The 52,500-nt window shown below is 41.4% G+C and overlaps 1 protein-coding gene and 2 long non-coding RNA genes across 4 annotated transcripts; 2 read left to right on the top strand and 1 right to left on the bottom strand.

Annotated features, from left to right (window-relative positions):
* Positions 1-16,304: 16,304 nt before the first annotated feature.
* LOC145397435 (uncharacterized) lies at positions 16,305-17,943 on the bottom strand. Its single transcript, XR_013896985.1, has 3 exons — positions 17,737-17,943; positions 17,194-17,253; positions 16,305-16,379 (listed from the first exon to the last, which is right to left on the bottom strand). It is a non-coding gene; the product is annotated as an uncharacterized LOC145397435 (long non-coding RNA).
* A 1,883-nt stretch (positions 17,944-19,826) lies between these two features.
* LOC145397534 (uncharacterized) lies at positions 19,827-26,509 on the top strand. The gene is made up of 5 exons (XM_080270604.1): positions 19,827-19,938; positions 22,204-23,530; positions 24,808-25,048; positions 25,501-25,560; positions 26,081-26,509. The coding sequence occupies exons 1-5, from the start codon at positions 19,827-19,829 to the stop codon at positions 26,114-26,116; spliced, it is 1,776 nt and encodes a 591-aa protein (XP_080126730.1). The 3' UTR covers positions 26,117-26,509.
* A 4,312-nt stretch (positions 26,510-30,821) lies between these two features.
* On the top strand, positions 30,822-42,015 carry LOC145397434 (uncharacterized). 2 transcript variants are annotated; one of them, XR_013896984.1, is made up of 4 exons: positions 30,822-30,865; positions 34,064-34,200; positions 35,049-35,111; positions 41,832-42,015. It is a non-coding gene; the product is annotated as an uncharacterized LOC145397434 (long non-coding RNA). The 2 variants fall into 2 exon arrangements; XR_013896983.1 differs by having other exon boundaries at positions 34,064-34,204; positions 35,053-35,111.
* Positions 42,016-52,500: the final 10,485 nt, after the last annotated feature.

Raw genomic sequence — 52,500 nt, 5'->3', positions numbered from 1 at the left:
TTTGTCCTATGTTTCCCTTTAAATACCTGGTTTGTCCTCCTGTTTCCCTTTAAATACCTGGTTTGTCCTCCTGTGTTTCCCTTTAAATACCTGGTTTGTCGTATAATTCCTTTTAAATACCTGGTTTGTCCTCCTGTGTTTCCCTTTAAATACCTGGTTTGTCGTATAATTCCTTTTAAATACCTGGTTTGTCCTCCTGTTTCCCTTTAAATACCTGGTTTGTCCTCCTGTTTCCCTTTAAATACCTATGGATCCCTTTAAATACCTGGTTTGTCCTCCTGTGTTTCCCTTTAAATACCTGGTTTGTCCTATAATTCCTTTTAAATACCTGGTTTGTCCTCCTGTGTTTCCCTTTAAATACCTGGTTTGTCCTATAATTCCTTTTAAATACCTGGTTTGTCCTCCTGTTTCCCTTTAAATACCTGGTTTGTCCTCCTGTTTCCCTTTAAATACCTGGTTTGTCCTCCTATGTTTCCCTTTAAATACCTATGGATCCCTTTAAATACCTGGTTTGTCCTATGTTTCCCTTTAAATACCTGGTTTGTCCTCCTATGTTTCCCTTTAAATACCTATGGATCCCTTTAAATACCTGGTTTGTCCTGTTTCCCTTTAAATACCTGGTTTGTCCTGTGTTTCCCTTTAAATACCTGGTTTGTCCTATGATTCCCTTTAAATACCTGGTTTGTCCTCCTATGGATCCCTTTAAATACCTGGTTTGTCCTCCTATGTTTCCCTTTAAATACCTGGTTTGTCCTCCTGTGTTTTCCGCCGCCATGTCACTTTTTCATTCATTCATTCATTCATTCCTCATATCTTGGAGCTGTGCCACTCCTACGGGCTTAATACAGAGGTGTGATGATGATGAGATGAATTCAGTGCACCTTAGATATGATGTATGATTATGGTGATGATTGTGGGTGATGGAAGGGGGAGAGGATGGTGATATAAGGAATGATGATGATGATGATGTAAATGTAATTGATGATGATGATGATGGTGGTGATGATGTAGGCTAGATGATGAAAGGGGAAGATGATGGTGATACAATAAGGAATAATAATAATGATGATGTCAAGTGGGGTTGGTGGAGGATTAGTGCCCCTCCCTGTAAAACAATTAACTCTAAGCCCTTGACCACCCTGTTTGGGATACATGGCGTCTGGCAATGAATGAATGAATGATGATGATGTAGATGTAATTGATGATGATGATGATAATGATGATGATGATGTAACGATGAAGTTGTTGATGATGTTGATGATGATGATGGTGACGTAGATATGATGAAGTTGTTGATGATGATGATGTTCTTGATGATGATGTAGATGATGATGATGAAGATGATGATGATGATGTAGTTGATGAAGTTGATGATGATGATGTTGATGTTGTAGGTGCTGCTGTTGACTTTCCTTGCTATCTGTAGGTGGGATGTGACAAGGTAGAGAAAGCCAGGAAAAGAAAAAGAATAGGATAATGTTAGAACGTAGTCACCAGCATGCTTAGTGAAGTGGGCCACACATTCATCATTCAAGCCCTTGGAATCCTGGGTACACGTGACAGGTACACCTATCCACACGTATGAGTAACACAGATGATAAGGTGTAATACCTGGAATAAGGCGCAAGAGACCTGACATTACGAAGCCTATTAATGGCTCCCAAATTACTGATAAAAGTACTGATAAAAACGTTCTTGATCCAATGACCTCGTGTTTTGTACCTCTTAGCGACCACACACACACACACACACACACACACACACACACACACACACACACACACACACACACACTTTTCTGGGAAGACATTTTATCTCATGTTTTTTCCTGTCTGTTGATTTTCTGTGTTCCCTACCTCATTCTTACGAGGAAAAGGTTGTGATGATGATGATGCTGATGCTGATGATGATGATGATGGTGATGATGATGATGATGATGATGCGGTAGTATAATGATTGATCAGTAGTGGTGAAAGAGAAGATGGTGGTAGTAGATAGTGGTATGGTAGAAGATGGTGGTAGTAGACAGTGGTATGGTAGGATATGGTAGTAGTAGTAGTAGTAGTTGTTCCCTAGGCAGTCTGGCCGAACAGCCCCGATTCTCTAAAGAACGCCATGGCCGAGACCGGGCTTTCCCACAGCTCTCAAGGAGTGTATGTTGTGTTGTTGGCGTAGGTGATTGTGTGCAATGCAGTCTTGCATAATGTGCTTAATAGTATGGGGTGCTGTGTTGCATCCTGGACAGGCATCAGCGACGGAGTCATCCAGCCTCTTCTGGTAGCTTAAGAGGGCTGGATGGTGCCCACATCTCAGCCTGGCCAGGTGGACCCTGTCCTCACGAGGAAGATAGGATTCAGAAGGGTGGATGTCAGGAGGCCGTGCATGTAACTGTGTTGTTTTTAAGTGACTGGATGGAGCGGCGAGTGATCTGGGTGTGGATATGCTTCTGGAAGCTGGTCTGAGTTGGGCGAGGGGGGAGAGATGACAGTATTTGTGTATGGTATCGTTTGCTGGGTGTTGTTTTGATGTTCCTTGGTGTGGGTGGATGTGCTGCCATGTACTGTAGTGGATGTTGTGGGTTTGTGGAGGCTGCAGCGAGAATTTGGGTGCCTCTCATGTCTAGGTGATCCTTGACTTTGAGGACTTTGGTTTCTTGATGTAGGTAGTCTGTGGGTGTAGTAGCTGTGCAGCCTGTGATTGTTTTTAGGGCCTTGTTCTGTATGGTCTGTAGAGTGTTGTAGTGTGTTTTGGTGAGGTTAGAAGCCCAGGCAGGGCTTGCATAATTCATCACTGGACGTATATATTGTTTGTATACTGTGGTGGTGGTTACTTTGTTGTGTCCGAATGGGTAGGATATGGGAGTAGATAGTGGTAGTAGACAGTGGTATGGTAGGATATGGTAGTAGATAGTGGTAGTAGACAGTGGTATGGTAGGATATGGGAGTAGATAGTGGTAGTAGACAGTGGTATGGTAGGATATGGTAGAAGATAGTGGTAGTAGACAGTGGTATGGTAGGATATGGTAGAAGATAGTGGTAGTAGACAGTGGTATGGTAGGATATGGTAGAAGATAGTGGTAGTAGACGGTGGTATGGTAGAAGATAGTGGTAGTAGACGGTGGTATGGTAGAAGATAGTGGTAGTAGACGGTGGTATGGTAGAAGATAGTGGTAGTAGACAGTGATATGGTAGAAGATAGTGGTAGTAGACAGTGGTATGGTAGGAAATGGTAGAAGATAGTGGTAGTAGACAATGGTATGGTAGGAAAGGTACATGGCATACATGGTGAAGATAGACCCCCATGCCCATCCTCTTGCTCCCCCCCCCTCCCCCCCACTCAAACCCCCTCCAGCCCCACCACACAATCGGTCGCCATGGCAACACCACATTAGCCACAGCGTAACGTTCAGGCATAATCTCTCTTGGGCATTTCCTCTCACCGTGAAGCCTTTCCGGGAACGTGTCGCTCACGTGGCGGTGGTGGAGGGAGGGGTGAGAATGGAGATGGTTAGAGATATGTGGTAGGGAGGCAGCCCTGGAACTGTGGTAGAGAGGCAGCCCTGGAACTGTGGTAGAGAGGCAGCCCTGGAACTGTGGTAGGGAGGCAGCCCTGGAACTGTGGTAGAGAGGCAGCCCTGATCCGGTGCCATCGCTTACGTGACTGTTCATAGCACTTCTTCGTGACTAGCATCATATTAACCTAACACCATACTACGGCTCACCATCCTTTCCATAGCACTTCTTCGTGACTAGCATCATATTAGAGTAACACCATACTACGGCTCTATATCTTTTCCATAGCACTTCTTCGTGACTGATATGTTTAGAATTACACGATACTACGGTTCACCATCCTTTTCAATGCACTTCTTCGTGACTAGCATCATGTTCTATATATCGTCTAAATACGATACTGCGGCTCCATCCTTTCCATTGCACTTCTTCGTGACTAGCGTCATATCCTACGGACTAAAGATACTACAGCTCTCCATCCTGTCCATAGCACTTCTTCGTGACTAGCATTATTTTCTTCAGTTTGTTGACCCAAATTTGGCTCAGATTTTCGTCCTTTTGCACCTTAATTACAGAATGAGAAAATAATACGCCTCATTCCTACAGCTTTTACTTAGCACTTCTTCGTGACTAGCATCATATTCTAAATTCTTCCCCCTTACTCAAAGCTCCTAAGCCTAATAAAGTGACGTCCACGGTCTGAATGTGTGTGTGTGTGTGTGTGTGTGTGTGTGTGTGTGTGTGTGTGTGTGTGTGTGGGCGGGGGGGGGAGTCGAGGTGCACCGAACGTTTCGCGACACCAGAGATAAAAATACCACACGCACATACGTATGGTATACACACACACACACACACACACACACACACACACACACACACATTATTCTGGGAAGACATTTTATCTCATGTTTTTTTCTGTCTGTTGATTTTCTGTGTTCCCTACCTCATTCATACGAGGAAAAGGTTGTGATGATGATGATGATGCTGATGGTGATGATGATGATGATGATGATGATGATGATGCGGTAGTAAAATGATTGATCAGCAGTGGTGAAAGAGAAGATGGTGGTAGCAGATAGTGGTATGGTAGAAGATGGTGGTAGTAGACAGTGGTATGGTAGGATATGGTAGTAGTAGTAGTAGTAGTAGTTGTTGTTCCCTAGGCAGTCTGGCCGAACAGCCCTGATTCCCTAAAGAAGGCCACAGCCGAGACCGGGCTTTCCCACAGAGCTCTCGTGGAGTGTATGTTGTGATGTTGGCGTAGGTGATTGTGTGCAATGCAGTCTTCCATAATGTGCTTAATAGTATGGGGTGCTGTGTTGCATCCTGGACAGTCATCAGCGACGGAGTCATCCAGCCTCTTCTGGTAGCTTAAGAGGGCTGGATGATGTCCACATCTCAGCCTGGCCAGGTGGACCCTGTCCTCACGAGGGAGATAGGATTCAGAAGGGTGGATGTCAGGAGGCCTTGCATGTAACTGTGTTGTTTTTAAGTGACCGAATGGAGCGGCGAGTGATCTGAGTGTGGATATGCTCTGGAAGCTGGTCTGAGTCGGGCGAGGGGGAGAGATGACAGTATTTGTGTATGGTATCGTGTGCTGGGTGTTGTTTTGATGTTCCTTGGTGTGGGTGGATGTGCTGCCATGTAATATAGTGGATGTTGTGGGTTTGTGGAGGCTGCAGCAAGAAACTGGGTGCCTCTCATGTCTGGGTGATCCTTGACTTTGAGGACTTTGGTTTCTTGATGTAGGTGGTCTGTGGGTGTAGTAGCTGTGCAGCCTGTGATTACTTTTAGGGCCTTGTTCTGTATGGTCTGTAGAGTGTTGTAGTGTGTTTTGGTGAGGTTAGAAGCCCAGGCAGGGCTTGCATAATTCATCACTGAACGTATGTATTGTTTGTATACTGTGGTGGTGGTTTCTTTGTTGTGTCCGAATGGGTAGGATATGGTAGTAGATAGTGGTAGTAGACAGTGGTATGGTAGGATATGGTAGTAGATAGTGGTAGTAGACAGTGATATGGTAGAAGATAGTGGTAGTAGACAGTGGTATGGTAGGATATGGTAGATGATGGTGGTAGTAGACAGTGGTATGGTAGGATATGGTAGTAGGTAGTGGTAGTAGACAGTGGTATGGTAGGATATGGGAGTAGATAGTGGTAGCAGACAGTGGTATGGTAGGATATGGTAGAAGATAGTGGTACCAGTCAGTGGTATGGTAGGATATGGTAGAAGGTATTGGTAGTAGACAGTGGTATGGTAGGATATGGTAGAGGATAGTGGTAGTAGACAGTGGTATGGTAGGATATGGTAGAAGATAGTGGTACTAGTCAGTGGTATGGTAGGAAATGGTAGAAGATAGTGGTAGTAGACAGTGGTATGGTAGGATATGGTAGAAGATAGTGGTACTAGTCAGTGGTATGGTAGGAAATGGTAGAAGATAGTGGTAGTAGACAATGGTATGGTAGGAAAGGTACATGGCATAGATGGTGAAGATATACCCCCATGCCCATCCTCTCGCTCCACCCCCCTTCCCCCCCTACTCAAACCCCCTCCAGCCCCACCACACAATCGGTCGCCATGGCAACACCACATTAGCCACAGCGTAACGTTCAGGCATAATCTCTCTCGGGCATTTCCTCTCACCGTGAAGCCTTTCCGGGAACTGTGGTGTCGCTCACGTGGCGGTGGTGGAGGGAGGGGTGAGAATGGAGATGGTTAGAGCGATGTGGTAGGGAGGCAGCCCTGGAACTGTGGTAGAGAGGCAGCCCTGGAACTGTGGTAGAGAGGCAGCCCTGGAACTGTGGTAGAGAGGCAGCCCTGGAACTGTGGTAGAGAGGCAGCTCTGGAACTGTGGTAGAAAGGCAGCCCTGACCCGGTGCCATCGCTCACGTGACTTCATAGCACTTCTTCGTGACTAGTATCATATTAGAATAACACCATACTACGGCTATCCATCCTTTACATAGCACTTCTTCGTGACTAGCATCATATTAACCTAACACCATACTACGGCTCTCCATCCTTTCCATAGCACTTCTTCGTGACTAGCATCATATTAACCTAACACCATACTACGGCTCTCCATCCTTTCCATAGCACTTCTTCGTGACTGGTATCTTTAGAATAACACGATACTACTGTTCACCATCCTATCCAGTGCACTTCTTCGTGACTAGTATCATGTTCTATAGATCGTCCAAATACGATACTGCGGCTCCATCCTTTCCATTGCACTTCTTCGTGACTAGCATCATTTTCTTCAGTTTGTTGATCCAAATTTGGCTCAGATTTTCGTCCTTTTGCACCTTAATTACAGAATGAGAAAATAATACGCCTCATTCCTACAGCTTTTACTTAGCACTTCTTCGTGACTAGCATCATATTCTAAATTCTTCCCCCTTACTCAAAGCTCCTAAGCCTAATAAAGTGACGTCCACTGTCTGAATGTGTGTGTGTGTGTGTGTGTGTGGGCGGGGGGGTCGAGGTGCACCGAACGTTTCGCGACACCAGAGATAAAAATACCACACGCACATACGTATAGTACACACACACACACACACACACACACACACACACACACACACACACACACACACACACACACACACACACACACACATTGTACATGCATACATACATACTAGCTCACACACACACACACACACACACACACACACACACACACACACACATTGTACATACATACATACATACTAGCTCACACACACACACACACACACACACACACACACACACACACACACATAGTTTCTGTGTGTTTAGCCTATGTTAACCCTCTCATCGTCAAGTCAGCTCTAGTATTATTGTGAGTCCTAGGAGCCTGAGACGTTATCATCATCATCATCATCACCACCACTACGACCACCACCACCACCACACAGCGTCGTCATAAATACTGTATCATCATCATCATAAACCATCATCACCACCACCACCACCACACAGCGTCATAAATACTCTATCATCATCACCATCATCATCATCATCATCATCATCATCATCATCATCATCACCACCACCGCCGCCGCCGCCACCACCACCACCACCACCACCCCACAGCGTCATAAATACTGTATCATCATCATCATCATCATCATAACCATCATCATCATCACCACCACCACCACCCTAGCATCACCATCATCATCATCATCATCATCACCATCATCATAACCATCACCATCATCACCACCACCACCACCCTAGCATCACCATCATAACCATCACCATCAGCACCACCACCACCACCACCCTAGCATCATCATCACCATCATCATCATCATCACCAACAACCACCACCACCATCATCATCATCATCATCATCATCATCATCATCATAACCTTCATCATCACCACCATCACCACCACCACCATCATCATCATCATCATCATCACCATCATCATAACCTTCATCATCACCACCATCACCACCACCACCATCATCATCATCATCATCATCATCACCACCATCACCACCACCACCACCACCATCATCATCATCATCATCATCATCATAACCTTCATCATCACCACCATCACCACCACCATCATCATCATCATCATCATCATCGGTACATACATTTTCGTTTCATTCTCGTCCAATACTTGTTCCATACTCGTTCAGTACTTGCTCTTGTTTTATTCATGTATTTTTTGTCAAGTCTGTCTTATCTGAGAAAGGTTACGTTGTCTGAGGAAATGGCAGAGAGATAAGGAGTGACTGCAGGTGATGTGTGTGTGTGTGTGTGTGTGTGTGTGTGTGTGTGTGTGAGAGAGAGAGAGGGGGGGAAAGGGAATGTACCTAAGTGTGTGTGTGTGTGTGTGAGAGAGAGAGAGAGAGAGAGGGGGGGGGAAGGGGAATGTACCTAAGTGTGTGTGTGTGTGAGAGAGAGAGAGAGAGAGAGGGAGAGGGGGAAGGGGAATGTACCTAAGTGTGTGTGTGTGTGTGTGTGTGTGTGTGATAAAGATAAGGGTAGCGTTATCTCCTGTCGTTTCATATAACCTTTGTCTCTCAGTTACGCTTTTATCTATCGCCCATATCTACTCCCCTTAGTTATATATACGGCATTTCCCACCCAGTATATTTGTGAAAGAAATAGTGATGATGATGATGATGATGAGGATGATGATGATGATGAGGAGGAGGGGGGGGACAGTCATGGTGATGATGATGAGGAGGAGGAGGACAATGATGGTGATGATGATGATGATGATGATGAGGATGAGGAGGAGGACAGTGATAGTAATGATGATGAGGAGGACGACGTCGACAGTGATGGTGATGAGAAGGAGGACAATGATGGTGATGTTGATAAGGAGGAGGAGGAGGACAATGATGGTGATGATGAGGAGGAGGAGGAGAAGGAGGAGCAGGGGTACAGTGATGGTGATGATGATGATGAGGAGGAGGAGGGGGAGGACAATGATGATGAAGAGGAGGAGGAGGACAATGGTGGTGATGATGATGATGAGGAGGAGGAGAACAATGGTGGTGATGGTGATGAGTAGGAATACAGAGGAAAGCAAACAGCAACAGCCCTTGTGGTCCTTTCGGGGATGTTTGTTACAGAGTAGGCCATGACTGCGAGATCAAATTATACATGTTGAAGGACAAGGATAGTACAGCAAGAAGGTTCCCCCCGCCTCCAAACCCTCCAGGAAAAAAGTGAGAAGGACGACCATGCAGCTTCGAAAAACTGACATGGAAATTTCATAAGAAAGAAAAGGAAAAGTTACATTCTATAATACTGTACTTTATTAGCTACCTGAAAGAGAAAGTAGTAAAGTTAAATGAGTAGTCAAATAAATTAAAAACTAAGGCATGACATTATGTACGGGTACGTTGAGTTAATGGGCGTCTGTAGACACAGTGTGGATGTTCAGGAGTGGTGCGGCAGCCTTGCCTAGCGCTTAATAAGATATGCAGCAGTCAGTCAGGCCCCAGCTCCGTTCACACCACTGTCACAAGGAGGAGGAGGACAGTGATGATGATGATGAGGAGGAGGAGGACAATGATGGTGATGATGTTGATGATGATGATGATGATGATGTTGATGATGATGATGATGATGATGATGAGGAGGAGGAGGAAGACAATGATGACGAGGAGGAGGAGGACAATGATGGTAATGATGATGATGATGAGGAGGAGGAGGACAATGATGATAAGGAGGAGGACAGTGATGATGAGGAGGAGAAGGAGGAGGACATTGATGATGATGAGGAGGAGGAGGACAATGATGATAAGGAGGAGGACAGTGATGATGATGATGAGGATGAGGAGGACAATGATGGTGATGCTAGTGATGCCCTAACCATAAGAAGGCAAATGTTAACAACTTAAAGTCAGTTACAGGTGCGGGTGACTGGCATCCCATTGTTGAAACATCAGATATCAGTGACGCATGGTAATTTTATACAGAAGCTTTCAACAGTGTAGTCAGGTTATGTATTCCAATGTGCAACAGAAGGCCTACCAAAAATTCTAAACCCAAATGGTGGAACTCTGATATTAAACATTGTCTGGCAGCAAAAATCCTTACATGTGAAAATTATAATACCACAAAGAGTCAGTGATAAATGTAGATATGATGCTCTTCGACGTAAAGCCAAAAAATTAATTAAACGCAGTATGAAAGACCTTGAGGTTTATAGTGCCAGTATCAGTAAATCAAATCCTAAAGAATTTTTCAGTTACATAAGAAGCAAAAAGGTAATAACTCCAGCAGTCAAGACCATAATCTTTGATAACGGAGAGCACACTGATAATGACACTAAGATGGCGATACTTTCTTCACATCGGTATTTACAACAGAAAATATACATACAATTCCTGCAATGTCCCAAGTTCCTATAGAAGAGGGCAACATGATCAGTGATATTACAGTTAGTTATTGCGATGTACTACTTGCAATTAGCGTATTAATAGAGAATAAAACACCAGGGCCGGACAAAATATCTCCACATGTATTAAAGGAACTACAGAATGAAATATCAAAGCCCTTACCTGAACTCTTTATCTTATCACCAAAGAGCAGTAAGGTGCCACGCGAATGGAAGGGTGCACACGTAACCTTCTATCTATCTATCTATCTATTGCCAGACGCCATAATCCCGTAAGGGGTGGCCATTTGACTTTGAGTTAGTTGTTTTACGGGAAAGGGCACTAACCCTCCACCAACCCACTTGTTGACATGTAGGGAACACGTATGGTTTGGTTATATGGTTACCACCCAGCGTTGTAAATGGTTTCTTGGCTTACAGGAAACCATTAGGCTTGTCACTCAGTGTAAAGCCACCTGTAAAGGAAAGAAAAGCAATAAGAGGTGACAGGTAACCTTGATATTCAGAAAGGACAACATAACACAACCAGAAAACTACCACCCAATTTGTTAACATTTGTGGTTTGTAAATTGCTTGAAACTGTTATCAGTGACAAGTTTATGAAAGACTTATGGACATATAATCAAAGATTCACAACATGGTTTTTAGAATAATTGCTCTTGCTGCCTCACGAATCTGTTTGTCTTTTTCAACGATATATTGAGCATGTACGATGAGACAAAATCTGTTGATGTTGTCTACCTCGATTTTCAAAAGGCTTTTGACAAAGTTCCACACAAAAGACTCGTTCAGAAGCTAAAGGCACATGGGTTCAGTGGCAGTGTGCTCGGGTGGGTAGAAGATTGGCGCATCGGACGAAAGCAAAGACTTGTAATAAAAGAGTCAGACTGGATAAACGTTACCAGTGGAGTGGTGCCACAGGGTTCAGTGTTAGGTCCTATTCTTTATTTAATGTACATAAATGATACTGATGATGGATTATGTTGTTAGATATCAACATTTGCTAATGACACTAAAATAGGTAACAGAGCAGATACAGCATTGCAGAGGCAGGCAGTTCAGAGAGATCTTGATCAGCTGTTTAACTGGGCCCAAACTGGCAAATGGATTTCAGGCTTAATACATGTTAAGTGCTAAACATTGGCACTAAACATGTAAGAGCTAGTTATAACGTGAATAATGTCCAACTTGGTAAGATAAACCATGAAAAAGACTTAAGAGTTATAATAACAAATGATTTGAAACCAAGCAATGTACAGAAGCTGTAAAGAAAGCCAGTAAACTGATTGCATTCATAGGTAGAGCATTTGAATATAAATCCGGTAATATCGTCTTCACTTTGTATACGGTAATTCCTTAGTACGCTCGCACTTGGAGTATTGCGTTCAGTTTTGGTCACCGTATTGTATAAAGGATATGGAGAAACTTGAAAGAGTGCGGTGAAGGGTGACAAAGATGATACCGAGACTGAGAAATAAACCATACGAGGAACGTTTAGAAGCCCTGAATCTCTTTACCCTAACTAAAAGGATTGGATGATGGATGGATGGAGAGAGTAAAGAGAGTCTAGTGTGGGCAATACCTTTTCAGTAATACCAGATGGATGGCAATTTTAGGCCAAGTTAGAGTAAAAAGAGTATAGTTTGGGCATTGTCTTTTTTCTATAATTACCCTCTCTCAAGTAATATCTCTTGCCATGGAGACGAGGGAGATTTCTGAAGTCTTCTTTCGTTGTCATTTACTATAACAAAATTTCACAGCAGCAACAGATTTCATCAACAACAACAACAACAACAAGTAAGCATCAATAACAATAACAAGAGATTAAAATATCAGCCACAACAGTAACAAATCAACAAAAACAACATCAACAGGAAGAGTGGTGTGGTGTGGTGTTGGGTAACGTGGCAAGGAACGTTTCGCGGCAGTGGTGATAAGACTCTCTCTCTCTCCAAGCCGTCACGTACTCATATAAGCCGTAGTTTGTGCTCAGCGTCCACCTTCACCTTCTTGATGGATCATGCTGGTTATACAGTATTATTAAAACTATTGCCACATCCCCGAGGCAAGTTTGGTTTGTGTCAGTATTGTTAGTATTCCAGACAAGATGTAAATCACTGCCATTGGTGTACCGCGTGAGCTACTGTCTTCACTTTTGGCATAATATAGTACTGTTCTGCTGTCTTCATTCTTGCCATATTATAGTACTGTTCTAGGGAAGACCTAAATCACTGCCATTGGCATACCGTTTGAGTTACTGTCGTCACTCTTGGCTGTATTATAGTACTGGTTGGCCGCTCATATGACCAAATATCATCCTGACCGACCATCGGATATCGGATAGGATCCGGAAAGGAAAGTGAACCTAAAGCTCAAGAACTAGTTAAATCAGAGATCTGAAATTTTGCTGGCATATGCCCGGGGATGGGGTGGAGATGTATGAGAGGGGGGGAGGGGGAGACCGAGGATGAGATGGAGAGATTCATGACTGTGTGTGTGTGTGTGTGTGTGTGTGAGAGAGAGAGAGAGAGAGAGGTGGAGATCGAGGATGAGATGGAGGGATGGGGTGAGGAGATATATTGAGAGGGTGTGTGAAGGCATCCAAATGATAGAGAATAGGGCGACATGGAGACGATTTGTTTGTGACCACCCGTTACGGGATTAAGGCGTCTGGCTGTAGATAGGTAAATAGATAGATAGATGGATAATACAGAAAAAATTAAACTTTATTTGTTTGTTTGTTTTGACACCACATATTATTGCAGAAAATATAAGTTCATGACAGATACTTTTTTTGCGAGGAAAAAGGAACCCAAGGCCAGGAACCCGCAATAACTGTTCCTTCCAAGAGAAAAACAAAATACAAGAGAGAGCCAAATTCAAGATCCGATCATTTCGAGATGCCCGGACACACTGCGTTTGAAAGACTGGAGATCATAGGAAGCAGGAAATACAGACAGAGGGAGACAGTTCCAGAGTTGACCTGTTGCATAAATGAAGGACTGGGAGTAACGGTTAACTAAGACGGGGTTACCATCAGTCTGTTTCTTCCCCAACAAGTCTTCCATTTAGGTCTCGAAATCAACATCCGGAAGAAATATTTAAAATTCTTCAAAAGTCCGGATTATCAGCTTCGGTCATTTTATCCACGAAAAGAGAGAGAGAGAGAGAGAGAGAGAGAGAGAGAGAGAGAGAGAGAGAGAGAGAGAGAGAGAGAGAAAACTGTACTGGTTCAGTTCTGGTCAGCTGATAAGTCACGTGTGCCCCTGTAGGAGAAAGAGAGAGAGAGAGAGAGCCAGTGTTTAGTGCTATGTACCAATATAGCTTCTCGTTCTTCAGCCTCGCACACTATTATACTTTCTTGTTTCATAATTTTACAGCCATGAATATTAATAATTTACGTTATGCAAACAGGCAAAATTATCATGGCCGCTTCAAGGTGTGGATGAGGATGTGATGGGAAGCGTTAGCAGAAACATCTTAAGGTGGTTTGGCCATGTGGAGAGGATGGAGAGTGAGAGACTGACGAGGAGAGTGTATGTGAGTGACGTGGTGTGGATGTGGATGTGATAGGAAGCGTTAGCAGAAACATATTAAGGTGGTTTGGCCATGTGGAGAGGATGGAGAGTGAGAGACTGACGAGGAGAGTGTATGTGAGTGACGTTGTGGTGTGGATGTGGATGTGATGGGAAGCGTTAGGAGAAACATATTAAGGTGGTTTGGCCATGTGGAGAGGATGGAGAGTGAGAGACTGACGAGGAGAGTGTATGTGAGTAAGGTGGAGGGGGAACCCAAGGATGAGATGGAGGGATGGAGTGGAAAGGTATAAGAGAGAGAGGGAAGGGGTGAGCTGGGAGCAGGGCGGTGAAATGACGGGGGACAGGGCGACATGGAGGCGATTTGTATGTGCCCACCCCTTACGGGATTAAGGCGTCTGGCAATAGATAGATAGATAGATAGATAGCTTCAAGGTGCCAGCACCAAAGTGTGTGTCGGGCGGGGACAAGATGGCTTCGGGAATGCCCTTTGTGTGTGTGTGTGTGTTCGCATATGGCAACCCAAGTTTAGAAAAAAAAAAAAAAAAAACTAGATGGAGATTTTGTCATTTTTTTTGCATTACATAATTCATAATTCAGCATCTTCTACATTACAGAACACACACACACACACACACACACAAATTCGGATACATTGATACGAAAACAGTATTATACATATTTTATTTTCTCGACGGTACAATATCACTCATAAGCATCTTCCTACATTACAGAAAACGGGATACAAAACACGGTACAGCGAATAGTGCTGATTCATTCCCTACATTACAAAGAGTACAAAAAAATTACATACAGCTACTTCTATTACTGTATTGTTATTATTATTATTTGGTTAATACTCCATACATTACATAAAATACAAAATACAGCGAATTTTGATTTTATTCCCAGCGTTACAAAGAATACAGAATAATTACATACAGCTACTCTTATTACCGTATTATTATTATTATTTGTTTTATACTCCTTCATACATTTCATAAAATACAAAATACAGCGAATTTTGATTTTATTCGCTACGTTACATAGAGTACAGAATAATTACAACTACTCGTCGGTTTAGGAAGCTCCGTAACACCTCCATGTAGGCGATTTATTTTGCTTATTACACTAACCGTCCTCTTGTTATTTAAATCATTCTATCACCATTTCATAATTACATACAATTACGCGTCGGTTAAGGTAGATCCCTGACACCTCTTTCTAAGCGATTTATTTTGCTTATTACACATTGTCGTCCTCTTGTGTTACTTAATCTTTCTAACATCATCATTATTCTGCAAACATACGCAAGTGTCAATCAGTCATATCCAAAAATAAATCGGTGAGGAAGAGGTGTTAGGGAGCTTCCTTGACTGGCGAGAATACGAGACTGGAAAAAATTATATTCCTAGATGACCGAAAAAAAAAAAATCAAAATATATATGATCAGAAAGTAGGATTTTCGAAATATGTAAAGTGGCACCGAAAATAAAAATAAAATCGAAATAAAAAAACTGAAATAAAAACTAATATATATGATGGGAAACTAGGATTTTCGATATATATAAAATGGCAAAAACAAAAAAAAAATATTACGTTTTCTAATACTATACTCCTGTTACTCAAACTTGGCCCAAACCTGGCATCGCACCATCTTGCGTGTTCAGCCGTGGCAATAGATTAACATTAGAATATGGTGCTAGTCACGAAGAAGTGCTGTGGACATTTAGAGCCGTAGCAGTGGCCCTTCCTGCCACTGTCCTGTGAGAAATAAGCTGCAAAAAGACGAATATTTGAGCCAAGTTTGTGTGGAAACCGTATAGTATTTTTTTCTTTTATATATATGCAAGGAAGAAGAAAGTTTATGATGAGTAAATTCTCAATATTTTCATTTTTAAATAAACTAAAATTACCCTACGAGCCTACACCCTACCAGTGGCACTTCTTCGTGACTAGCATCATAGTCTAGTGTTAAGCTTTTGTTGCAACTCGGTATTCAAGGAGGAACTGCAATTTTAGGTCAACTTAGAGGAGAAAGAGTGTAGATGCTTGTTAATCTCTGCCTATTCTTCTTCTTCTCCTCCTCCTCCTCCTCCTTCTCTTCTTCATGTTTTCCTCCGCCTTCCTCTTCTCCTCCTCTCTCCTCTTCTTCTTTTTCCTCTTCTCCTCCTCCTCTTCATTATCTTCGTCTCCTATAAATGATTGTTGATCTCAGCATAATAGTCTTCTTCTCCTCCTTCTTCCTCTCCTCCTCCTCTTCTCATTTTCTTCATCATCATATACTTCTCCCTCTTCTCCTCCTCCTTCCTCCTCCTCTTCTACTCATCTTTCCCTCCTCCTCTTCTTTTTTTTCTTGTTCATCTTTAACTTCTTCCCCTCCTCTTCTTCATCTTCTCCTCTTCTTCCCCTACCCTGGCTCGTGTAGTCCTTCCTTTTCTTAAAACCACGACTTTTTGGGAGGCGTGATCTGCAGACAATATATGGAATTATAGAAAACAGTGTTATTATTATTATTATTATTATTATTTAGTGTAGTAGTAGTAGTAGTAAGACGTTATTATTATTATACTTAATCGTAGGTGCATGAAACTCTGGTCCTTGGTTGAAGTAGGAATGAGTCTCCTTGGTTACTAGTCAAATCAACCCTCCAATATAACTTACACTTGGCCATCAACTGAGCTGAAGAGGGGTTAGGGATCACTTGTCAAATTATAGTAGAAATAGTAGTAGTAGTAGTAGTAGAGGTGGTAATAGCAGCAGCAGTAGTAGTAGTAGTAGTAGTACAGATGTAGTAACAGCAGCAGTAGTAATAGTGGTGGTGGTGGTGATGGTGGTGGTAGTAGTAGTAGTACAGATGTAGTAACAGCAGCAGTAGTAATAGTGGTAGTAGTAGTAGTAGTACAGATGTAGTAACAGCAGCAGTAGTAATAGTGGTGGTGATGGTGGTAGTAGTAGTAGTAGTAGTAGTAGTACAGATGTAGTAACAGCAGCAGTAGTAATAGTGGTGGTGATGGTGGTAGTAATAGTAGTAGTAGTAGACCCCAAGCTAAAGTTGCTCTCCTGCAGTCTACCATCCTTCTCACAGGGGAATAGGAAGGGAGTTACTGCTTGTATAACCGGGCAGCTCCACCAGCCAGTTACATCAGTGCCACCACATGAAGGCGTCTCTCTCCACCCATCCCTATCCTGTCAACTCCTTCCCATCCAGTTGAATAAAATAGCCCAGCAGTAACAACTATAGAAAAGGTTATCGTAGTGAAGGGGTAATTTTTTCAACTTACTTTCATCGTCCTACTGCTTGTGACGTGGAAGGTGGTGCCTCCATAGTCTTGATCAAACTCCTGAAAAAAATAACAACAACAACAGTATTCGTAGTAGCAGTGTTGGTGGTCGTAGTAGTAGTAGTAGTAAGGAAAAAAATGGGGAGAAATAATAATAATAACAATAATAATAATAATAATACACAAACTCCATCCACCCATCATCCACTCCTCTACTGTTCTAGAAATCAAGAACGCAGGGCCCCGTGGCTGTTAGGTCCGGCCATTTCAGACAAGACTGACCAGTCCAACATCCCTGAGTAGCATTATGTGAACAGTAAACGTCAACCGTCCCTTGAACACGAACCTGTGACCATTCTCACCTGATTCGATTTAATCCACTGTACTTGCAACGCTTTTGTGTTGAATTTTTAAACTACTGATAATTAAGTGCAGGTATTATAGAGTATTATAGCATATGTGAGGTAGAAAGTGCAAGGTAGATACTGATAACAGCCGTCCACGCAAAACACGAGAATTTAAATGCGTTATATAAATACTGACCTGATGGGATGTGTGGTGGTACCCCTTCTTCATGATCTGCTTCCTCTGCCTTTCCTCCTGGGACATTTTCTTCTTCTGGTCCTTACTCGATGACCCCTTATTACCAGCAAGGGCATTCTTTATCTTAGTCAACACGCCTTCCGACTCCTGTTTACCGTTGTTGTTCGTTATTCCGTTTTTTTCCGTTGACCCGTCGTGGTGCGGGCCGTTAATTTCGCGCTCCTTCTCCTCCTCCCACATCCGGCTGCCGTTGTGCGAGTCTATTTTGGCGGGATTTTGGCTGTTATACGACGCCATACTTGAAGTTTAGTTGACAGATGGTTTTCCTTCTGTTAAAACAAATTGAAAAATCATATAAAGGTAACAACGGGCTTACACTCAAATTACTAAAACATGACGATAAAAGTTAGAATGATGATGGTGATAATGTAGCAAGTTAGAATGATGCTCAAATATCGGAAATCAGTATAACGTTGTATGAGGATGGTGCAGAAGTATTAAAGTACGTTCAAAAGATGGAATAATAACAACGATCACTAATTCAAATATTACTACGCGCACCTTACCTTACAGAATTGGATCTGTCAGTATCGGGTGGGTTATGAGCGCGCGGGAACCCTCTCACTGTATTTACGTAGGTTGGGGCTTCTTTACAAGCTTATTATAAACGTAAGGATTATATTTAGATTATCACCATCGCCCTCTCACCATATACAACAGGAGCCAGATCACTTTGATATATTATTTAACAAATCTGAGGGTAGAATAGGTGTTTTTAAAGTTGTGCAGTATGACAATTTTGGCGGGAACTCTGACCGCGGTGCCTGACGTACGATCAATAGCCCTTTCCTTAATTTTCCTTTTAAGTAATTTGTCTACTTAAACGCTTATTACTACCACCTGTTAAACTAATATTTGCAATTGGTTTATAAGATGTCAGTAGCGTTAAGTGTGAAACAGGAGAAATAGTGATGCAACAGTCAAATGTCTGTATGTCTGTAGGTGTAGGTGTGGTCAGTGCGGGGAGGCAAGCATATACGTATCAGGCTTCGGGACGGAAACGTTTTGTGGCAGCTACGTGCATTTGATTAGCGCCGAGCGATATTTCTGGAGAGTGAGATACTGACGAGGAGAGTGTATGTGAGGTGGAGGGGGGGAGAGGGAAGGGGATGCCAAGGATGAGATGGAGGGATGGAGTGGAGAGGTACTGTATATGAGAGAGGGGGGGGTGTGAGCTGGGAGTACGGCAGTGAAATGGCGGGGGACATGGAGGCGATTTGTTTGTGGCCACCCCTTACGGGATTAAGGCGTCTGGCAATAGATAGATATTTGGCCACTGTTAAAAATATTAGTATGTTTTTTCTTATACTTTCATGCTACGTGCCATATTCTAGAAGGCATGGGAGACTACGTTGCACCTCTTCCTTGTTGATTTACTTTGCATATAATAAATTTTTTTCGCACTAATATTTAAAAAATGTGATTGTGCGACGCAGGTAGAAAAACGGGTCTCGCTCTCTCTCTCTCTACCTGCGTCGCTCAATCACAGGTAGTAAAACTGGTCACCTATGTGCTAAAGTAGTTCTCATGTATTTTATTTACCCGTAAACACACACTCTCTCTCTCTCTCTCTCTCTCTCTCTCTCTCTCTCTCTCTCTCTCTCCATATTCATTATCAGATTATTTTAACATTTTCTTGCCATCCACATTACCTGTATTTCGTCTGTCTGTCTGTCACACACACACACACACACACACACACCATGTATTAGTGGCAGAGTGTATTAGAGAAAGAAAAATCACCCTAAGTGTTCCTGATACAAGACGCCATCTCATCAAAAGCTGTATATACAATTCATCATTCAGTCAAGCCTCAACGCTCATGACAACAAAGGCGTGGAATATTCTCGGTCTTGTCGCAAAACGTTCCTGGTCCCTGAGCCGAGATACGTAGCTTACTGAGCCGAGGAAGATGAACCAACGTACAAACTTACACATAAACAACAGAAATCTATAAACAGCGGACTATTACATCATATTTTGCAGTATATTCTTAATGGTATGGCTATTTTATCCACTCATGGTACAAAATGGTTTACTATCATGAAATGTGGAGAGAAGTAGCCAGTGAAGGAAATGTTATTGTCATCGTACGTCAGACAGCGCTATCCAGGCACCGCAGGAGTTGCCAGTTTAGCGATTGTACAGCCAGCGCTACATATTTATTCCCATTTAGCAAGTACTTTTACGGATCTTTACCAGGTTTAGCAGTTTGATCGCAGTGTTTAGCGTTTTTTCTTGAGATGTTTAGCGGTTTTTCTTCAAGTGTTTGTGCTTAGCGACTTTCAAACACCTCTAGCGGGTATTGTGAATCTGTTTAAAGCAACGCCACACACCATAACATCACCAAACGTACGCTTTTTTATTGTATTCTTTTTCAATTACTGGTACAGACGGTTCCTTAACAGTGAATATTGTAGATGCACAGCTGGTGGATACATTTACGAAGCCTGCCAACGTCACAGCTGCCGAGGTTATATAAAGTGGCGCTGACAGTCGCGAGCCGCACTGCACCTTCTTCCCTGCGAGCGTTTGGTGCTAAGTAAGTGACGTCTTCATGTAACTGCTGTGGTACCGTATTTATAAACGTTCTTCGGTTGTGATGGCACCGTATACATAAACGTTCTTAAGTTGTAGGTGGTACTGTATTAGTTAATTATATGGTACCGTATTCAGAAATGTTCTTTTGGTGTGTTGATGGTACCGTATACATAAACGTTCTTAAGTTGCAGATGGTACCGTATTAGTTTATTATATGGTACGGTATTCATAAACGTTCTTAGGTTGTGTATTGATGGTACCGTATTCATAAACATTCTTGTACTAGGTTTTAAAGTTCGTTTTATTATTATTATTATCACAGGACCTGCACACTTTATAACCAATTTAAGTCGTGTTAAGTCATATAGAAGACAGTTTATATTTTCAATCGTATAGCAATAAACACATTGCTTCTCTCGGGTTGTAAAGTTACCAAGTACGCAGGTTTAATGTGCATCATCAACATATGGTTCCAAACACCTTCACATGTCACCACTTGGGCATACAGGACAGGTGTGATGGTATTTTCTTACATTCACCGTGTATTTATGTATTTTATTTTCGCGGGTAGCTGGTGATTTGAGACGCATAGGCCACTTTAACGAAACTCAAATACACAGACTTCCCGACCTCATCCGGGATCGATATCATGACCGTACGTTCGCCAGTCCACCCCTGTACTGTACTACCACCTCGACCCTCCTACTACAAAACATGCTTGCTTTTCTTGTTCATTATTGCATCGTGATAGACACTGTGTTAGAATGATTTCCTCTTTTTTTTTTTTTCTTGGAGGGAGTAATCTTGCGGGCTTCTGGCCTTTGGTTCCTTCTTCCTGGCATAGAAAAAAATAACCCACATAGTTGCCATGACCATATATACTTCAGGGTGCCATAATACTGCTTGTTTTTCTGTCTTTGTATGTATGCATGTACGTAACAAAGCTCTCTTTAACGAAATTGTGCACATGAGACCATTGGGATGCAGCAGCTGATGTCCCGAGTTTGTCCAGATTAATATTCTCAGAGGAGGTGTTTTGGTTGTCGTGGCAGAAGCACCCTGGCACGGATAATACTCTACGCACTTTTCACGCCCCATTTCAATACCAGCTAATTTTCCCCCCCCCCCCTTATTCATTAGCTCTCTGTCTGTTGTTATATTGACACTAAGTTTGGATGTAAGTATAATAAAACTTCAAAACTTTAGTCGTTTTTAAAAGGGCACCTGCATCCACTTGGGTCTAGTAGCGGATACTTTTTATTTTTTTATTATTATTATTATTTTTTTGAGAATGAATGGAGGGAGGAAAAACAAAGGAAATAAAATCGTCCATGTGCCTAAAGGTATCCTCCATTCATCAGAGAAGGTGTTTTAGCCCCCTCCCCTTCCCCCGCTGGGTTAAGTGTCAGCCAGAGAAGTCAATGTTCAGATTATTGCAGCAGGGCGAGGGAAGCTGGATAATTCTACGGGTTAATCAAGCCAGGTTTCAGCACTCAAGACTTCAAGCGTTTTACGGATCTTGAATCGGCTTTTTATTTTTTTTTTTTTTAAATTGGACGAAACAATCTTGCGTCTTCTGGCCTTGGGTTCCTTCTTCCTTGCATTAAAAAAATCACAGCAAAACAGAGCCATCTTGATAGCTTATGTATAAAAGACGAAAGGGTTAATGGGGCCTGAATTACAGTTTAGCTATTTCATTATTGATTTTGATCCTCGTGTAGTGAATATGGATAAAATCTTAATCTTATTTTTCATTTCTGTATAAAGTTTGTCGTTGTAACACAGACCACCTGAAGGAAGACTGACAACCTGCACGACAAGGGGCTGAAGACCCTGTTATGTAATTGGCCTGCTTGTCCATTGCAGTACTACCGCTGCGTCGCCCGCCACAACAACCCCTGCCAACACCAACACCTTCCAACAAGACCTGCCAACACCAACACCTGCCAACAAGACCTGCCAGCACCAACACCTGCCAACGAAATCTGCCAACACCAACACCTGCCAACGAAATCTGCCAACACCAACACCTGCCAACAAGACCTGCCAGCACCAACACCTGCCAACGAAATCTGCCAGCAACTACCAACACCTGCCAACGAAATCTGCCAACTACCAACACCTGCCAACCAAATCTGCCAAGACCTACCAACACCTGCCAACCAAATCTGCCAACACGAACACCTCTACCAACAACTGCCAACCAAATCTGCCAACAAGACCCACCAATAACCAACCAAATCTGCCAACAAGAACGCCTACCAACACCTTCCAACAAAATGGCTGACAACCCCCATGAGGAAGCTCGGAGGAAAATGGCGGAGGTGGAGGCGATGGAGGTGTGTGATCCCCTGAGTGGCCTCGCTTTGCCTGACAGTCGGACCGGTGAGCCTCTGTCTGGCAGGGGAGTGGCAGACCGAGGACGAGGTCACGTTGATGGAAGGTGGGACTTGAGCGGAGGGCGTGACATCAGTGGAGGAAATGACGTCAGTGGCCATGGTGGCGATGGGAGGGAGGGTACTGGTGGAGGTGACATCAGTGGAAGACAGGACATCGGTGGAAATGACATCAGTGGAAGGCAGGACATCAATAGCTATGACATCAATGGTAGTGGTATCGGTGGAAGGCAGGACATAAGTGGAAATGACATCAGTGGAAAGCAGGACATCAGTGATAGTGGTATCGGTGGAAGGCAGGACGTCGGTGGAAATGACATCAGTGGAAGGCAGGACATCGGTGGAAATGACATCAGTGGAAGGCAGGACATCAATAGCTGTGACATCAATGGAAGGAAGGACATCGGTGGTAGTGACATCGGCAGAGGACAGGACAGCGGTGGATGGCATGATATCGGTATGGGGAATGACATCAACAGAGACCACACTGGCGAAGGGCGTGACATTAGTGGGAGGAGTGACATCGGTGGAAGATATGAAGAGTATATCAGAAGGGATGACATCAGTGGAAGGAGTGACATCAGTGGAAGATATGACAATGGTGGAAGGAATGACATCAGTGGAAGGGGTGACATCAGTGGAAGGGGTGACATCAGTGGAAGATATGACAACCGTGAAGACTATATCAGAAGGGGTGACGTCGGTAGAAATTATGCTGGTGGGAGACGTGACATCAATGACATCAGTGGGGATCATATCGGCCGAGGGTATGGCCTGGGAGAAGGACGCGATGTCAGGTACATAACATTTCTTTGCATTATTTTATTTATTTGTATCTGTCGTATTCATAAATTTACTTAAGGATGAATTATCAGTCCACAATTCATAAACTTTCTTGAGTAGTAATTTATCTTTGGTCAGCTGCCGTATTTATAAATTTACTTAAGCATGAGTTATCTGTCCTTAGTCACCGTATTCATAAACTTTCTTGAGTAGTAATTTATCTTTGCTCAGCTGTCGTATTCATAAATTTACCTAAACATGAGTTATCTGTCCTTAGTCACCGTATTCATAAACTTTCTTGAATATGATTTATCTTAGCTGACATATTCATAAATTTACCCAAGCATGAGTTACCGCCCCTCACATAGCCACCTTATAAACCTTCTTGAATATAACTTATCTGTAGAGACGGACTTGACAGGATTAAGATTAGAAATTATCCTGAGGCCGCCTTAAGGTCGAGGCAAACCCACTGCGGAGGAACCAGGAAAGGTCATGTGGCATCAGTGACCTTATAATTGACAGGCGTTATTCCCAAGTATTTATTTTGTGTAGAGATGGACCTGGGGGGAGTAAGGTCAATGAATTCTTACGTAGGTCACCCCATGATGGAGACAAGGAAAGGTCATGTGGCTCCAGTGACCTTATAACTGATAGGCATTAAAACAAAGTACCGGTATTTATTTTCTGTAGAGATGGACCTCGGGGGAGTAAGGTCAATGAATTCTTACGTAGGTCGCCCCATTATCGAGACAAGGAAATGTCATATGGCTCCAGTGGCCTGATAGGCATTATTTCACAAGTATTTATTTTGTGTAGAGATGGACCTGGGGGGAGTAAGGTCAATGAATTCTTATTTAGGTCACCCCATTATCGAGATATATCCACAGCAGAGGAGCCAGGAAAGGTCATGTGGCATTAGTGACCTTATAATTGACAGGCATTATTTCACAAGTATTTATTTTGTGTAGAGATGGACCTGGGGGGAGTAAGGTCAATGATTTCTTCCTCAGGTCACCCCATGATCGAGACAAACCAGAAAAGGTCATGTGTCTCCAGTGACCTTGTAACTGATAGGCGTTATTCCCAAGTATAATAATAATAATTTTCTTTAGAGATGGACTGGGGGGAGTAAGGTAGTAAATTCTTCCTCAGGCCGCCTCATGATCGAGACACACCAGTTGCTGGGGAAGCAGAAGAAATAATCCGACCCGAAGACGCTGGCCAAGGAGGTAGTGGCTGGCTGTAGGGACGGACTTGGGGGGAACTAAGATTGCTAATTCTTCCTCAGGCCGCCTCATGATCGAGACATACCAGTTGCGGAGGAAGCAGAAGAAATAATCCGGCCCGAAGACGCTGCTCAGGGGGCCGGTGGCTGGCTGGGCGGGGTTTGGGGCATGTTCAGCACTGACACCTTCTGGCGGCTGATGGGCAGGATGAACGCGTCAGATGCACAGGCGGCGGCGGAGATGAAGAGGAAGATGCTGGAGGCGCAGCGTGGCAACCAAGGCTTCCAACACGCCACGGAGAGGGTCAGTGAGTGAGAGAGAGAGAGAGAGAGAGAGAGAGAGCAAAGTAAGAATAATAACAGGGAGAAAAAGAAGTAAAACGAATTCATACACACACTACTGATGATGGCGATGATTTATGATGATGATTACTGATGATGACGATGATTTATGATGATGATTACTGATGATGACGATGATTTATGATGATGATTACTGATGATGACGATGATTTATGATGATGATTACTGATGATGACGATGATTTATGATGATGATTACTGATGACGATGATTTATGATGATGATTACTGATGATGACGATGATTTATGATGATTACTGATGATGACGATGATTTATGATGATGATTACTGATGATGACGATGATTTATGATGATGATTACTGATGATGATGATGATGGTGCTAATTGATGATGATAATGATGCCAAAGACTAATTTTATGCTTTTCTCTTTAGGTGTTTGAGGACGAGGTGGGAGGGACCAGGTACCAGCTAAAGAGCACCAGGAGCATGAAGGTGAGTTTGGCTGTAGTTCCGGCTGTGTTGATGTCTTGGTGATGTTGTTGATGCTTCCTCCATTGATGTAAGATGACGCCACCGACTATGAAAAGACAGGGAAGTTGATTGTTGAGAGAGAGAGAGAGAGAGAGAGAGAGAGACGAAATATAAGTACAGTGGATGGGTAGTAGAAAATGTGAAATTAATCTGACAGTAAGAGAAGAGATAAAGAATATAAGGAGAGAGAGAGAGAGAGAGAGAGAGAGACCCATTTCCCAAGAGTTGTATTCCCCATTGACCCATTTCCCAAGAGTTGTATTCCCCATTGACCCATTTCCCAAGAGTTGTATTCCCCATTGACCCATTTCCCAAGAGTTGTATTTCTCATAGACCCATTTCCCAAGAGTTGTATTTCTCATGGACCTGTTCTCCCCATGAACCTCCCATCTTGCCCTTGTGTTTGGAAATTTTGGTCGAAGTTTAAGGCCTGTCTGTTTCTAATTCGTTTTATTTATATTTATTTATTTTTTTTTTTCAGATCACGCCACGTCGTCAGCGCTGGTTTTGGGAATAGGCAAGGGATGGATTTTGTAACCTCTCCAGTTTCTCTCTCTCTCTCTCTCTCTCTCTCTCTCTCTCTCTCTCTCTCTCTCTCTCTCTCTCTTTATTGATGCTGCTACCAGAGGACTTTATGCAGTTTAGTAGAGCCATTGGGTAGTGAAGGCATTGATGAAGGTTAATATGAGACCCGTGGAGGCAGAATAGTCTCTGCTAAGCTGTATAATAGTGTGTAGCAGGTACAATAGTCTCTGCTAAGCTGTATAATAGTGTGTACCAGTTACAATAGTCTCTGCTAAGCTGTATAATAGTGTGTAGCAGTTACAATAGTCTCTGCTAAGCTGTATAATAGTGTGTAGCAGTTACAATAGTCTCTGCTAAGCTGTATAATAGTGTGTAGCAGTTACAATAGTCTCTGCTAAGCTGTATAATAGTGTGTAGCAGTTACAATAGTCTCTGCTAAGCTGTATAATAGTGTGTAGCAGTTACAATAGTCTCTGCTAAGCTGTATAATAGTGTGTACCAGTTACAATAGTCTCTGCTAAGATGTATAATAGTGTGTAGCAGTTACAATAGTCTCTGCTAAGCTGAAGAAAATGGTGTGGTAGTTAGAAAATGGATTCCGGGGATAAAACTGAGAGGGGAAACTTATGCATTAGTCCCCGGTTTACAAAGGTCGTTCTTGGATCAGTTATGTGTCCTTAGCCTGCATACCACTTAACATACATTGGTTAACTTGAATACTTAGCCATGGTTGCGTGAAATTTGATGAGTCTTGGCTATGAGGTGGGATTGAGACTCCTTGGTTACTAGCCAAATTGATCCTACAGTCTAACTACATTTGGCTCTTGAACTGAAAGGGGTTAGGGATATTTACCAGGCGAGATGAAACGGATTACAGATGTGTTTAGCCTGCATGACACATTACAGAGCGCTGGTAGCAGTGATACAGAAATGCTAAAGATGCTGCGGTTGCCTTGTCACTCGGTGTCACCTGAAGGCAGCACTACATCGAGTGAGTGGATGGTGAGCGCCCGCACCTACACAAACCATGTAAATAATGAGATTTGTATAAAATAAAAAATAACCTGATGCATTGCTAAGTAGGCTTCTTCAAATTTCATTATTATTATTATTATTATTATTTGTTATTTATTATTATTATTACTGCTGCTACTACTACTGTTACTACTACTACCACTACTGAAGGAGAATCATCTACATACGTACCATATATAACAAAAATATTAATGGTGAAGAGTGATGTACTTGTTTACCTCAATAAAGGAATTCTGTGGTGGATGATTTTTAAGATAAAGATGTCATTTAAGATTTTTTTTAAAGTTATTGAATAAGTCGTTTAGCGATAGAAATAAACTGTATGACAGAGAGAGGAAGAAATTGTGAGAAAATGCGAGTTAACCAGAGAGAAGTGTTACAAATACCGTAAGACTAAATTGAGAGAGAGTGAAGGGTAAGAAATAATTGAGATAGTGAAGAGTACGTAAGAAAAAATTTTGATGGAATGAGTAAGATTAAATTGAGAAAGACGTAGTAAAGAGTAAGAATAATTTATGAGACGTAGTAAAGAGAATAATTTGAGAAAGACGTAGAAAAGAGTGAGAATAAATTGAGACGTAGTAAAGAGTGAGAATAAATTGAGGAAGACGTAGTAAAGAGTAAGAAATTATGAGACGTACTAAAGAGTGAGAATAAATTGAGAAAGACGTAGAAAAGAGAATAAATAGAGGAAGACGTCGTAAAGAGTAAGATTAAATTATGAGAGACGTAGAAAAGAGTGAGAATAAATTGAGAAAGACGTAGTAAAGAGTAAAAAATAAATTATGAGACGTAGTAAAGAGTAAATAAATTATGAGGAAGGCTGAAGATTAAGAATAATTTATGAGACGTGAAGAGAATGAATTATGAGTAAGACGTAGTGAATCTATCTATATACCTAGGCTGCTTCCCCCAAGGAAAGGGAGGTAGCCGAGACAGGACGACACACTCCCCATTTACTCATCCATTCAAACACATTCATTCGCATCTTAGCCCCAAAGAATAACGAGAAAGATCCTCACCGCACCACACCGCACAAGGGTCAACCGCAATGCAATCAGTGACATCCGCAGCAGGCTGAAGCGTTAGAATAATTTATGCCACATCATAACAGATATTGAATTATGAGAAAGACGTAGTGAAGAGTAAGAAAAAATTTTGAAAGATGTCAGCCACGTAACCAGAGAGGGAAATAAAAGTTACAAATACTACAGTTAACCCACCAAGATGATACCCTAGTTATTCCCCTACAGGTTTCCGTAACAGTACCATAGTCCTGAAACTTTTGTACAGTGCTTTCGATTAGAACCACATCATCTGGAAAAAACGCTGTGCTACGTCCACCCCTGACGCAAGCTCTGGATTGGGAAAGAGAGGCAGAATACTTAGAGAAGAATATTGAGTTGTGGACAAGAAAACTTATCTTTGTGTGTGTGTGTGTGAGAGAGAGAGAGAGAGCGAGAGTGAGAGAGAGATTTTGAACGGGTGTCTTTCATATGTGGGTGTTATAGGTGACTTTGCAAACAAAAAGGTAGGAAAATGTGAAGGCTTACCGCATTATAAACCAGTACCAGGGGGACGGATGATGGAAAGGGTGAAGGAGGAAGTAGGAAAAGACATTGGAAAGAGGAGGTGAAGGGCAAGAGACAAAGGAGGAAAGGGAAAGAAGGAGAGAAGAGGTTAGGAGGGAGAGAAAGGAAGAGTATTAACCCAGACCCATTGTGTGTGAGAGAGAGAGACCTTGAACCTTCCTTTCTCGTCTACATATATATAACTTCATTCCGTCTAATCCATCTTTTCTTACCTCTAGTGTTCAAGAGCAATATCATAATCTCTTTTTTATTAATTGACAACATATATCTGATGGGGAAATTTGGGTTAGTAAATGTTATTCGGACGTGTTGCATTTAGCCAGTCGTCACCAACCTATCAAGTGCATCTTCACCTCAATTAAAAAAAAACTGAGTATAGTGCGGATTACCATTGCTAATACTGTTATATATATTTAATTGCCTGTCTATAAATGCAGTGTTTAATTAGCAGGGACACTGTAATTCCATGTAGGGTTCCCAAAATAGAACCAGCAGTGTGTGAAGGTGTGGTGGCTTCGGGGGACACGAACCAAACGCGTACAGATTCCGTCCAGATGAAGAAGAGGGGGAGGGAAAGGGAGGAGAGAGTAGGGAAGGAGGGGGGAAGGGAGAGAGAGGAGTTGATGGTGGAGGGAGGAATGGGAGGGAAGGAAAAGGGAAGATGGGGGAAGGTAGGAGGCAGGGTCCCGGGAGATGGAGGAGGGAGTAAGGAAGGAGGGGGAAAGGAAGAGAGGGGAGTTGATAATGATGGTGGAGGGAGGAATGGGAGGTGAGGAGGAAGGAAAAGGGAGGATGGGGGAAGGTAGGTGGGAGGGGAGAGAGGGGAGTTGATATGTTGATGGAGGGAGGAATGGGCGGGGAGGAGGGGAGGGAAAAGAGAGGATGGGGAGAGATTATTTGCTACGCCTCTTCCATCCCCGTAATCCTTTCAGCTCGGTTTATGACCAAGTGTATTAAGATTAGAGGGGTGATGACTAGAAACCAAGGAGATTCAGTCCTTTTGCCTCACCCCCGTCGACTATTATGCCACCACGACAGTATACAAGCTGAGTGACCCATTTCCGTCAGGTGAAAACCAGTAAATACGCCATCCATACTAAAATGTTAAGGTAAATTGGAGAGGTACAAACTTGTGCATAAACGCTTTTCAGTAAACAGCATCACACCGTTGCATCATCTCGTGTGTGTCAGCAAAATTAAAAGTATATTAAAAGCAGTATAGATTTTTCAGTACGTACAGTGAATACAAAGTTCCATTTAGTTTAGTGGACGCGTTACTGTTACGTCGAGTGATGTAAGTTTTGCTCCTACGTCCGCCAGCTGTGTTGTATACGTAGCATCCGTGGAAGTGGTGATAGACTGGTGTTATTGCTCTCACCATTTATACCTCTTTCTTAAATATACAGCACTCTCATGAATAACGAAAGCCCATACAGCCATATTTAACCCTTTATATATGCGAAAGAAAGAACAGGAACTAGACGTATTCGTGGAAGTGGTGACAGTCAACGTTTTCACCATTATATCTCTTCTTTACCATTCATATCAAATATACAGCAATCTCAGCAATAACGAAAGCCAATATAGTCATCTTTAACCCTGTATTTTCGAAAGAAGGGGGAACTTGGCCAAAAATGTAAACGTGCGTACCGCACATAGGTCCTTTCCAAGAAAAAATTAAGATAAACATTCTTACCAGCCAGTTATTGCCAGAAATGATATTGTTTTGTATTTTGGGAGTTATTATAAACTCAAATTTGGATTATAAAAATTTTGTATCTTAATATAAAGACATTAACAAAACAGCATAATATAATCGCTGTTTAAGAATTTTTGTGAATATTTCTGTGCTCACGGCACGTAAAAATGAAGTGATTGGTATTAGTATTTGCGCCTCTAGTTTAGCATTAATAATTTCACAAACTTCAATATGTGGCTAAATAGGTCCGATTCAAGTGTCCTTCGTTTTATACAGTATATTGGAAAGAGCGGACCCGAACGTAAGGCGAAGAATTTAAAAGTAAGATACGTTTTCCCGGCCATCTCGCTCTCACAACTGCCACAGACGCCCAAGGAGTAACGTTAGGCACCAGCACCCAGCTCAACCATGTCAGGTATTTATTATTCTTCATTAACACTAAACGTTTTCAGGACGTATGATTTCAGGTTTTACTTTACAAATGCACTCTCAGACGATGTAGATAAAATTTTGCTGTCAGTAAGTAGTATTCATCAGTATATAATAATGATTTTGCTTCGGTATACCCTTTACAAGTTGGTATGAGATGATTAATATGAGTGAACTTGAAAGGGAGTTAAGCACCCCCTAGTTCGTTACGAGAAAGCCAAAATCGAACGAGTCACACACACACACACACACACACGGGGGAAAATTAACATAAACAAAAGCGCGAGTGGACTTGCCAAATATTACCAAAATTCCCACCTTCATTCTCGTAACAGTTCGCTCACCTGAAGATTAAGACTAATATCCTTTTCTTGGCCCAATGTTTCGTTCGTTTGCAGTTTATTTCACATACCTCAGTGCCAGAAACGGACATCGCTATGGCTGTATCCTTTCCGTAGCACTTCTTCGTGATTAGTACCCTATTTTAGCGTTCAAGGCGGGGAGATGGCGATTTTAGGCGAAGTTAAAGTGAAAAAGCATATATCAACATTTGCCAAGGAGTAGCGTCTTATCCCTTGCATGCAGTGACGTCATTCATACTCCCAACACCTCTTCCTAAGCGACTTATTTTACATGTTGCGGCATAATTTTCTCTTCCATATCTAAAATCGTTTCAGTATCAGCGTAGTTTGCTTGGTAAATTTTAACAAGTTGCCATTACACCCCCGAGGTTGTGCTGTATATTTTTCTGGACCAAACCTAACCTAACCCAACCCAACCTAACCTAACCTGCTGCAGTGGAATGCTTACCTTAGAGTGAGATATCATACTGTGCATTCATGATGGTGATATCCCTGAATTGCATATTGGCAACTTGTAAAATAATACCGTTTGCATCAGTAACATACAACATGGAGGTGAAACGTGACTGATTAGGGTTGCCTTATCAACATCTGAAAGAGAGGACGTTCCCTAAGCCGTCCTGCTCCCGCCCGACACACACTTTGGCGCTGTTACCTTGAAGCAGCCGTGATAATTAATTGTGCGTGTTTCTGTAACAATAGAGAGAGAGAGAGATCGTGACCGTGGAAAGTGTCTATGCTAGAAAATGTCAACAGCTGAGAATGTCTGCAGGAGATGTCTATTTTAGATAATGTTTGGAGTATTTTCCAGTTTTGGCCAAGTTGTCACAGTTTTTTAGTTAAATGTTTTTTTTTTTTCCAAGTTTACATTACCTTAGTCTTGGCTTTGACAAAGAAAAAAAAAAACGCGTACACGTGACTTAGACGAGAACTGAACGAGATCTGTACGGTTTCCTCTCTCTCTCTCTCTCTCTCCTTTTTTCGTGGATAAAATGATGGAAGCTGGTAATCCGGACTTTTGAAGAATTTTAAAGATTCTTTCCGGATGAGAATGTCGATACCTAAATGGAAGACATGTTGGGGAAAATTCGAACTTATGGCAACACTAGGCCAAGTCGCTGAGGCTGAGATGTTAGGGAGTCATTAGAATATAACCCGTATTGCAAGTGACATTCTTCGTGGCACCTGTACTTAAGCGATTTATTTTGCCGTTTATATTTTCACGCCATGTGCATCAGTAACCCAATAAACGTTTTTGTACATCAGTAACCCAATAAACGTTTTTGTACATCAGTAACCCAATAAACGTTTTTGTACATCAGTAACCCAATAAACGTTTTTGTACATCAGTAACCCAATAAACGTTTTTGTACATCGGTAATCCAATAAACATTTTTTTAAAGGTAGTGCAGTAACCAAATTCCTTTCAAAGAGGGGCTAAAACACACGGGAGATCCGTAAACCCTGCTCCTTGCCGATTCATTTCCACTACCTCAGTATTTTAAAACACAGAAGATTCCGTAAACCATGCTCCTTGCCGATTCATTTCCATTACCTCAGTATTCTTTGGTATGTTGATGGATTTTGTCAATATTAAAGCGATAGGAAAAGAATGTGAAGGTATAATTTGCAGCATAAATCGCTGAGGAAGATGTGTTACGAAGGCTTCTGTACCAGTTAGAAAGAGAGAGAGAGAGAGGATGGGGAGAATCTAATATTTTTAAAGAGAGAGATAAGAGAAACAGATTAAAGTTATCTCAAGGGTAGTGCTCGGTGTAAGGGCGAGAGTGGCATGCGTTAGGAGGTGCACAGAACGTTTTGACACACACACACACACACACACACACACACACACACACACACACACACACACACACCACTCTCCTACCAATTTTCTGCCTCTCCCACCATACCACACTTCTCAACTACCATACCACTGACAACCACACTCAACTACCATACCACTACTACTACCATACCAGTCTATCACTTTACTACCTTATATCTATCTGCCTTACCACTATCTACTACCTTATATCTATCTGCCTTACTACTGTCTACTACCTTATATCTATCTGCCTTACCACTATCTACTACCTTATATCTATCTGCCTTACTACTATCTACTACCTTATATCTATCAACCCTACCACTATCTACTACCTTATATCTATCAACCCTACCACTATCTACTACCTTATATCTATCAACCCTACCACTATCTACTACCTTGTATCTATCAGCCCTACCACTATCTACTGCCTTTATCTATCCTACCATACCGCCGTCCAGTGTGGTACCACTTTCTGAGTCTACCATACTGTATCAGTCTAGTACCACTATCCGTATCACCGTCTGTCCTACCACAGTCTACTACCACCACCACCACTACTACTACCACCACCACCACCACCATCACCACCACCACTACTACTACTACTGCCACCACCACCACTACTACTACCACCACCACCACCACCACCACCACCACCACCACCACTACTACTATTACTACCACCACCACCACTACTACTACCACCACCACCACTACTACTGTTTCACCGTTGTCCAACCACACAGCCTAATACCCCACACAGCCTAATACCACTACTGCTACTACTATTACTACTGTTTCACCGTTATGTCCAACCTCACAGTCTACCACCACTACTACTGTTTGACCTTTGTCCAGCCACGGCTTACTGCCACTTTCACCGTTGTCCAACCACAGCCTACTACCACCACAACTACCACTGTTTTACCGCCTGTTGTCTGTTTACTGACGTGTTTTACTACGGCTAACAGCAACTACCTCCTTCCAGATCGGTGTGTGGTTAGAATGGGCGGGCTGGAGGTGAGGGTAAACGGCCGTGACAGAGACTTTGAGGAAATGGCAGCAAGTAACGATGCCGCTGCTAGATACTTCCCGAGAGGCGACTACGTGAATGTCGTTAGGCAGGCAAGTCTATCTTTCTGTCTATCTATTGCCAGATGCCTTAATTCTCTAACGCGTGGCCACAAACAGATCGCCTCCATGTCGCCCTGTCCCCCGCCATTTCACTGCCCTGCTCCCAGCTCACACCCTCCTCCCTCATATACTTCCCCATCATTCCATCCATTTGATTTTTTTAAATTTGAACTTCACCTCATTGTAACGCATGTGCTGAATGGGAAGAGAGCCATTTAGTAACTTGTCTGTCTCTACCCATAGCCAGACGCCATAATCCCGTAAGAGGTGGCCATTTGGCATTGAGAGGGGCGCCAACGTACTTGCTGACACGTAGGGAACACGTGTTGGTTATGCGGTTACCACCCAGCGTTGTAAATGGTTTCGTGGCTGACAGGAAACCATTAGGCATGTCACTATATGTAAAGCCACCTGAAAAGAAAAGATTAATAAAAAGTGACGGGAATGATGGGAGAAATTGAGAGGACACGGAACAATGATGAAGGTGAAGGTGCTGCCACCTGTCACCACATTTTTAGTTTTGTTTATTCATGTAGGCGTTAATTAGTCTCCCAGGTTTACTGTTTAACGCTGTACGCCTTTTCCACAGCGATTTAGTTTTGCCCCAGACACCCTTGGTAAGCTCATGTACGTTACCTATGCACTGATGATGGTAATTTACCTATCTATATATATCCTTTTCTTTTTCCTTGGAGGCAAATCGTGCGAGCTTCCAGCATTTGGTTTCTTGCATTAAAAAAGTTTAACAGTCCATCTGTCTATCTTTCAGTCTGTCTGTCTATTTATCTCTCTGTCTGTCTTTATCCATCTATCTATCTATCTATGTCTATCTGTTGCAGAAAGTCGTAGTAGAACATCCTAATGGTCGGAAGGAAGAGTACGTGAGGGAGACAAGAGTCGAGGTAAGTTGATATGAACTCCTTATTGCTTCCTTCATACGATTTAATGTAGCTTAGAGACCTCGTACTGAAGGAGTTAATGAAGGTCGGGATCGTTTCGTTTCGTTTATAAAGGCTCCAACATGCATGCGTCGGCCTTGGTCCCCTAATGGTGGCTCTTAATGCTGCTCGATCTGTGGCAGCCTCCCTATTTAGTCCCTTATCCCTGAAGTCACACTCTGTGACCATCCCAGGTCTCTTTCGGTCTCAGCACTTCTCACTTTCTACACCCTGTTGCCATCCCCCATCCTCTCCACATGCCCGAACCATCTCACTCTAGCTTTCCTCATCACAACACAAGTACACTCCAGTCCCATCCTACCCCTTAACTCTTCCATCGTAAACCTACCCCCCCCCCCCAGGCCTCACACTCAGGGACGCACTACACATCCACCTAATCATTGTCATTTCTGTACGTTTGAACCTGTGAATATCCTCTTCCTTTACTGCCCGGGTCTCACTAGCATACAGTATTACACTTGTAACTCTGGCTGCATACAAAGAACCCCTAGCACGGAGGGAGAGCCCTCTCAGTTTCAGGAGAGGCAACAGCTCCCTGAACTTCTTCCATCCATTCCTCACCCTAGCCACAGAGCTGCTCCTGTCCCACCTCCGGCACATAACATGTCTCCCAGATAACAAAACCCTTCCACACACTCAAGCTACTCATCAGCAAGATCAATCCTTTCACGCTTGACAATATCCACATGCTTTTTCCCCGACACACCGCACACATGAAATCTGCATATCTCGCAGTCTGCCTTTAATACCACTACATCTCTTATGCATCCACTTAACACAACACTATACAGAATGGAATTACTTCCAAGGCCCATATGACAAACCGCACATGGCCACTCTCCCTCTTTGACAGTACCTTCACCAGCCCTAGATACCTTCACCTTTGTTTTTTGAGCATTTACTCCCAAACCCTTGTGCCGCTTACCATCTCTCCACGTCTCAAACCTTTCCTATGCCTCCCTTTCATTCTCTGCAGTCAACACCAATCACCAGCATACAACTCCCTTGGGAGTCCATCTCTGAAGTCACGTGAAAGGGCTTCAAGCACCATGGTAAACAAGGGGCTCAGGACTGATCCTTGATGCACACCAACATTCACGGAAAACTCATCACTCAAATCTCTATTCACTCTCACCTGGGTGTGAGCACCCACATAGATAGCCATAGCCCTTCTAACCAGCCACTTCTCGATCCCGGGCTTTCTCATTGCCCATTTCACCACCTCCCTAAGGACTCTGTAAAAAGCCTTCTTCAAATCAACAAAAACAAAGTGCAGGTCTTTTCTTTCCTATATATTTTTCCTGATGCTGTTGAACAGTGGGTGTGGCATTAGCGGTCCCTTTGTCTGGCATAAACCCAAACTGCATCTCGTTATTCACACTATCTTTAATCATGCCTTAAGAACTCTCCTCACTACCTTCATTATCTGGTCCAAAAGTTTTATGCCTCTGTATTTCCTCTTTCCAGGGCATCACCCTTCCCTTTGTACACATTTACAATCACACTCTTCAGCCAATCATCTGGGACAACGCACTCATATATAATTGTATTTATCAAGTCAGTGACTAACCTCACCCCTAAATCTCTTGAGGCCTTCAGCATGTAAACAGTCAACCCAGACACACCTGCTGCCTTCCCCACCTGCATCCTGCCTATTGCCCTGCTTACAGTAGCAGCATCAATCAAAGGTCAAGGGTCAAACACTGGATCTGCTGACTCCAAACCTTCCCTGCTCCAGTCAAACTCCTCATTCAGCAACCAGTTACAATGCTTTCTCCAGGCGTCTTTAATATCCCCACTGTTCACCACTCCCCTTCTTTCATCATTCTTCACACACTGCTCGCCAATAATATCCCCGTTCCCCCTCTTCATCTGATGTGCCACCGTATATTCTGCCTTTCAACATCCTAATTAAACCCGATCAGTACGAGTTCATTCCTAATTAAATAAAATCGTTTGGAGATTGTAGGTATGTCATTGTTGTAGTAGTAGTGTTGGTGGTGATGGCGGTGGTTGTAGTAGTGGTGATGGTGGTGGCGATGTTAGTGTAATTGCTAGTAGTGTTGGTGGTAGTATAGTAGTGGTGATGGTGGTCGTTGCGGGAGGAGGGATGGTGGTGGTAGTACTAGTAGTGGTGATGGTGGCAGTTAAATTATAGTAATGGTGGTGGTGGTGGTAGTAGTGTCATCATTTCCAAGATTTATTCAGTATTTTCAATTTGTATTGTTTCCCTGATTTAATTACATTTAGCATTTTAATTTATTTTTGTTCAGCATTTTTTAGATTCAGTGTTCTTCATTTAGCGTTTTGCAGATTTACTGATTTATTATTACTTCCGCCAATGAAGTTGGAGGAGGTTATGTATTCATCTGTTTGCCCACACGATATCTCCAAACTTCTCTGTGAATATCAGTGAAATTTTGCAAAAGGGCGGGCCATGAAACAATTGATTACATTTTGGGACGGATCCGGATCCTGGAAAGGCGTTGGCGGAGGTGTGTGATCTGAATGCTATGTAGGCCATAGTAGTTATTATTTAATATTATTACCTGTATTGTTTTTATTATAATGGTATTATTATTACTTATTTTCATAAGATGCATATTATTATTATCATTATCATCATTATTATTATTATTATTATATTATCATCATCATCATCATCATCATAACATTAGGTTGTTGGAAAGTGTAGGTAGAAAGGTCCACTGCATTTTGAGGGTAGTCCAAATTGTAGATGAGGCCTTTGTAGACTATGTACAGTTATTTACAGAATCAGCAACACGTGAGTAGACCAGGACGACATACAATGACACCCCGCCCTCGTAGTAGTCTGAGAGTCACTGCTGTGAGAAGGCGGTCGTCAGTGGTGTCAGCTCCTTCAAACCAGAAAGTGCAGCATGACTGGTAAAAATGTGCTGTAGCAAAAAGTGCTAAATATGAGCTTATTAATTTAAAGTGCATTTATAATTCCAGTTACCGGCAAATGTTTATATAAAATTATTCGGGGAGTCAGTGGTACACATAATTCCCGCCAGCTCCATGAACCCAGAAAGCGCTGCATGACTTGAAAAAACGCACTATAACAAAAAGCGTCAAATTTAAGAGACTGTTTCAAACGCGTACATAATTCAAGTTACTGGCAAACGATTATATAACATTTTTCGGTTTGTGGTTCACATCATTCCCTTCTCAATTCCTAGAGTTACTTGAGGTATAGGTATTAAAATTCTGGATTGCTAATACGCAGTTAAGTTAGACCTACGTTAACCCGCCGCGTCCTGTTGACGTATATATACTTCCACACGTTTTGTCACGGTCAGTCCTGTTGACATATATAAATGTGCATCAATTGCAAGGTCCCTAATTTGCACAATTTTCAATTTTCACGCGTGATTTTTGGTACGTATACATGGGACCCCTTCCTCTACAAGATGCCAGGCAGGGACAATGCCTTACCCTGCATGACCTCCTCCCCCCCCCTGCCATTGTCACGGCAATTCACCTGTTACCAGTGACCTGGCCAGTAAAGACGTCGTGTCACGTTACAAAATTCAGAGCCAGAGTGATTCCCCAATCGATGACAATGTGGAGGACAAAGTTGACGTAGCATTAGAGGAAGAAACAGTTAGAAATGATGATCAGGTAATGTTGCCAAAAAAGGTCAGGTATGTTGATGTGTTTGGTGAGTGAAACAATGCGTATACTGTATTGCCAATATTACTGTGTGAAAACCGATATACTCTTATACTACATATAAATTCGTACCAAATAAATAAATATCGTTTATGAGTGGTGTGGAATAGTTACCCTCCCATAGAACTTGTTTTCATTGGAGCCAGCCTGATAGAAAGTCCATTAAGGTTAGGGGTATTGTTATCTGTATCGAGTATTTTAAACCTCAGGTGAGCGATTTCTTTATGAATTTACGATGTTTTTGACCAGAAGCGGAGGTTTGAGCCCCCCAAAAAAATTTTCCCCAAATTGGTCAGGATTGGGGGGAGTCAGTGGTGGAAAATCAGTTTGGACGGGGCGGGTTAATACATACAATGAGAAACTTTGGCTCTGGCATTGCTTTATATACAGGAAAAATCCACCTCTAATTCATCCTCATCTTTGTTTTGTTGAGTATGTTAACTGCGTCCTTGGTTCCTTCGGGCATAGAGTCTTTTCCTTTGTATATACAGTATATTTTCTTTGAGCCTATTACCACATCGCTAGGAAAATCCAAGTGTACTGTAATTTCCCCCAGCGATGCACGAACTTTCTTGGTGCTGAGTCTGTTTTGTAACGTTGCTTTTAGGAGAGTCATTTGATTTTAGTCTCTCTGCCTCTGCATTTGAATGTGGAAGGGACAGCCAACTCAGCGCAAGCGAAGAAAGTTTTTTAAAAGTCTTCGCAGTGGCAGAGTCTGTGTACTGCCTGACCTCTCCAGAATTCAATCATTGTTTTCAAGTTGCTCCAGATAATGCCAAGATTTCGCCATTGCTTCTCCATTGCTTCAGTCTCAGTTGGCTTATATCCAAAGCTCTCGGCAGATTCAGTTATCTGTTCCACTATTTTGTTTGTGCTGTACACTTCTCAACATCAAATACATTTGTCTCAAAATTTGTAAATTATCAGGGAATCATACTCTCAGTTCCAAGTTAAGTTTTACAGTGAGTGATGTGCATCTTTCTCGTACAGTTTTCTCATCATCAGGAGGTATCTTTCCTTCACTACATAGCTTCTCAAATTCATATCCAAGATATAATTTAGGAATGGTAAGTGGATCTACCCTCGCTGTTGGAAGCTTTACCTTTTGACTCAGTATCTGGACAAGCTTCCTAAGATCATCATGTAGCTTAGTTGGGTCAGAGTTCTCGCTGTGATAGGTTTTTAACACTGCACGTCGTGTAACACAGGACGCAGACATTAAAGATACAGCATGTCCACCAGGTCAGGATAACCTACATTTTGAATAACACTCCTGAATCAAAACAGTTCTCAGAATTTCTAGATTAGCTAAAATGCAGCTTGAGTTCACTCCATTGACTGAGGATATATATATATATATTGCAGGTTCAACTCAACTAGCGTGTCTTAAATACGGGTTATATGAAGCAGTTGTTTTCCTTCATATAGAGCACTGTGTATATAATCTGCTGTTTGTCTCTTTGAGGAATGACTGAACCAGGTATATGTCTCTTCCACGTAAAATTCAATGTTTCTATGAGTGCCCCAAGTAGCACTCGATGCAGCAAATTTAATTGAATGGCATACATATCTTACCATCACAAAATTACATAGATGAAATTCCTTAAGATTTCACATAGTCCACCAACAGCGTCACTGTCAGCACTGGCCTTATGCATTCCTACTGTTAGGTTTTGCGTATTTAACTTCTTAGTCATTAGGAGTTCTATAAGCTTCCACCATATAGCATCCTCCATAGCACTGCCTGAGCCCGACCCTAGTTCTAAAAGTCCGCGAAATGTTGACAGTTTTGTTCAGTTGTCCACCGTAGTAACTTTAACTGTACCAAGCAACTTTACATCACCAGTATCTGCAGCTTCGTCTATGATCAAACTGCACTTTTCTCTCTCTATGTCAGTCCCTCATAAAATCCGGCACTACGACATTAACAACCACATCTCGTCTCTCGATTCGTCACATCTCCACATTTGATGCTACTTTACTGTCCTCAAATGCTCTTGCAAATATCGTGTGTGGTACTGAAGGAGCACTTTTCTGATACAAGAAGGGCAAGGCGGCTTTCTGCTTCGCTTGAACATAGGGAAAGCTTGTTGTTGACTTTGGAATATGTTAAGGCTGCCGCAAAATATATCACATGTTTTTATGTTTGTTTCCGTAAGCCTCTGCAGATCACGTAACATGGTATTTCGCACTTGCAAAATAGGCTTCTTGTCTGTCTCTACATGCGTTAACCAATCCTTAAGGTCAGAAAGTCTCCCAACACTCCCTGTAGCACTGATCGTAAGGAACCATGACCACCAACAGCATCAGGTGAGACCTGAAAGCCAACTGTAAATCGAGGAATCTATCGAGTGTCTCCTACGAGCTACGGCCAGCAACCAACACGAACTAATCCTGTCCGTAAGATCTGCCAACCACATGTAGTTTGCCTTGCCTTCAAATAGTAATGAATTTTCACCGAATATGTTATCAGTATTGCATAGAAAACATTCATATCACACCTAAAACTACTTTACTATATACAAAATATTAGATACCTTCCCAGCTACAAGGTAAAATGAAACATCCAATGTTTTTGAAGATGTGGCATTTCGCTTAGCCCGTGGTTCAGAGCTGACATGCCATATCAGTGTCGTTTTTCTTTAAATATATTCTGATACAGGACAGGATTTTTTACACCATGGCAAGTAGTAGTAGTAGTAGTGTGGCAGCCAAGCAATTGAAAACACAGCTAGGTCAGCAAAACCATGGTAGTGGCGCCACTAGGTCACATGTCAGCATGCATTCCATCACGTTCACCACTCATGTCTGCACATTATGCATAAACACACATTAACATATAAGAATGAGCAAAGTGAAAAAATAATGCTCAGTTTATAACAAATTACTTTAACAAGATCCAGATGATGATGATGATTATTATTATGACGACCATGATAATTATAGCACTAATTAATTTATTTCCAGGCTAAAAGAAGCGGAGATGATGACAGTTGCACGATTCTCTAGCAGGCAGAGGACCATCATCATCATTATCTTCATCATCATCATCCTTCCCACTGCTATGTAAGGCTAAGCACATTGTTTATAATTGTTTCACTATTTTATTTTTAAGTTACTGATGTATTAGTAGTGTTTATTCATTGGAAATTGTGTTGTATTATAAAGTTGTTTTAAAGGTAGATTTTTATTTTTACCCCTTAGTCATAATCTATACTCTTCTCACTCTAACTTGGTCTAAAATTCCATCTCTCCTTGAATACTAGAATATGCTGTAATCTTTTCACTCCATCTAAAATTACCTTCTTTCCATCTTGAATGCTGAGTTGTAACAGTAGATTAACATTAGAATATGATGCTAGTCACGAGAAGTGCAATGAAAAGGAGATGGTTGTATTTCTGCAACTAAAGCTTATTTCACCATCTCGCTGACAAAGTCTGCTGTGGTCCTACCGTCATCCCACAGCACTGCTTCGTGACTAGCATCATAATCTAATGTCATTCTGTTCTTACAACTCAGAATTCAAGATGGAAAGGCAGGTTAGAGTAAAAAGAGTATAGTAGCATCGATTTCTGTTTTAAATTACGATGTAGTTACCTTCAGTTGCATTAAAAAAAAGAAAATCCTATGTATGTCTTCGTTTTCAGCGCATCTGTTAACAAGTAGTAGTAGTAGTTATCGTAGTAGTAGTAGATTTCAGCATTTTCTGGTTGTTTCTGCAGCTTAGCTATAGTCTGCATTTTTAGCATTTTTTAGCCATTTTCACAATGTGATATGCTTAAGGTATTATTTTTAAAAGACATTTTACGCTTATCGATTTTCTAGAGATTTTTGGAGATTATTGTATTTAAATTTTAGCGAGTTCTGGGAAATGTTAGCGGTATCTGTGAAGTATTTAATTCGCAGCCCTACCCGCGAAAGTTTAGTATCCATCAGGCAGTGGGAGGGTGTGTGTTGATTCTTGTAGTCAGAGTACCTAGTTCCATTTTTGTGAAAGGGAATATTCATTTTCATCCATAGATCAGGCAGATATGTGATCATTATTTTAGACAATAGCAATACGCATTCGTGATTAAGATTGAAACAATACTCGTTTTTTATGGCATTTAAACGTCAGCAATATGCAGTCATGATTTTAGCAACTGAATTCGTGATTTTAGCGACAGTTTGCATTTATGATCAGTGTTCTAGACAGCAACAGTATCCATTTGTAAATTTAGACAGGAACAATGCGCATGTCATGAGCAATTTTGACAACAATATCTATTAGTGTTTTTAAACAGCAGCTGTGCGCATTTGTGATCAGCGTTGTAAACAGCAACAGTATCCATTTGTAAAATTAGACTGGACCAGTGCACATTTTAATAAGCACTTAGGCAACAACAGTTTCTGTGATTTTAGACGTCAGTAGTGCGCATTTATATTATTGGTAAACAGGAACAGGGAGTAGTTGTGATTTGCACTGTGGCCGGCGCAAAAAATATCAGTGATCAGTATTATAGACAGCAGCAAAAAATATCAGTGATCAAGATTGTTGACGGCAGCTTAAAAATATCAGTGATCAGTATTTTGGACTTCGAAAATTCAAATCTGTGACAGCAACTATAAGCATTTGTTACCAGTGGATTAGAAAGCAACAGGATATTCTTGTGATCAGCCTTTTATACCAACATTATATAATCGATTTAAATGCGGTGATTCAGGTGACGCCAGTTTAACCGTCGAAATAATATTGGAACCTTACGCCACTCCCCCATCTTCCAAAATACAAGGTAAGAGTGAATTAGACTATATTTACACGAAATACTAAAGTGTTTTGCTTTATTAACCTTTATTTGGCCCAAGTGTCAGTTTTACCATGAATGCTGAGCTGTAACAGTAGATTAGCACTAGAATATGGTGCTAGTCACGAAGAAGTGCTATAGAGAGGAATGCTAAGCTGTAACTACTAGAATTTGGTGCTAGTCACGAATAATTGCCATGGAGAGGAATGACTGCTGAGCTGTAACTATATTAACACTATAATGTGCTAGTCACGAAGAAGTGCAACGGAGAGGCATGAATGCTTAGCTGTCACTTTACTAGAATTTGGTGCTAGTCACGAAGAAGTGCATTGGAGAGGAATGAATGCTGAGCAGTAACGAGATAACACTAGAATTTAGTGCTAGTCACGAAGAAGTGCACTGGAGAGGAATGAATGCTGAGCTGTAACGAGATTAATACTAGAATATGATGCTGTAGTCACGAAGAAGTGCTATGGAGAGGAATGAATGCTGGGCTGTAACAATAGATTAACACTGTATGGTGCTAGTCACGAAGAAGTGCCATGGATAGGAATGAATGCTGAGCTGTAACTATAACACTAGAATATGGCGCTAGTCACGAAGAAGTGCTGTGGAGAGGAATAGATGCTGAGCTGTAACAATAGAATAACACGAATATGATGCTAGTCACGAGGAAGTGCTGTGGCTCGGAATACATGCTGACCTGTAACAATAGATTAACACTAGTATTCAAGTTTTTAGTGGCACGGTTCCGTCAGATGAAAACAGGCTAGTATCTCTTCAATACAGCTACTTTATTTCTTTATTCTTTTTACCCATGATTTTATTTAATTTTGATGACTCCTGACTGAACGCATTTTGGGGTGATTATTTTTGAGATCTTGGGGGTTAAAAATGGAGAGAGAGGAGGAGAGGCCAAGGGGAATACTGTACCATTGTTACTATTCCTATTACTAAACTACAACTACTACTAGTATTCGTTGTTATTATTATTATTATTACCACCTAAAAATAATCGTTTCATACTTCATACCATCACATCCATAAATATTCGTATTGAAGCATATACATACAACTCTGAATATTAATGACTATCTCTCTCTCTCTCTCTCTCTCTCTCTCTCTCACACACACACACACACACACACACTCTCTCTCTCTCTCTCTCTCTCTCTCTCTCTCTCTCTCACACACACACACACACACACACACACACAGGAATGCCGTCCAAATATCGCCTTCTCAGTCTTTATTAGTCCATTACTGAAAGAGAAAATAAAGTGGGTGTCTGGAATGAGTAATACATCTTTAAACATTTGCATTAAGGACGCCATTATGCAGATCGCCTCAATATTTTTATCTCGGCCATATTTTACACTAAAGCTGGGAATATGAGGCAGGTGGATATAAATGCTGTTTAACTTATCATCCACTCACTCGATGTAGCACTGCCGTCAAAATAAATACTAATATAACCGGTATTTATCTCACCATCCACTCACTCGATGTAGTGTGTCCCTCAGGTTGCTTGGTGTGTCCCTCAGGTTGCTTGAAAAATAAATGCTATAACGTATTTGACCATCCACTTATTCAATGTAGCACTACGGGAAAATAAACGCTGATAACTGGTATTTAACTCACCATCCACTCATTCGATGTAACGCAGGAGGGCAAATGGTGATATAGGCTAACTGGTATTTAACTCATCTCCCACCATCCACTCATTCGATGTAGTAGTGCGGGGAGAATAAACTTCGTCCACTCTCTGGATACAGCACTGCAGGGAGGATGAACGCCGATATATATAACTGGTATTTAACTCACCATCCACTCATTCGATGTAGTACTGCTGGGAGAATAAATGCTGATGTACGTACCAAAGGCAAACTGGTATTTAACTTATACGATGGTAGTAGTAGTAGTTTTCCCTTTTTTTTCCTCCTACTCCTCTTCATGTTGTTCCTCTTCCTCCTCCTCCTCTTCATCTTGTTCCTCCTCCTCCTCCTCTTCATCTTGCTCCTCCTCCTCCTCTTCATCTTCCTCCTCCTCCTCTTCATCTTGTTCCTCCTCCTCCTCCTCTTCTTCTTGTTCCTTTTCCTCCTCCTCCTTTTCCTCCTCGTCCTCCTCCTCCTCGTCCTCCTCCTCCTCGTCCTCCTCCTCCTCCTCATATAGCTCACGGCGGACTTCTCTTGAAAAGGTACAGTAACCTAATACCTTGTTACCCAGTGGACAAGATCACTTTTTTATATATTTTTTGTATCGACCTGACAATGCCACTACCCACAGTATGTTACAAAAATACAAAGCAAGTAGTGGAGGAAAGTACAAAGCCACTACCTACAGCATGTTACAAAAATACAAAGCGAATAATGAAGGAAAGTACAGATCAGTTACCTACAGTATGTTACAAAAATACAAAGCAAGTAGGGGAGGAAAATACAGAGCCACTACCTACAGCATGTTACAAAAATACAAAGGAGGCAGTGGAGGAAAGTGCAAATCAACTACCTACAGTATGTTACAAAAATACGAAGCAAGTAGTGGAGGAAAGTACAAAGCCACAACCTACAGTACAGTATGTTACAAAAATACAAAACAAATAGGCTAGTGGAAGAAAGTACGGATCAACTTCCTACAGCATGTTACAGAAATACAAAGCCACCTCCTACAGTATGTTACAAAAATACAAAGCAAATAGTGAGGAAAGTACAAAGGAAAAGCCAGTATCGATCGCCATACTGGACCCTGGATTTTCACGTATTTATAGTGACTGAGAAAAATGCGAAGACAGGAGTAAAGACTAAAAACCTCTCCATATATTTCACCATAATTGTGTATCATGAACGCCGGCGCTGTTTGAAAAGAGGAGCTGTTTATATATAGATGTAGATAGATAGATGGATAGAAGAGCTGTTTATAGATAGGTGTTGATAGATAAATGAGCTGTTTATATAAAGATGTAGGTAGATAAATAGACAGATAGATGGATGGAGGAGCTGTTTATAGATAGCTGTAGATAAAGGAGCTGTTTATACATAGATAAATAGATGGATAGAGCGGCTGTTTATTGATGTGATAGATGGAGGAGCTGTTTATATATAGATATTGATAGATGGATAGAGGTGTGTATAGATTATTTTTTTAGGTGAACGAGGGAGAGATGGTACTGCTGACGACCATGAAATAAGTATAATCCACTTAATTTAAATAATAATAATAATAATAGTAGTAGTAGTAGTGGTGGTAGTAATAGAAACAGTAATAATAATAATAATAATAATGAAGAGTGAAAGGATGGCACATATTCTGAGCATTGCAAGACTTTCGTAAACCATTTGCATTTGAATGGCAGCATCAAGATTTAATAATGATTGCCCAGTCTTTCAAATTCTCACACCAAGTTTTGAATGAGAGAGGAATTGCTGGAAAATAATGCCTGTTTTTACGTTTGCATTTAAAGCACACACACACACACACACACACACAAGAAGAGAGGATGACAGGAAAATGCAGAGAAAAGGAAAATGATGATAGCTTGAGCAGGCGATGAGAGAAGAGAGAGAGTGGGAGGGAGGGAGGGAGAGAGAGTGAGAGGGGGGGGGTAGAGAGAGAGAGTCCACCCTTGCATCTCATTATTGTAAGTAATTTGTCCTTCGTAATTAAGACAATGACCTAATTACTACTTAATTGCCGGCAGCTTATGTCCTTAGCAGATCTTGGTGCTCAATACTTTATTATTATTATTATTATTATTATTGTTGTTGATAATATTATTGTTATTAGGCTATTATCATTAGTAGTAGTGGTAATAGCAGCTATATTTACCTACCTACCTAATATTACTGAATCCTTTCTCACTCCATTTATTTATGTGGAAGTAAAGGTTGGGATGATGATGATAATGAATGTGATGATGGTGTATGTAATGATGATGATGATGAATGTGATGATGGTGTATGTAATGATGATAATGAATGTGATGATGGTGTATGTAATGATGATGATGATGAATGTGATGATGGTGTATGTAATGATGATAATGAATGTGATGATGGTGTATGTAATGATGATAATGAATGTGATGATGGTGTATGTAATGATAATGAATGTGATGATGGTGTATGTAATGATGATAATGAATGTGATGATGGTGTATGTAATGATGATAGTGAATGTGATGATGGTGTATGTAATGATGATAGTGAATGTGATGATGGTGTATGTAATGATGATGATAATGAATGTGATGATGGTGTATGTAATGATGATAATGAATGTGATGATGGTGTATGTAATGATGATGAATGTGATGATGGTGTATGTAATGATGATAATGAATGTGATGATGGTGTATGTAATGATGATAATGAATGTGATGATGGTGTATGTAATGATGATAATGAATGTGATGATGGTGTATGTAATGATGATAGTGAATGTGATGATGGTGTATGTAATGATGATAGTGAATGTGATGATGGTGTATGTAATGATAGTGAATGTGATGATGGTGTATGTAATGATGATGATAGTGAATGTGATGATGGTGTATGTAATGATGATAATGAATGTGATGATGGTGTATGTAATGATGATGATAATGAATGTGATGATGGTGAATGTAATGATGATGATAATGAATGTGATGATGGTGTATGTAATGATGATGATAATGAATGTGATGATGATGTATGTAATGATGATGATAATGAATGTGATGATGATGCATGTAATGATGATAATGAATGTGATGATGATGTATGTAATGATGATGATAGTGAATGTGAAGATGTATGTAATGATGATGATAATGAATGTGATGATGTATGTAATGATGATAGTGAATGTGATGATGGTGTATGTAATGATGATAATGAATGTAATGATTGAATGTAATAATGATGATAGTGAATTCGATGATGGTGTATGTAATTATGATGTATAATGATAGTGAATGTGAGGATTCTGAATGCAATGATGAATGTGGTGATTCTGAATAATGATGGTAATGATTGAATGTAATAATGATGATAATGAATGTAATGATTGAATGTAATAATAATAATAATAATGAATATAATGATTGAATGTAATAATGACGATAATGAATGTAATGATGATAATGTGATGATTATAATGACTTTAATCCTGTTTTATGATGATATCTGACCCAGTTAAAGTAATCCTCTTTTCGTTTTGCGGGGATTAATTAGACGAGGCATTTTGATCCAGGGGAAGCCTCTCTCTCTCTCTCTCTCTCTCTCTAATGTTTTTTTTCTGTAATCGACTTATAATTTCTTTTTAAGGTCAAGTTGTTCGTTTTCTATGTTTACTCTGTCAAAGAAAATGTGTATCTTTATGGGCAACTATTGTATTTCTATTAACCACCTCTACCTAACCATTTCCATATAGTGTCATTATTTAACATACTAGTAATTGTCTTACTTATGCCCTCCGTATATTGCTTGACTTAGAATTACCTTTATTGGCGAATAGACCGAGCTGGCTGGGTGAATTTTGTGGGGAGAAGCGCCTAACCAGGGATTTGGCACCCCTTTTTAACGTGACAGCGTTCGGATTGACTCTATCAGATGGGTATATGTGAAGCTACAGTGCGCGGTGAATGTTTTTGGCCTATCTGATGGAGCCAGGATTCCGTGGGCTTGAATGGGGAGTGAATGGAAGAGTGGCCTGTTGGGGTGGGCAAACTTAGGCTGTCTGGATGTTGCTACTCCTCACCCAGCCCTGCGGTGGGAAAGGAGGTCCGGATGATGATGATGATGATGATTACTGTTGTTGTTATTATTATTATTATTATTATATTTTCAGGAAAACGAAGAGGCATTGGAGGCTCTACTGTGCGTCCCTTATTTCTCCTGATCGTAAGTTTTTTTTTTAAAGTTAATACTGTATACTTAAGTTGGCTTTATTTCAATTTTTTTTTCCCGTATATAAAGAGGAAAAAATATCTATGGAAGGCCTTTGCTTGTGAGATGGATGGTTTGTAGGTCTTTTCAGCAGGTACGAAGTCTCTCTCTCTCTCTCTCTCTCTCTCTCTCCACATCCCTTTGGTGGAAACTGAGATGGTGATGATGATGATGATGATGGTGGTGGTTATTATGATAGTGGTGGTCGTGATTATAATGATGATGGTGATTTATGATAGTGGTGGTCGTGATTGTGATGGTGGTGATGATGATGGTGGTCGTGATTATGATGGTGATGATGATGATGGTGGTCGTGATTATGATAGTAATGGTGATGATGATGGTCGTGATTATGATAGTGATGGTGATTATTATGATAGTTGTGATTGTTGTTATGGTAATGACGGTCGTAATGAATATAATGCCAAATAAATCGCTTAGGACGAGGTGCAAAGGATACGGTACGACTCGATTCTAGTAGTCGTAAAATAATATATAAATTTTTCGTACATATCATTAACTCTTTATACAGTATCCATTTATATGAGGGAGGGGGGAGTGAGTTAGGGGGAGGGCAGTCAAATGGTGGGTGACAGCAACTTGGAGGCGTTTTGTCTGCGGCCACCCTTTGCGGGATTAGTGCATGGGGCTATAAGATCGATAGATAGATAGATCCATTTATTCATGTACAGTATTTAGTACATTTTATTAGTACAAGTGCATAATACAGATATAGTTTATATATACGTGTCATCACAGAAGCCATATTTACTCTACTAATGGAAAAAACTCGTATACATTTTTTTATGCAAGGAAGAAGGAACCAAAGGCCTCAAATTTATTCCAGAAGCTTTTAGATGATTTATTTATTTTTTCAAGAATCCCTTATACATTTTTTTTTTTTTTGCAAGGAAGAAGGAACCAAAGGCCTCAGATTTGTTCCAGAAACTGTCAGGATTTATTTAGTTTTCAAGAATCCCTAATATATATTTTTTTTGGGGGGGGGGCCAGGAAGAAGGAACCAAAGGCCTCTCAAATTTATTCCAGAAGTTTTTAGATGATTTATGTAATTTTCCAGACCTCTTCTAGAAAGGGTTAAGGCTATAGTAATAAAGCATCTTGTAATCTTATATTAAAACATCGTGTGGTAATAATAAAGGGTATCGTAATAGTCTAATAATAAAGCATCTTAAGTAAAGCTTCAAGTAATAATGATTCGCCGTCGTACTGAACAGCATAGTGTATTAGCGAAAACGGGTACTGTACTTCCCAGTGTATAAAGTTACTAAATTTGTCCCATACGAGCACCACAATTAGTCCGTATGGTATGTTACACAGTATATCTATAAGCGCCATATATCTTGAAGCACCATACTTATTTGCACCATAATCTGTCGGTACCATTAGCATTTGCACCATACTCTGTCGGCACCATTGTTATTTGCACCATACTCTGTCGGCACCGTTATCTATCTGCACCATAATCTATCCACCTATCTCCACCATAGTGTGTCTACACCATACGTATCTTCATAATCTGTTTACCATAATTTCTGCATCATAATCTATCCACCATAATTACCGTCATCTCAGTTTATCCGCACCATAATTACCTTTATCCTAGTCTATCTGCACCATAATTTCCTTCATCCTAGTCTATTCGCATCATAATTACCATCATCCTAGTCTATCCGCACCATAATTACCATCACACAGTCGTTGAGAATCATGTTTAGGTTAGAGATAGAGGGTAGATGTGGTAATGCAGAAGAGAGCAGGGCAGGGCAAGGCAGGGTAATGTGTGGTAGGGTAGAGTAGGGAGGGGCAAGGTAGGACAGGGTAGGATAGGGTAGGGTAGTGTGGTAAGGTGGGGTAGAGTAGGGTAGGATTGGGTAGGGTAGGGTAGGACAAGGCACAGCAGGGTAGGGGAGAGAAGGGCAATATAGGATAGGGTGGGGTACAGTGTGGTAGGGTAGGACAGGTTTGGCCACGATAAAGTGTGGTAAGGTAGGGTTAGGTAGGTCAAGGGTAGTGTCGTGTAGGGCGGGGTAGGGTAGTGTTGTGTAGGGCATGTCAAGGAGGTCACATAGCAGCCAGGTCAGGTCACACAGCAGCCAACAGCAACAACAGCGCAACCACAGCCGTGACGCTACTGATTGCACCCATCCCCCCACCCATATTGTCTTCCATTTTAGCCGATGTCGCAGCGCCTTCTGATGTTTCTGAAAGTAAGAGTATCAGTTAAATATCCCACCAATATCCCGTAACATCTTCAGTACTTATTATCCCATCAATATCCCATAACACCATCAGTAATTATTATCCCATCAATATCCCTTAACACCGTCAGTACTTATTATCCCATCAATATCCCATAACACGTTCAGTACTTATTATCCCCGTTCTAACACAAGATTGGTTAAATATCCCATCAATATCCCTTAACACCATCAGTATTTATTTCTGTTCCTCTAACTTGGCCTAAAATTGCCATCTCACCATCTTGAATACCGAGTTACAGCAAGATATTAACGCCAGAGTATGATACTAGTCACAAAGAAGTGCAGTGGGAAAGATGTAGAGCCACAGTATTATCTTTTGATCTACGTGAAATAAGCTGCCAAAGGAAATTCTAGTCCAGCTTAAGATTAACGCTAGAATATGATGCTAGTCACAAAGAAGTGCAGTGGGAAAGATGTAGAGCCACAGTATTATCTTTTGATCTGCGTGAAATAAGCTGCCAAAGGACGAAATTCTAGACCAGCTTAAGATTAACGCTAGAATATGATGCTAGTCACGAAGAAATGCTGTGGAAAAGATGTAGAGTCACAGTATTATCTTTTGATCTTGCTGAAATAAGCTGCCAAAGGACGAAATTCTAGACCAGCTTAAGATTAATGCTAGAATTTGATGCTAGTCACGAA

This window comes from Coenobita brevimanus, chromosome 41 (genome assembly GCF_032717465.1).
Source record: "Coenobita brevimanus isolate Jiangsu-jjx chromosome 41, ASM3271746v2, whole genome shotgun sequence".
Taxonomy (NCBI): Eukaryota; Metazoa; Arthropoda; class Malacostraca; order Decapoda; family Coenobitidae; genus Coenobita; species Coenobita brevimanus.
This window is presented reverse-complemented; position numbering and strand designations above follow the sequence as displayed.

Coding starts and splice junctions, on each gene's coding strand:
- LOC145397534 (XM_080270604.1), top strand. CDS start 19,827: ATGGTTTACTATCATGAAATGTGGAGAGAAGTAGCCAGTGAAGGAAAT. Junction 23,531..24,807: donor GGAGAAGGACGCGATGTCAG/GTACATAACATT, acceptor ATTCTTCCTCAG/GCCGCCTCATGATCGAGACA. Junction 25,561..26,080: donor AGAGCACCAGGAGCATGAAG/GTGAGTTTGGCT, acceptor TTTTTTTTTCAG/ATCACGCCACGTCGTCAGCG.